Source organism: Lissotriton helveticus, chromosome 7 (assembly GCF_964261635.1).
Source record: "Lissotriton helveticus chromosome 7, aLisHel1.1, whole genome shotgun sequence".
Classification (NCBI taxonomy): Eukaryota; Metazoa; Chordata; class Amphibia; order Caudata; family Salamandridae; genus Lissotriton; species Lissotriton helveticus.
Window position 1 is genome coordinate 1,921,590,030 of NC_136068.1, and position 72,089 is coordinate 1,921,662,118.

A 72,089-nucleotide genomic window follows, 5' to 3' on the forward strand; every position below is an offset into this window, starting at 1 on the left:
CATTGTAATGACATGCTCTGTAAAGGATGTTGCGATGTAATGACTTTTATGTAAAGGTAGTGCGATGTAATGACTGCGTTGTAAAGGTTGTTTCCCGTAATGAAATGTTTGGAAACATAATCAAAATCTTGCTGTTGCTTTCTCTCCAAGAATGATTGGCTATACTTGGGATGGAGTGATGCCCTTGACACAGTGCTCAATTTACTTTGAGCAAGGACTTAATGCGCCATCTGAATGTCGCATATCTAGAGGCAATCTCATACACAGCAGAGTGAATAAGAAGTGCAATATAAAAAATTATAAAAAATGCATTGATAAACCAGTGGGTATGCTTCTCTTTTTGTCTTACATTTTTGTCCAGAATTTTGACCCTTAGTCTGAATTTTTGTCCTGAATTTTTGACAGATCCGCCCTGAATTTGCCTCCATGCGAAAGGAAAATGGGAGTGGTGGGGGTTGGTGAGGCCAGCTAAGGATCCCCTCTGTTTATTCATTCCCCATAATTCTGTTCTCCTTTCAGTTACTGCAGTCAATGGGGAAAGGTTGTGGCCTTAGCGACTTTGGGCCCGATTCACAGAATTAACTTAAGACAAAATCCTAAACTTACTACCATTTTTGTATTCACAGAAGGCACTTAGTCATTTTGGTATTCACAGAAGGCACTTACTCGTTTTGGTATTCACAGAAGGCACTTACTCATTTTGGTATTCACAGAAGGCACTAACTCATAAGTTAATTCATTGATGAGTAAGTGCCTTCTGTGAATACCAAAATCAGTAAATAGTAGTAAGTTTAGGATTTTGTCTTAAGTTAGTTCTGTTATTCGGGCCCCTTGAAACTAATGAACCAGGCCCAGGTCCCAGCTTAACATCCTGTGACTCTGGGCAAATCACTTCTTCTACCTGAGCCTAAAAAAATGAATCTGACCTTTTATAAAGTTATCAGGTGCTCATGTAAAACACTCCAATGCCCCTGGGTCAAGTTTGTGCTATATAAAACTGCATGTACGTAAGGAAAGTGACAACGTTTTTTTATTTTTGAATTAACACATTAGCATCATTAGCTTTGAATGAACTTACACATGATGCCATCAGGAAGGAAAGCAGAAAAGCAGATGCATGTTCCACCAGTCTCTGAGCATTAGAGAGCTGTTCTCAAGTATTGTAAACAAATGTGGTGGATATCTTAAAAGCCCAGGGTGGGTGTAAAAGGCAGCCTAGGTCTGTGGGATGCTGGAGGCCGTGTCAAAACTGTCAAGAGCTGCACTTAGGTCTGTGGGAAACATCCTTTACAACGCAACTTTTATCACGCAGTGCCTTTACGACGCAACTTTTACAACGCAAACCATTACAACGGATTGCGCTGGGGGGCGCTCTAGGATAGGGAATAGATTTAATTTACTATCCAACACCTTCCCTACTATCCACGGGGACTGGAGTAGGAATAGTAAATTAAACTATTCACTATCCAGCGCCCCAAAGCACTATGCGTTATAATGGTATGCGTTGTAAAACTTGCGATGTAAAAGCATGCGTGGTAAAAGCATGCGTTGTAATGTCATACATCCTAGGTCTGTGATATGTCCTGTTTCCCACTGGAATTTAATCAAAACAGCCGCAGCAATCCACACCCATGGGATAATAAAGCAATTAAAAGTGAGCTCCTAGTATGTTTGATAATTTTAAGCTTCCAACATATATTCTTTTTCAGTGGAATGTTTATTTCCAATGAAGTCCATCTCATACGTTTCTTTAACAAATTTTTGAGTATATAAATGAATAACATTTTTGTAAAAATTGAAACATTTTCGCTGAATAAAAGTATATATTTAGTTCATTTTTTGGGGAAATGATCCAAAGTGAGATGTAAGGTATAAAGATTTACAGAAAGGAAGATACCTCTGAAAAGGTCCTTAGTGTTGACAGACATGGACTCACATCAGCAATGTACACGTGTGCCTCCCCTTCATACCAGATGTTTATAGCCCACATTTCACCAAATGTACTTTCAAATATATGTATTGGCGCCCAAGATGGGGAAGTGCCGGAGCACGTATGGGGACTGAGTACTCTGGCCAGACTCCTCTTCTCCAGGGCCCGAAGCCGCTTTAGGTTTAAGAGTGAACGGGGAATGATCTCCCTGAGGTCTGCTACATGATTCCACCTTGTGAGGTTTTATCTCCCCCACCCACTGGAATAAGAGCAGTACAACCTCTGTGACCCGGGCAACATCAAGAATGCAGCACAGGCACTCCTGGGCCCTCGCAGCGGGAATGCTGCCCAGAGTGGGTCCAGCAGAGGGCCTCCATTGCAACCCTGCAGATGTAAAAGTGACCCACACCAAGAATTATGAGAGATAGGCAGTATACCAGAATCGCAGATCAGCACCTCCCAGTGTCTGAAGAGCGCTGTGGGAAACGACAGAAGGAGTGTGAGAGGGCTTAAGGGGGTGTTCTGGGGGAGAGTGAATGAGTGTCACTGCATGACAGTAGGCCTGGGTGGTGAACTTTGCTCTGTTCACTGAGTTTGTGGAGTTTTCTGCACTGGAGTGCAGAAAATCTTGCTTTGCGATGTGCAGCTGAGTTTTTCTCCGTTTGCGATCGTGAACTGTAAGTTTGCGATTGCGAGTGGTAAGTTCGCAAGTGTGAGCTGCCGCCAGGGAAGAATTTATACCTGGGGGCAGAAATACCAGCACAAACTGCAGTTCGCACTGCAGTCCGCCACTCGCGGAACTTCGCTGAGTTTTTTGTAGCAAAACTCTACGAACTACGCCCAGGCCTAGACAGCTGATGCTGGAGGCCTTGTCAAAACTGTCAAGAGCTGCACTTAGAGCAACCTGTAGCATTGCACTTACCATGCCTCAAAAAGAAACAGAAATAAAAGCAAGAAAGATCCATTTGACTTTTGATCTTCCACACTGCCCTCCGAGTAGGGCGGCAGTGATAGGGAGATGATGGACACAGCTATTGAGGATGATGGTTGGAAGTCCCTAAGGGAATCCAATCCTGTCGGTCCAAAGAGACCTGAGGTAACCACATCAGATATCAAGAAGGCAACCGCTTTCGAAGCAAAAATGGCCTCATTCACCAGCAGCAACACTCCACAGAGGGGACAGTGCAGGATACAAGCTCAGGATTGGCTAGCTGGGGGTCTCAGTGAGAGTGCTGCAGGATGATAACCAGAAGCTCAGGGAATTCAAGGACGGTGCCACTCCAGTTCTGGTTCATATGGAGTCACAAAGTGAACGCTGGAAGACGATCTGTGCAGCCACCATACACCTTCTGGGGGCCCTGATAAGACGATCTGTGCAACCACCATCCACCTTCTGGGGGTCCTGATAAGACGATCTGTGCAGCCACCATCCACCTTCTGGGGGTCCTGAGAAATCTGGTCAGGAAACTCTCAAAGACTAGAATCGAGGATTTTGAAATCCAAGGACGTTCCTTTGGAGGACGGCTCTAGAGTTATAGTAAGGAAGGCATATCCAGACTCCACAAAAAAACCAAGGAGGAACTAAGGACTTCAGTGAAACCGTCATAGCAGAACTTTGAGCCCTACAAGAAAGACAACCACCATGGATGGCGACCCAGTTTTGATTTTTCGGGATTACAGCTGACAGAGCATGTGACAGAGAACAGAAGACAGAGATTGCAGGTCCTGAATTTTAAATCACTACACGAGAGCACAAGCACACCCTCTCTTCTCATTCCTGACCACTACTGACAAACCAGGAGGTCTTCGTCCAGGTGGAGGTCAGCATATTTACACGTAGGCGGAGAATCAATATATACCGCCACCGGCCTGTGTACTTGTGTGAGGGTTTTTATGATGGTTGCCACATCAACAAAGACCCTGGTTACACAAGACAAGTGGTCCATTCTCCCCCATCTTTGAGTGTTGTACTAACCATTGGAAGCCGAATGGATCACAGCTTCTCTTTCCCTCCACACTGATTATTATGAAAAGATTGCAGGTCATCATGAAGGAGATGCTTATGTCAGGCCTGCAGGCATCTCTTTTGCAACTTGACAAGATCACGTGATCCTTGAGGGTAAATCTCATGATTTCAAACAGATTCGAGCACCAGAGACCTTCTCACAAGCAAAGTAAAAGGAGTAGGGATAACTTTGGTAGGATATGAACTAGGCGCTGTTACACTGGACTAGACCTGAGCTGAAGCTTGGATTGGCATGACTTTATCATGCCCATGGGGCAGAGATTGAGGGAATCCTTTCAGTTTGAGACTGAGTGTGACCCTGGTTGTGATGGGGTCTTGCTTTCTTTGTCCTGCCCCATCTCTCCCTTGCACTTGCACCCCTCCTATCTCAGTCGCTGTGGCCGGGGGTCACACTGAGAATACAGTGGGAGAACTCGGAGATAACACATATTATATTCCTTTACTTGAGCCACGTTCTTTTTTGGAGCCCTTGATTTAGGTATACAAGGTCATATAATAATACAAATGATTTAATCTTAAAGTCAATGTATTCTGTAATTGTCCTCAGCAAAACTACAGCCCTTCTTCGTTGCAGGTGGAGGCCGTGAAATGCTGCATCATATTGATCACCCTATGCAGTCACTTCAATCTTGGCAGGTTTTAACACGATTACTTGTGGTCATCCTAAGTACTAACCCTGATAATGAGGCACCCAGGGAGAGTTAGCAGGATTGTGTTACAATCAAAAATATTAAAGAATTACAATCATGTCCTCTTTAGAGTTTTTTTCAAACATAAGTAGTTTTCATAGATGATTTTCAGAAAAAGCTCTTTACAAATTACAGTATTGGCACTAATTCTCCTCCGTTTATATTGACGTGGGGGCATATTATCAACAAAAGGCGATACATTATCGCCGCGTTTACCGGCAGAAAACTGCCGATAAAACGGCAATAAAGGGCTTGATAATATGCTCTTGTGAATTCCCATAGAAACCCAGGTTCTGGTTCACTTTCCCAATAACATGCAATGCTCTTGTGCACGAACAGCTCTGTCTGTCTAGCTCATCCGGGAGGAGAACATATCCTGCATTACATATATTTCCTACTTTTGATTTTTTCTATATTTTTAAATTGTAGTGCAATGGACGGGTCACCTGATGAAGGCTAACAAGCCGAAACGCGCGTAGTGTGTCCATCTACCGCATTGCCTACTTCATCTAATCTCTCCTTTGCAAGCTGTGTGTTTGTTTTGTGTACTTTTTATGAATTCATTGTTTACACTGCTATATAAATTCTCAATTGCATCGAAATGAAATAGATTCAATCATGTACAAAATTGTTATATATATATAAATAAAAAACAAAAAATATATATTTTTGTGAAAAATAAAATTTAAGAATACATTCATAATTTTGGTGATAAGTCCTTTAATGTTGAGTAACAGTTATATATTATCATTTTGTCTTTCTCATTAAGTAGATTAACTCAGCTATAGACCTTTTCCAACCATATCCTGCATACACACAGCTATGTATCTGCACATCCAGGGCCGGTTCTGGGATTTGCGGGGCCCTGGCCAAAAGGGAATGTGCGAGGCCCCTCTCATTGACATATGTGACCCAGCTTAGAAAGCTGCTTTGTGCAGATGCCTCCTGGGCCTCAGTTTCTCCCCCCAGCCTCCCACAAGCAGCTCCTTTACAGCTCGTGGGGGGCTGAAGGTGTGAGAATTGCTTGAGGGCTGAAAGTTGAAACTGTGGGGCCGCTAAATGTTGGGCAATGGGCGTCCCGCAGTGTTTTTTTTTTGCCAACTACCCTAAGTTGTGGCCCCAATTAGCTTGGCTACTGTAACCCACCATCTCCTCTTCCTCTAGGGTTGGTTACATTCTAGGAGCTGCAATTTCAACATATGGGCAAAGGGCGGCTGCTACGATTCAGTGGTCTGTATGATTTAGTATGTTCTACAGAGAATATCATGCACTTGTTGTTTTACCATCTAAAGTATGGACAGATACTCAAAAAGAATTTATAAATGTTGAAATGTAATGGAAGCGAAATTTGATTCATTAAAATAAAGCTGTAAACTATACACGTTTGATCTCCTTTGCCTGCATAGTTTCTGCACTATGCTATGTCGAGAATTGTAGGCGCAGTGGCTGGGAGGGCGGGCTGGAGAAGCAGCAGGTAATGCAGTGGTAACTTGTAAGCAAATGAAATGGCTGTGGTTGATTTTTATACATTTCATTGTATTTTGGTCATTAAAGGAAATTAAATCTCAACAAAAAAAGCGGAGTAGTGAGGTGTATCTTGCCCGTGCCCTGTGAGGTGTATCATGCCCGCGCACTGTGAGGTGTATCATGCCCGCGCACTGTGAGGTGTATCAAGCCCGTGCCCTGTGAGGTGTATCATGCCCGCGCACTGTGAGGTGTATCAAGCCCGTGCCCTGTGAGGTGTATCATGCCCGTGCCCTGTGAGGTGTATCATGCCCGCGCCCTGTGAGGTGTATCATGCCCGGGCCCTGTGAGGTGTATCAAGCCTGTGCCCTGTGAGGTGTGTCTTGCCCGCGCCCTGTGAGGTGTATCAAGCCTGTGCCCTGTGAGGTGTATCATGCCCGTGCCCTGTGAGGTGTATCATGCCCGCGCCCTGTGAGGTGTATCAAGCCCGCGCCCTGTGAGGTGTATCATGCCCGTGCCCTGTGAGGTGTATCATGCCCGCGCCCTGTGAGGTGTATCAAGCCCGGGCCCTGTGAGGTGTATCATGCCCGCGCCCTGTGAGGTGTATCAAGCCCGTGCCCTGTGAGGTGTATCATGCCCGGGCCCTGTGAGGTGTATCAAGCCTGTGCCCTGTGAGGTGTATCATGCCTGTGCCCTGTGAGGTGTATCATGCCCGCGCCCTGTGAGGTGTATCAAGCCCGTGCCCTGTGAGGTGTATCATGCCCGCGCCCTGTGAGGTGTATCATGCCCGCGCCCTGTGAGGTGTATCAAGCCCGTGCCCTGTGAGGTGTATCATGCCGGCGCCGCGCCCTGTGAGGTGTATCATGCCCACGCCCTGTGAGGTGTATCAAGCCCGTGCCCTGTGAGGTGTATCTTGCCCGCGCCCTGTGAGGTGTATCATGCCCACGCCCTGTGAGGTGTATCATGCCCACGCCCTGTGAGGTGTATCATGCCCACGCCCTGTGAGGTGTATCATGCCCACGCCCTGTGAGGTGTATCTTGCCCGCGCCCTGTGAGGTGTATCATGCCCGCGCCCTGTGACGTGTATCATGCCCGCGCCCTGTGAGGTGTATCATGCCCGCGCCCTGTGAGGTGTATCATGCCCGCGCCCTGTGAGGTGTATCATGCCTGCGCCCTGTGAGGTGTATCTTGCCCGCGCCCTGTGAGGTTATCATGCCCGCGCCCTGTGAGGTGTATCTTGCCCGCGCCCTGTGAGGTGTATCTTGCCCGCGCCCTGTGAGGTGTATCTTGCCCGCGCCCTGTGAGGTGTATCATGCCTGCGCCCTGTGAGGTGTATCTTGCCCGCGCCCTGTGAGGTGTATCATGCCCACGCCCTGTGAGGTGTATCATGCCCGTGCCCTGTGAGGTGTATCATGCCCGCGTCCTGTGAGGTGTATCATTCCCGTGCCCTGTGAGGTGTATCTTGCCCGCGCCCTGTGAGGTGTATCTTGCCCGCGCCCTGTGAGGTTCCTCATGCCCGCGCCCTGTGAGGTGTATCATGCCCACAGAACCTCACATGCCCGCGCCCTGTGAGGTGTATCATGCCCACGCCCTGTGAGGTGTATCTTGCCCGCGCCCTGTGAGGTGTATCTTGCCCGCGCCCTGTGAGGTTCCTCATGCCCGCGCCCTGTGAGGTGTATCATGCCCACGCCCTGTGAGGTGTATCTTGCCCGCGCCCTGTGAGGTGTATCTTGCCCGCGCCCTGTGAGGTGTATCTTGCCCGCGCCCTGTGAGGTGTATCTTGCCCGCGCCCTGTGAGGTGTATCATGCCTGCGCCCTGTGAGGTGTATCTTGCCCGCGCCCTGTGAGGTGTATCTTGCCCGCGCCCTGTGAGGTGTATCATGCCCGCGCCCTTTGAGGTGTATCTTGCCCGCGCCCTGTGAGGTGTATCTTGCCCGCGCCCTGTGAGGTGTATCTTGCCCGCGCCCTGTGAGGTGTATCTTGCCCCCGCCCTGTGAGGTGTATCATGCCCGCGCCCTGTGAGGTGTATCTTGCCCGCGCCCTGTGAGGTGTATCTTGCCCCCGCCCTGTGAGGTGTATCATGCCCGCGCCCTGTGAGGTGTATCTTGCCCCCGCCCTGTGAGGTGTATCATACCCGTGCCCTGTGAGGTGTATCATGCCCGCGCCCTGTGAGGTGTATCTTGCCCCCGCCCTGTGAGGTCTATCATGCCCGCGCCCTGTGAGGTGTATCTTGCCCGCGCCCTGTGAGGTGTATCTTGCCCCCGCCCTGTGAGGTGTATCATGCCCGCGCCCTGTGAGGTGTATCTTGCCCCCGCCCTGTGAGGTGTATCTTGCCCCCGCCCTGTGAGGTGTATCATACCTTGGTCTGTCATTTATTGGGTTGGATGCATTCTTGAGCATTCTAACGTAGGAATTTCCCATTCAGATGGGAAATACCCTAATTCCAGGTATGTACTTAATGCACTAACAAAAACCCTTTGCTCTGTTGTAAAGCGCACTCACACCGCTGTGTAAAGTACGCTCTACTTAAACGTATAAATAAATACATCCACAACGGAGCAGTCTGCTGCTTCTTGGCTGCAGTGCAGGGCGAGGCTCGCCCCCTGCTGGCACCGCCTCTGGGCTTACTGATACGAGTCGCTGATGGAAGAGTCGGAGAGTAGACCCCAGACTTCTGTTTAAACACTGTCTGCAGCTCAAACGAAGACATACAAGATGGTGGCGCCTGCCTGACTAGATAGTCCAGTCCAAAAAGCTTTATTATCGGTTAAAAAACATAAAAGCACATATATACATACATAAAATACACACTGTCCATATGAAACAAGTAATACCTACAAGTTGATGGGCCAAGGTCCTAAAATAGTTTTAAAAAATGATAAAACATGGGAAGATCATAAAAAGGTTAAAATCAGAGTAAGGTGAATTCGTCCCAAGGCTCATAGTGGATAGGGACCTTCTAGATGACACAGAATACGGTGGGACAATAGGCGGTATTTGACTTTTTTTAATTTTTGCGCCTCTTGCCCACCACATAGCCCATAAGAATCTGGAGGTTGCAAAGACAATCAGGGGGGTTGTATCGTATTTTAGTATTCTGAATACTTCCCTATAATCCCTGAGGCCCCTGGACTTGCATAGTTGAACGATCCATTTGGCTCTAGCCCTGGAGTACAGCGGGCAGAAGAGCAGAATGTTCAGATCTGTCTCTTCGCTGCTTTCGCACCCCGGGCAACCACTTGGACCGTGGGGGGGCGTTTGCCCACTTGTTTGTCACAGCCCTCACCGGGAGAACTCCATGTCTAAATTGGAGATACAATTTTTTTGCCAGTGGGGGCTGGATATTATCCAGGAATTTTTCGAAATGGTAATTGTCCTTGACAACCAAGAAGCTATTGGTCAGTCTACGCAAGGAGGGGTTTGATATTAAAAGGTGCATACGATATTGTTTAAGTTCAGCCCCCAGTGTCCTCTTATTGATCGTGGCACAGATTTCCTCGGGAGCAAGCCACATATCACCCCTGCCCAATGCGAGACAAAGCTGCTTAATGGACTTCAGCCCGGGAATTTTTCCCACACCCCTTATGGACAGAAGAGCCCCTAGGTCTTCCCTATAACTCGAAAGCTCAGAGGTAGACCAGAGACACCTCCAGTACAGCAAAGGGCGATTTGAGATGACCTCCTGTATCGGGGTCAAACCAAGGTCTAACCGTAGAGGGGTCAAGGGTAAACTCAAGGGGAGTCTCACTAGGCGCCTGATAAAGCTATTCTCAGAAGTGGTCAGAGAGGCAGCGTTAACATGGCTAAAAAATTCGGCTCCATAGAGAGCCACCCCTCTCGCCTGGGCCTTGTATATTTCTACTGGCGGCCCCAAGGTTCCAGATGAGCACTCATTGTAAACCTTTAGGATGCCGCCAGAAGATTGGACCAACTTCAGGTTAGCCTTAGTCAGATGCTCACCCCAGTCCATCCTGTCATTTAGAGTTACCCCTAGGTAATTGAAGATGGACACTCTTTCTAACGCCTTGCCATCCATATGCGGGTGCGGACAATTAGATGATTTTACATTAAAAGCCATAAACTTGGTTTTTGCGAGATTAATTTCCAGATTTCTAGATCTGCAAAAGAAGCAAAACGCCTACAGTGTTCGCTGTAAACCCATAGGGGATTTCGATAATAACAAAAGGGTGTCATCAGCGAACATCAGGGCTGGTATCTTGCGGGCAGCTAGGGTAGGTGAGTCCAGATCCCTCGCACCCTCCAGGTGTTTGATCAAACCGTTGAGGAACAGGGAAAATAATGTGGGGGCCAGCACGCACCCCTGCCTCACACACCTTTCCACCGGGAAGGGAGCCGAGAGTTCCCCATTCCCCCCAAACCTCACCCTTGCAAAATTGCCTTGGTGCATATGTTTGAATAATTGGGAAAGATATCTATCTCCAATAGAACCACCCAAAGCTTATCCCTCTGGACCAAGTCAAAAGCGGATGGAAGATCCACAAAGATCAAGTACAAACTACCAGCCCCCATGGTAGTGAAAAGTTTTACTTCACCCTGTGCTGCCCAACCCATACTTGCCTCCACAGAGAAATGGTGCGAAGAACTCTCCGTTTTCTTTGTGGACAAAATCACCAAAATCCAGGATGATTTACTTACTGTATGTAACAGCTTTCCACCCATATTGGCCATCCCGTCTCCTGTGTTACCTACCCCCAAGGAATGGTTTCACCAGTTCTCCCCAGTAGAAAATACGGACATTGTCAGCATCCTCACTTCTCTACACTCAGGATCCCCTTCTGACCCGTGCCCTGCCAGTGTGCTTGCGCGCCTCGCGGACACAGTGGGCAATGAGGTAACGCATATTATCAATTGCTCTTTCCTCACTGCCACCGTCCCGACATGCTGGAAGCAAGCTAAACTGCTCCCACTTATAAAGAAAAATGGATTAGACCCTGCTATCCCTGCTAATTTCCGGCCTATATCTTTGCTGCCGGCCCTAGCAAAAGTGTTGGACTTGGCCCGCAGGGCTGGTTCACCCCTGAACTTTTTGCCTTAGGTGTGACCCTGTGTCAGTGATTTTGGGTCTCTGCGCACTTTTCCCTGGGTCCCAGAGTGAAAGTGCGTGCGTGTAGCATGGCTGGCCTGCCCTCCCATAGGAATGCATGGGGAATGTGTGTGTCCCTGGTAGTTCCTGATGCGTGGGGAGTGCAGGCTCGAGTTTAGTATGTGTAAACTCGTGAGAGTGAATGCTGCGAGATGGTGTCTGCGACATGTATGTGTCTAGTTGGGAAGTGCTACTTCTGGACATTGAGATATGTGTGCGTGTGCTGTGAGGGTGCTGGAGCGTGATTGGCTGGAGCTGGCTGGCATGCCAGGCTCCAGGAAGTCTGGATGGGTCTGCCCGGTGGTGAGTGGGAGATTAGCATGAGTGATGTGTGGGAGGAGTGTACCTGTGTCCTGGATGGGCTGGGTTTTCCCCACACAATGCTGGCTCCGCCCCCCTGTGGTGTGTCTAACGACCCTGGCCTCCCCAGTGAATGAAATGGGTGGTTGGGCCATTAAGAGTGCTCCAGAGCCAGCTGAAACTGGTTTTCCCCCCTCCCTGCACCTTGAAACAAAGGATTTGTTACTATAAGAAGGGGCTGTGTCCCCTTAGAAAATGTTCTGCTTTTGGATCCTGCCAGAGGGGGCTGTTGCTGCTGCTGGGGCCAGGAGGACCGCCACTTGGACTGTCTCCCTGCCTGGAGACCCAGTGTGCTGGCGCTGGCCCAGCCTTGCTCCCCTGCCTGCCTCCAGCCCCTGCTGGAGCCCTGTCCTGTCCTCCAGTGCTGGGGAGCACTGAGGACTTCATTGCCTGCAGCCTGAGAGCGCTGCTCTCTGCCCTTCAGCGCTAGGAGCTCTGAGATCGCCTGCCTAGCGCTTGGAACCGCTGGATTTTACCCCCAGCGCCTGGGAGCGCTTTTTGCTGCTGTTTAGCGCTTACGAGCGCTTATTTTTGCCTGCAGCGCTTGGGAGCGCTGTGGTCTGCAGAGGCCGGTGCCCACCCGGCCTCCGATCGCCCCGTGTGGTGGTTGGACGGCGCGGGTGCCACCCCGCTCATTGCCGTATTATTTTGCCCAAGTGCCGATTTGTTGGATTCACGAGGGAGCCCACTCCTCGGATCCTGGGAAGCCGCCTGCCTGCCGAAAACGGGCCGCCGCGCTGCCCGCGACGACCCGGAAGCACTGGGCCGGCTGGCCAATCAGAGTGCGGCCCCAGAAAGGCCGACCGGAAGTCCCGCCTCCCCCGCCGAGCCGCGAGAGAGCCTGCCGAGGCTCCCCGAGAGGAGAGGAGAGCCCCGGGACCAGCGGGAGAGACCCGCCGCCGCTGGAAAGCCCAGCGCCAGACCGGTAGGTGCCTGCAGAGGAGGGGGGGAGCGTCGGGACACCTTGCCGGTGTCCGCCCCGCCCCCTCTCTGTAGCGCGACCTCGCGCCTATGTGTTGTTGGAGCCTGAGGGCTCCGGGGGCATTTCTTTACTTCACGAGCCCTGAGAGGCTCTGAGCGCCCCACAATCACGTCGAGTCCCCAGAGGGGGGACTCCCAAAGAGAGGCGCCCGTGTGTTTCGAGCCTGAGGGCTCAGGGGGCATCTCCACGTTTTGGAGCCACGAGGTGCCCCGGGGGCACCAGTTGGTTTAGAGCCCAGCGTGGCTCTTGGCGAACATCACTGCTTTGGGTCCCCAGAGCGAGGGACCCCACAGCCCAGCGAGGCTGCACCTTTTGTTGCTGGAGCCCTGAGAGGCTCAGCAGCCCCCTTACTTGTGTAAGAGAGCCTGAGAGAGGTTCACCAGTGCCACAGTGGTGGTTCTTTGAGCCCAGAGAGGCTCCAACTTTGCGCTAACTTTCCCTGCTCCAGTTGCCCAGCACTTTGTGGGCAACTGCCACGTTTAGGCCCTGACATTGGGACACCGGGACAGTCACAGGTGGTGACTGGTGAGTTTGGGGAAATTGGTATTTGCTCTGCACCTCTGAATGTATTGATTATGCGTCATGTGCCTTTACACCTCTGAATGTTACGGCATCATGTGTTTTGCTTACACCTCTGAATGGGTAGATTATTCATCATGTGTTCTCTTTGTCCTTTTACACCTCTGAATGTTACGACATCATGTGTGTTGCTTTTGCACCCCTACAGGTAGTGTGACGTGTAGGTGGTTGTTTTCTCCCTAGTACAGGTGGTGCTAGTGAGGCCCTGTTACCAGTAATTACTGGTTGTATGCTATTACTGAAAGTATTGCTTTATTACTGAAGGTATTGCTAAAGTGCTATTACTGAAAGTATTGCTGCTAAAAGTGTTGATACCCTTGACAGTGGTTCAAGTGGCCCTGTCCTGTACAAATATCCCTTGTAAATTCCGCCCGTGCCTGTTGGCACAGTGTAACAAGATGTGTGTTTTATCTGATGTTTATTTATTATAATACAAAGGCTATTTTTACATAACCTTGTGTGGAGTTTCCTTTGTGGTGGGCCTTTGGTTGTTGTTGCTGGGGTGCGTGCGCAAATACTTAGCCTACATCGCCTCCAAGTTTAGCCTTGCTGCTCGCGCCACGTTACCTAGAGGGTGAGTAGGGGTTATCTTGGCGTGTAACTCCCTTGCCCTGACTTGGGTGTGGTGGTCTCTGACTGACTTTGGCGAAAGCCCTGGCCAGCCAGGGATCCCATTTCCAACATTGGCGGCAAGCGGTGGGATAAGGATTTGTGTTTGCCTTGTACCTTAGTAGCGGCTGGCTGCACCACAAAACTCTGCATTTTAGATAACCACATTTTGGGGATTATTGTTTTTGGTAAAATTCCATTTTTTTTTCCTTCTCCTGAAGAGTGTCATTTGATAATTGTGTTCAGTACATTTGTCCCCCGCCCTGCTTCCAGAGTTTGGTACCTGTGTCGCTTTTGGTCAGGTTGAGAAGTCAGGGGTGGTAGAAACTGCCTTACCGATCCGAGGGGAGGGTGTGTGTGGATGAATGGTGTGTTTTCCTGGACGCATGAGTATGACTTCTCTTTGATAAGGAGATTGTTGAAGTTTTGGAATTGTGTACTCTTACTTCAGATTGTTAAGTCCCCTGTGTTGCACGTGTCTGTGAACATCCTGTCAAGATGGAATCTCCTTTTAACCTTTGTGGCCTGTTTAAGTACAGTGTGCATGAGTTGGTACGGTTATGTAAGGAGAGAGACATCCCAGTGAGTGAGTCAGACACCCAGTCCAAGCTTAGGGATAACATGATCCTGTGGCAGAAGAGTGACTGGGAGCGTGAGCACAGTGAGAGGGAGAGGGCCCGGGCCGCACACCATGAGGGTGGTGGGTCTGAGGGGAGCCCTGAAGAGTCTGATGTGGAGAGTGAGTGTGACAGTGGATGGGCGCCAGCAGAGAGTGAGTACCCCCTAGATAGGGAGTCCCTTGCTGGGTCCAGTGTCAGGTGTAGCACCCCATCCCTTTCCCTGTCCCCAGAGGAGTGGGTGGATAAGAGAGAAGAGAGGGAGCACCAGCTGGCCATGGAGAAGCTCCGGTTAGAGTATGCCAGAGAGATGGCGCAGCTGGGTGTGAATGAGCGGACTGCAGAGGCTGAGAGGGCCTTGGCCAGGGAGAAGATAGCCCTAGAGTGTAGGTTATCCCCTGAGCGCAGTCTTAATTTTCTGGATCCCCCAGGGAGGGTTGAGTCCAGTGGTGGCAGCTATTTAAATCTAAGTCTAGAAAGTCCCAGTTCCCAGAGTATGGTTCCTGTTTCCCCAGAGGAGGAGAACAGGTTGAAGTTCAGGAACCATAGGAAACCGCCTCACCAGAAGTGGGGGTATTTTGTGGATGACTGTTCTGATGCAATGGAGGATTGGCTGGCGGCTAACCCGGACGATGAGAGGGACGGAGTAGTGAGTATGTTCCTCAAAGAGCAGTTGCTCAGTGTTGTGTGTCCTGAGTTGCGCCAGCACCTGCTGAAGTTGAAATGTTTTTGTCCTTGGGACCTTGCAGAGGAAGCAGACCGCTGGGAAAGGGCCAGAGGCTCTGTAGAGTCATTGGTGAGTGACTCCGAAAGTAGTGGGTCAGGGATCTTCCAGCCCAGCGTGGTGGAAGAGGCTCAGTGTAGCCCAGCTAGGTCCCAGTATAGTGAGAAGGGTGTAGGGGCTGACTGCCTGGCTCAGTGGAGCAGGAGTCAGTGGGTGGCTGAGAGCCCCCAGAGGCCCGAAGCCCTGTCTCAGAGCCTGGGTGGTTTCTTGAGGGAACACCAGGTTGGGGACCTAGGCTGTCCTGTTAGCCCATTTGAGGAGGATCTCCTAGTGAGTAGAGGACCTGGAGCGTCTGTAACCAGAGCTCCTGTGGTTCCAGAGGCTGGCAGTACCGCTCCGGTAGGGAGGGTACAGGAGTCCAGCGTGAGGAGTGATTGGGGGATGAGTTTCCCAGTGGATGCACCAGTGGACCAGAGACTAGCCAGGTGGGCTAGATCTTCTTGGAGGGACCCGGGTGGCACCACTTCTGGTCTGGGGGATCGTCACGCACTGTCAGGTGGACAGAGGGCGGGAGATCTGCGCCAGACAGACAGTCACACAACAGATGTGTCATTTGTTAGCCTCAGAGGGATTGTGTGTGAGTCCCAAGAAGTCCTGGAGTGCCAGGCAATTGTTCCACCAAAGGTTTTAGACCGGAGGTTGGATGGCCAGGTTCAGGATCAGCCTGACCTGAAGGGTAGGACGACTGTAACCAGTGTCCTGACCGGTTCTTCTTCCAGAGGAACTTCTCCAGGTGGGAGAGGGCAGACCTCTGGAAGGGGGTGCAGAGGGTGGGAGAGCCCAACTCTGACCCCGGTGCAACCTGAGGGGTTAAACCCTGGGTTGGCATGGCGTTCTAGGTGTCCCCCTCGCACGGGGAGGAGGAACCCTAAAAGAAGAGGTAAGGGGAGGAGAGCCTTCCCTGAGACTCCTGGTCCACCTGAGGTTGTAGACCCTAGGCTGGAGAACCAGTGGCAGTCTAGCCCTGTCTTGCAGACAGGAGGAGTGGAGAATGGCTACTATGTGCCCGGGGTTACTACCCCCCACTTCGTGAGTAGGCAGGAACCAGTGGCACCTGGGTGGCCTAGGGCCTGGTCCTGGCCGCGGACAGCTGAGGAGTACCAGTGGGGTAGCCCAGCTGGTCCTTACAGTAGCTTTAGAAGGAACCCTAGGGGTTCACCGTGGCATAGAACAGGAGGGTGTCCCGGCAGTGGCGGGCCTGCGTCCGTGTTCTATCGCCCCAAGCAGGGAAGTCCATCACGGTGGTGATTGTTCTCCCCTGCGTTTTGGCTGGAAGGGGGTTATGTTGGACTTGGCCCGCAGGGCTGGTTCACCCCTGAACTTTTTGCCTTAGGTGTGACCCTGTGTCAGTGATTTTGGGTCTCTGCGCACTTTTCCCTGGGTCCCAGAGTGAAAGTGCGTGCGTGTAGCATGGCTGGCCTGCCCTCCCATAGGAATGCATGGGGAATGTGTGTGTCCCTGGTAGTTCCTGATGCGTGGGGAGTGCAGGCTCGAGTTTAGTATGTGTAAACTCGTGAGAGTGAATGCTGCGAGATGGTGTCTGCGACATGTATGTGTCTAGTTGGGAAGTGCTACTTCTGGACATTGAGATATGTGTGCGTGTGCTGTGAGGGTGCTGGAGCGTGATTGGCTGGAGCTGGCTGGCATGCCAGGCTCCAGGAAGTCTGGATGGGTCTGCCCGGTGGTGAGTGGGAGATTAGCATGAGTGATGTGTGGGAGGAGTGTACCTGTGTCCTGGATGGGCTGGGTTTTCCCCACACAATGCTGGCTCCGCCCCCCTGTGGTGTGTCTAACGACCCTGGCCTCCCCAGTGAATGAAATGGGTGGTTGGGCCATTAAGAGTGCTCCAGAGCCAGCTGAAACTGGTTTTCCCCCCTCCCTGCACCTTGAAACAAAGGATTTGTTACTATAAGAAGGGGCTGTGTCCCCTTAGAAAATGTTCTGCTTTTGGATCCTGCCAGAGGGGGCTGTTGCTGCTGCTGGGGCCAGGAGGACCGCCACTTGGACTGTCTCCCTGCCTGGAGACCCAGTGTGCTGGCGCTGGCCCAGCCTTGCTCCCCTGCCTGCCTCCAGCCCCTGCTGGAGCCCTGTCCTGTCCTCCAGTGCTGGGGAGCACTGAGGACTTCATTGCCTGCAGCCTGAGAGCGCTGCTCTCTGCCCTTCAGCGCTAGGAGCTCTGAGATCGCCTGCCTAGCGCTTGGAACCGCTGGATTTTACCCCCAGCGCCTGGGAGCGCTTTTTGCTGCTGTTTAGCGCTTACGAGCGCTTATTTTTGCCTGCAGCGCTTGGGAGCGCTGTGGTCTGCAGAGGCCGGTGCCCACCCGGCCTCCGATCGCCCCGTGTGGTGGTTGGACGGCGCGGGTGCCACCCCGCTCATTGCCGTATTATTTTGCCCAAGTGCCGATTTGTTGGATTCACGAGGGAGCCCACTCCTCGGATCCTGGGAAGCCGCCTGCCTGCCGAAAACGGGCCGCCGCGCTGCCCGCGACGACCCGGAAGCACTGGGCCGGCTGGCCAATCAGAGTGCGGCCCCAGAAAGGCCGACCGGAAGTCCCGCCTCCCCCGCCGAGCCGCGAGAGAGCCTGCCGAGGCTCCCCGAGAGGAGAGGAGAGCCCCGGGACCAGCGGGAGAGACCCGCCGCCGCTGGAAAGCCCAGCGCCAGACCGGTAGGTGCCTGCAGAGGAGGGGGGGAGCGTCGGGACACCTTGCCGGTGTCCGCCCCGCCCCCTCTCTGTAGCGCGACCTCGCGCCTATGTGTTGTTGGAGCCTGAGGGCTCCGGGGGCATTTCTTTACTTCACGAGCCCTGAGAGGCTCTGAGCGCCCCACAATCACGTCGAGTCCCCAGAGGGGGGACTCCCAAAGAGAGGCGCCCGTGTGTTTCGAGCCTGAGGGCTCAGGGGGCATCTCCACGTTTTGGAGCCACGAGGTGCCCCGGGGGCACCAGTTGGTTTAGAGCCCAGCGTGGCTCTTGGCGAACATCACTGCTTTGGGTCCCCAGAGCGAGGGACCCCACAGCCCAGCGAGGCTGCACCTTTTGTTGCTGGAGCCCTGAGAGGCTCAGCAGCCCCCTTACTTGTGTAAGAGAGCCTGAGAGAGGTTCACCAGTGCCACAGTGGTGGTTCTTTGAGCCCAGAGAGGCTCCAACTTTGCGCTAACTTTCCCTGCTCCAGTTGCCCAGCACTTTGTGGGCAACTGCCACGTTTAGGCCCTGACATTGGGACACCGGGACAGTCACAGGTGGTGACTGGTGAGTTTGGGGAAATTGGTATTTGCTCTGCACCTCTGAATGTATTGATTATGCGTCATGTGCCTTTACACCTCTGAATGTTACGGCATCATGTGTTTTGCTTACACCTCTGAATGGGTAGATTATTCATCATGTGTTCTCTTTGTCCTTTTACACCTCTGAATGTTACGACATCATGTGTGTTGCTTTTGCACCCCTACAGGTAGTGTGACGTGTAGGTGGTTGTTTTCTCCCTAGTACAGGTGGTGCTAGTGAGGCCCTGTTACCAGTAATTACTGGTTGTATGCTATTACTGAAAGTATTGCTTTATTACTGAAGGTATTGCTAAAGTGCTATTACTGAAAGTATTGCTGCTAAAAGTGTTGATACCCTTGACAGTGGTTCAAGTGGCCCTGTCCTGTACAAATATCCCTTGTAAATTCCGCCCGTGCCTGTTGGCACAGTGTAACAAGATGTGTGTTTTATCTGATGTTTATTTATTATAATACAAAGGCTATTTTTACATAACCTTGTGTGGAGTTTCCTTTGTGGTGGGCCTTTGGTTGTTGTTGCTGGGGTGCGTGCGCAAATACTTAGCCTACATCGCCTCCAAGTTTAGCCTTGCTGCTCGCGCCACGTTACCTAGAGGGTGAGTAGGGGTTATCTTGGCGTGTAACTCCCTTGCCCTGACTTGGGTGTGGTGGTCTCTGACTGACTTTGGCGAAAGCCCTGGCCAGCCAGGGATCCCATTTCCAACAAAAAGTATGTGAAAAGGTCGCCTTCACTCAGCTAGACAAATTTGTCGAAAATTCCCAGGCTTTACATCCAGCACAGTCAGGCTTTAGAGCAGCCTATAGCACAGAGACGGCGTTGGTGGAAATCTCCGAGGCCATTCGGGAGTGCTTGGACGATGGTGGCAGAGCGGCTCTGATTTTATTAGACCTCTCTGCCGCCTTCGATACTGTCCCTCACTCCCTTCTGCTTTCCAGATTAGCGGCCATAGGCATCACAGGCTCTGCTCTTGACTGGCTAACGTCCTTTCTGGACAATAGATTCCAACAAGTCTGGATGCCGCCCTTCGCCTCTTCCCCCAAGAAACTTGTAACGGGTGTACCGCAGGGCTCCACTCTTAGCCCCCTGCTTTTTAATATTTATTTAACCCCGCTTATTTTCCTTGCTGAACAATTGGGAGCAAAAATAATGGCTTACGCTGACGACACTCAACTCCTGTTTACTTGGCCCAAAAACAACCTGGATACATCTGGAGCCCAAACCTGTTTGTCATCTGTCTTTCGTTGGCTTGCCCTCGCCCAATTAAAATGCAACGAAAGCAAATCTGAAATTCTGCTTTATGGCTCCTTCCCAGACAACTTTGGCAACTCCCTCTGGCCAGCCGACCTACCTTGTCCAAAATCCATCGGTGGCCCTGCTAAAAATCTCGGAGTCTGGTTTAACAATGACCTTAAATATGAGGATCACATAAAAAGACTCACCGGGACCTGCTTTTCTACACTTAAAACTTTACGCAGGTTCTTTCCACTTCTCCCGAGAGCGGCCAAAGAGACGGTCATCCGTGCCCTTATATTATCTAGATTAGATTACGCAAATGGCCTCTTCTGCGGCCTTCCTGCTTATCTGATCCACCGCCTCCAGGTTATACAAAATGCCGCTGTACGGCTTTTGTTTAACATTCCAAAAAGTTCAAGTGTCCGTCAACCTCTCCGCGCCCTACACTGGCTCCCGGTCGCTCACAGGATTTTATTTAAAATCCTGGTCCTTGCTTTCCGAGCTGTTCATCAAGCCGGTCCTGTCTACTTAAGGAAAAGATTTTCCCTATATGTTCCCAACCGCCCCCTCAGATCAGCTAACTTACACCAAATGAATGTTCCAAAATTCAAATACAGCAGGCTTGGCGGCCAGTCCATCTCAGTCAGAGCGGCGAGAGCATGGAACACCCTCCCACAACAGCTAAGAACAGCTCCTTCCATTACTCTGTTCAAGAAAGGACTGAAGACCTATCTTTTTAACATCACTGCATAGGATCTCCCTCTACCTTTTCTCTCCCCCTTTTTCGCGCCAGGATACTATTTTCTTAGTAACAGAGCGCGTTATAAAAGCCTATAATAATAATAATAATGGTCACTGTCTTCCAGTAGACCAGCTAGAGTCCAAACAGTTGGTCGATGGTAGAGACCTTAGCACGAAAGCCCGCTTGGAGGGGAGTTAGGATGTGGTGTTCATCCATCCAATTCTGCAACCTTGATAGTAATAGGCGGGCAATAGTTTCTGTAAGACATCAATGCCTGACTAGATACCCTGCACCATAGGGGGCAAAGGAAAAAGCTGGCACCAGGATGTTGTTCCAGCGTCCCATAGTGTCTCTGAATGGTTCCCTTGCAATTATCACAAGAGGAAGTGTCCCTCTCCCCTAGGCCTCTGGGCACCATCCCTAAGAGGCCAGGAGGGGGGCCCTCCGATGGACCCTAATTGCAAGGAGACGCCTTTCTTTCAGTTCAATCTGCAGGGAAACAAAAGGACAAATGTTCGGTGCAGGCTCTGAGGTTCCGTGGTTTTCGGGACCGGACTCCATTTTATTTTGCGTTGCTCGAGACGCCATTTTATGTTGCCCTCACGTAGGCCGTGGAAGTAAACGAACGAACAAAGTTGCATGGGCTTCGTTGTTCATGTACATATTAACATGGCCTTCTCGACTTGCGAGTAAACTGCAAGATGCTGACCCCGTCACCTGAAACTGACCCTTCCACGAAGCCAATTTCTCTAGTAGATCGTTGTCTGAGTTTTTCAATCATTGTTCAGGATATCGTAAACTTTAGTTTCTTGTACATATCTTATCCTACTCAACATCTGAATTGCTCCTTTTCTTATGTCTTTTCATTACATGGGTAGTGCTTTCAATTATGGGTTTGTCCGGCTCGTGGTAATCGAATTTGGGACAGTCCTAATAATTAACTTGTGGGTTGGTACGATGTAAAGAAGTGAGCTTCTTGGAATGTAATAATGTATGTGAAATGTACTTGATTGGTCAGAATTTGCCGCAATGGGTGTGCATTTGTAATGGGTTGAAAATGCCAATATAAGGTGATGTCTTGCTCTACGAAATTGAGCAGTTTCCTGAGTTGTACACCGTGTTGTATTGCTTGGTTTACTGTTACTAGCTGCAGCTAATAAATTTGATTTTTGACGCCACCTAGAAGTATTCCGTGTCTCTGTAGTTCAAGACAGGTGAATCCGAAGACTTCGGGTGTGTCCCTGGCACCGCTGGGTTCTAAGAAAACCCGGTTTTCAGACAGTCACTCCCTCCCAATCATAGATCTATGTTGAATCCATCATCATTCTTTAGCTCACTGCACCACCCCAGTACAGACCCAGCCATATCCAAATCAGTCTTCCCCATAAGTTGGCAGGGTATGCACAGAAACTGGTCCCAGGATGCTTGTTTCTGGTTCAGGAAAGACCTGGCTTGGCAGTTCGGGCTGAACTGTCCCCTTGAGGAACAGGGTCAAGACTGATTTGCATATAGCTGAGTCTGAACTGAGGTGGCGAAGTGAGCTAAAGAACGATGATGGATTCAACCCAGATCTGTGACTGGGGTGAGTGTCTGAAAGGTTTCAGCACTCCATCCATCATCTCCTTGTTTTTGCTTTGTTCACCCTAAGTTGACAGGGTACACCCAGACGTGAGCCCCTTGCTCACTTTGCCACTGGATTCAAGCTAGCCTGGCTGATGAGGGGTGTTACCCCAAAACCATTCCCAGGATGCTTTTTTCTGGTCCAGGGAGGACCTGACTTGGTAATTACGGCTCGACTGTTCCCATGAGGAACAGGGTCAAGACTGATTTGCATATAGCTGGGTCTGAACTGTGCTGGCGAAGTGCGCTAAACAATGATGATGGATTCAACCCAGAACTGTGACTGAGGGTGAGTGTCTGAAAAGTTTCAGCGCTCCGTCCATCATCTTGCTTTTGCTGTGTATATGTACATTAACATTGACCTGCACATCCCCTGTGTTCATCGGGCTCTGCACTTGCTATACATGTGCAACATGCACACACAGCTCTGCAGATGGCCCTCGACTCTGATCTCCAAATACAATGTGTACACAAAGCCCTATTGCTGCACCTCAAATGTGACCTGTGCGTACACAGCTCTACCAGCAACCCTCAGTCATGACCTGAAATTACTCTATGAGTGCTCAACGCTGTCAGTGTAGCTTCATTCCTAACCTGTACAACTCGCACTATCAGTGCACCTCACTCTTAAATTGCATGTACACAATTCACGCACAACCTTACCAGTGGACCTCAGTCATCAAGTGAACCTCAGTCATCGAGTGAACCTCAGTCATCGAGTGAACCTCGGTCATCAAGTGAACCTCAGTCATTGAGTGAACCTCAGTCATCAAGTGAGCCTCAGTCATCGAGTGAACCTCAGTCATCAAGTGAACCTCGGTCATCGAGTGAACCTCAGTCATCAAGTGAACCTCAGTCATCGAGTGAACCTCGGTCATCAAGTGAACCTCAGTCATCGAGTGAACCTCGGTCATCAGGTGAACCTCGGTCATCAAGAGAACCTCAGTCATGGAGTAAACCTCAGGCATCGAGTGAACCTCGGTCATCGAGTGAACCTCGGTCATCGAGTGAACCTTGGTCATCAGGTGAACCTTGGTCATCAGGTAAACCTTGGTCATCAAGTGAACCTCAGTCATCGAGTAAACCTCAATCATCGAGTGAACCTGAGTCATTGAGTGAACCTGAGTCATTGAGTGAACCTCAGTCATCAAGTGAACCTCGGTCATCAAGTGAACCTCAGTCATCGAGTAAACCTCAGGCATCGAGTGAACCTCCGTCATTGAGTGAACCTCGGTCATCGAGTGAACCTCGGTCATCAAGTGAATCTCAGTCATTGAGTGAACCTCAGTCATCAAGTGAACCTTGGTCATCAAGTGAACCTCGGTCATCGAGTGAACCTTGGTCATCAAGTGAACCTCGGTCATCGAGTGAACCTCGGTCATCGAGTGAACCTCGGTCATCAAGTGAACCTCAGTCATCAAGTGAATCTCAGTCGTCATCAAGTGAACCTAGTCATCAAGTGAACCTCAGTCATCATCAAGTGAACCTCAGTCATCGAGTGAACCGTAGTCATCAAGTGAACCTCAGTCGTCATCAAGTGAACCTCAGTCATCAAGTGAACCTCAGTCATCGAGTGAACCACAGTCATCGAGTACATTTAAGCGGCACAGGCAGCTCTTTAACGTGGCTCTTCAGGCTTGTAAACACAGCTCTGCCCTTGCGTTACTATGAGCCTTGGCGAGCTACGAATGAGCAGGAAACACAGGAAACTGAGGGTCTGCAGGATCCTCAAGTAACTGGATTTGAGCATCAGCCGTATAGACTTAAATTGAGCACAGCCCTTACTGTGGCCCTTGAGAGTGTGTAGGAGCCTGTGGGACCTGGGGTTGAGCAGGACGTCTGAAGTTCTGGTGGTGAGGGGCAGCCTCGTGCATTGGAGCAACCAGAGCACCAATAGAGTAGAGGGTAAATAGAAGACTCATGGACCATGCGACCTCAATGGTCCAGCCCAGAGTGAGTATTAGCTACGGGGCCTATGTATGTATGTATGTATGTATGCAGAGAATTTATAAAGTGAAGGAATCACCCCTGAAGGGGTATCTGCGCTCTAGCATAGAAAACAAGTCAGACAGGCACGGACTCCCATAACTCACGCCTTGAATAATTCCGTCTTCAGGAGATTCCTGAAGCGAGCTAGACTAGGACATTTACGTAAATCGTCTGACAAAGAATTCCAGTATTTCAGAGCCAGGCAGGCAACAGTTTTGCCTCCAGATCGTATTTTTCTTAAAGCGAGGGACCACCGGCAACCTTTTGCCTTCCGATCTGAGACACCGGTTGGGGTGGTATACTTTGAACTTATCCGCCATGTAGCTCGGGCTTGTACCATAAAGAGCTCTATGGGTGAAAAAACAGAGCTTGAACTTAATTCTCTGGTGGATTGGAAGCCAATGGAGAAATGTCAGTAATGGCCCAGGGGAGGTGGGGGTGGTTTATTAGGAGCTATTCGTGCGGCCACGTTCTGGACGATCTGCAATCTGCTGAGAAGTGACTCGTTCTCATTGGCCTATGGATGAAGAAGGCTGTCAGGGGACCTTAGGGCTAGAACTACTTCCAAGAGCACACGAGAGAGCAGGAACCGCTGTGGACCTCTCTGCGGGAGGAGCTTCGCAGATCTGAGAGTATCGGGGTTCTTTGGGAACCGACTGATGATGCGCTAGAGCCTTGATGTGTTAGTGAGCAACAGCATTTGTATTTCACCCCCTACCCCAGAGCGCCTCTTGGTGCTGATTTAGGATAAGAAGGGGCCAATACTAAATCCTGTACGTTAAGGGGGCAGAGAAGTCTCAAGACCTAAGAGTGAGGGTGAACCTCTGCTGGTCACTGGGAAGTAAAGATCCCTAAGGATGAAGAGAAACATGAAGACTGGTAACAGGCAGGACATTCAGGGACCTGAGATTGGAGGAGAGGAGTTGGCCTAACTGCTGGGGTGGTCGACCTTGAATCTGGGGAACTAGGTTCGGGTCTCCGCAATAACGCTGAACATCCTGTTATTCTGGGCAAATCACTGAGGGGCATATTTACAACGACGGCGTTAAAATTATCACTGCTTTAGCGGCAGGAAACTGCCTCTAAAGCAGCAATAATGGGCTTGATAATAGGCTCTTGAGAATTCCAGAGATTTCCAATAGCAGCCCAGGTTTACACCAGAACATGGGCTTCTATGGGAATTCACAAGGGCATATTATCAAGTCCATTATCGCCGCAGTTTCCTGCCGCTAAAGCGGCGATAATTTTAACGCCATCCTTGTAAATATGCCCCTTTATCTGCCCGTGCGTAACAAAAATGAATGTGGGTCTTCATGTAGCGCAACAGGTGCTATGTAAAGCAATCTAATACCCGATTCGGGTCAAGTTTGCGCTATATAAAACTCCGTAAAAAAAAAAAGATTGAGCACCGGCTGTTGGACCGAAGAGTGAGTGTGAACCTCCGCTGGTCACTGAGAGATGAACAGAAACGTGAAGACTGGTAACAGGCCGGACATTCAGGGTAAGATTGAGCAACGGCTGTGGGGCCGAAGGTAGAGATGGAAATTCATTGACCTCGGGGTGAGAACGAGATTCAACCCCAGCGCCGCGGGGCTAATTCCCCTGCGCGGGGGGAGGGGGGCCGTGCGCGGAGTGCGGTGCTGATGACGAGCTGAGCTCGTCATGGCCACGCCCGCTCAATGGAACGCCCAGCACAGCGGGGGATTTGATCCCCGCGTGGACGTTCCGCGGAGGTCAAGACGAGCTGAGCTCGTCATCAGCACGAAAGAGGTTAAAACCTGAAGACGAGTGGAATCATTTTGTTACCAGTCTCGACAAAGGTTACAGGCCCTAAACGTTTTTAAAAAACTTTTATTACTGCAAAAGTTTGCAAACATTGGGGCAGATTTACAAGGCCCTTGCGCCACTTTTTCCATGTTAAAAATGACGCAAAAGCGGCGCAAGGGGCTTGTAAGTAAGCCCCAGTATCTCCATGATCCTAACCAGGCAGTGTTTTGCGATCTACGAATGTGGGTCACATTTTCCTGGCTGCCTGGACCTCCCTGGGGCCCCAATCCAACCCTGACGTCAGCACGCCCCTCTGCCTGCGCAATGGTTTCTTGTTCTGCCTCGGAGCAGAGGCGCCTCTGGGTATCCAAACCAAGGAGTGCGCCACGCATCCGTAACCAGGCTCCTGTACCTGACCCCTGGCCTAGCATCACGTGGGCAGGGGGCCAAGGATGACGCCAGAGCCCCCACACACACACCTGCACAGCAGCCTCTTGTTCTGCTTTGAACAGAGAGAAGTGTCTGTCACCTGCCCGGGGCGCCACCATTGTGGATCCAAGGGCTTCTTACGCGCCGTGCGTGAGAAGCGCCCACCCACCCTGGCACGGCTGTCACAGGAGCCTCACGCCCGGGGGTCAGAGCGGCTGCCCCTCCCTGGCACGGGCCTCTCTGCTGCCAGCCTGGAGGGGCCTGTAATTTATAAGCACAGGCGGCGCCCTCCGCGCCCATCACTGTGAGCCTTCCCGTCCTCACGCACACCCCGCCGCGGAGCACACGCCCTCGCCATGCTAAGGATCGTCGGTCTGTCCGTCCTGCTGGGCCTGGTGCTGGCTGACAGTGGAGGCCAAGGTGAGTGACCTTTAGACACAGGTTTATGAAAGCGCCTGTAAACCCTCGGGGCATCGGGGCGCATCACAGAGGCTCTTGAGCGCAGGGGCGGGGGTACTGCAGGGGCACCACTGTGGCACGTGCCCCTGGGCACCAGTTCTTGCTTCCCCGGGCACCTTGGCACTGCTAAAAGAGGAGCAGAGCCTGGCACGACCCCCAAGACAAGGGCCAGTGCGACCTCCAGAGGGTTCCCTCATCCACATGGGGTGTGGCCCCAAGAAACCCAGGGGCCCCGCTTGTGATGGGGCCTGTGCAGTATCACTGAGGCGGGCACGGGCTCTCAGAGGCTGTGGTGAGAGCACTGGCTGCTGGCACACTGAGGCGGGGACGAGGCAAGGCACCTAGGAGGTGTGTGTGTGGGTGGGCGGGGGTCCACGGACCCAGCCAGGCGTCACTCTGCAGGCGGGGGGGGGGGGGGGCAATCCTAACTGCGCGCACCTCTGGGGGTCCTGCCCCCTCTTTAAACTGAGGCCTGGTCTCCTGGTGCAAGGGCGCGCGGCGCAGGGGCTCCCCTCTGCCTTTCACTGGTGTGCTCCTGGGCAGCTGCGTCTTTACGCACCGCTCTGAGCAGCGCCGTGGCTGCAGTGGGGTGCACTGTCCCAGTCCGTGCCAAGACTGCAGGGCAGTGCGGAGCGGGACAGCGGGCCCCGTGTGTAACGTGGACCCAGGAGTCCTACCGCAGGCCTCATGGACGCCTGTGTGAAGCGGCCTCACCCCTGCTCTGTGAAAGAGAGAGACTTTATCATCACTGGCGGCGCCAGTGCGCGCTGCAGAGCTGCGCAGCGCCTCGGTAGCTTTAAGAAGGTATCCCTGGTAGAAGCCCCGCCAGACCAGTTGGAAGTGGTTCCTTTAGGATCCAGTTGCCAGCAAATGGGTCTGAACAGAGGACATCGGAAGAGCTTGCGTGCGTTCTCCCTGACGTATTTGTCCTTTTTGTTAGTCTCTACCTTACATGTAACCATGTTTGCCAAGCTTGAATAATTGTGTAACGTTTGCAAGGATGTGACCTGCAACTGTGGTCTGACACTCATGTAAAGCGCTCCGATACCTCCGGGCCTAGCCAGCGCTTTATAAAACCTTTAAAATTAAAATAACATAAATAAGGCGTTCAAGCATTGTCTGGCGCCTTCTGGTCTCAGGGCACTTTTATAAAATGAAAGATATGTGGTCTCAGGGTATTTTTATACAATGATAGTTTTGTGGTCTCAGGGTACTTTTACGCAATGATTGATTTCTGGTTTCGGGGTATTATTATACAAAGATAAAGTTGTGGTCTCAGGGTACCTTTATGCAAAGCTAGGTTTGTGGTCTCTGATTACTTTTACACATATATAGATCTGTGTTCTCAGGGTACTTTTATACAATTATAGATCTGTGGTCCCAGGACACTTTTATACATTTATAGATCTGTGGTCTCAGGGTACTTTTATACATTTATAGATCTGTGGTCTCAGGGTACTTTTATACATTTATAGATCTGTGGTCCCAGGACACTTTTATACATTTATAGATCTGTGGTCCCAGGACACTTTTATACATTTATAGATCTGTGGTCTCAGGGTACTTTTATACATTTATAGATCTGTGGTCCCAGGACACTTTTATACATTTATAGATCTGTGTTCTCAGGGTACTTTTATACATTTATAGATCTGTGGTCTCAGGGTACTTTTATACATTTATAGATCTGTGGTCTCAGGGCACTTTTATACATTTATAGATCTGTGGTCTCAGGGTACTTTTATACATTTATAGATCTGTGGTCTCAGGGTACTTTTAAACATTTATAGATCTGTGGTCCCAGGACACTTTTATACATTTATAGATCTGTGGTCTCAGGGTACTTTTATACATTTATAGATCTGTGGTCTCAGGGTACTTTTATACATTTATAGATCTGTGGTCCCAGGACACTTTTATACATTTATAGATCTGTGTTCTCAGGGTACTTTTATACATTTATAGATCTGTGGTCTCAGGGTACTTTTATACATTTATAGATCTGTGGTCTCAGGGCACTTTTATACATTTATAGATCTGTGTTCTCAGGGTACTTTTATACATTTATAGATCTGTGGTCTCAGGGTACTTTTACACATTTATAGATCTGTGGTCTCAGGGCACTTTTATACATTTATAGATCTGTGTTCTCAGGGTACTTTTATACATTTGTAGATCTGTGGTCTCAGGGTACTTTTATACATTTATAGATCTGTGGTCTCAGGGTACTTTTACACATTTATAGATCTGTGTTCTCAGGGTACTTTTATACATTTAGAGATCTGTGGTCCCAGGACACTTTTATACATTTATAGATCTGTGGTCTTAGGGTACTTTTATACATTTATAGATCTGTGGTCTCAGGGCACTTTTATACATTTATAGATCTGTGTTCTCAGGGTACTTTTATACATTTATAGATCTGTGGTCTCAGGGTACTTTTATACATTTATAGATCTGTGGTCTCAGGGCACTTTTACACATTTATAGATCTGTGTTCTCAGGGTACTTTTATACATTTATAGATCTGTGGTCCCAGGACACTTTTATACATTTATAGATCTGTGGTCTCAAGGTACTTTTATACATTTATAGATCTGTGGTCTCAGGGCACTTTTATACATTTATAGATCTGTGTTCTCAGGGTACTTTTATACATTTATAGATCTGTGGTCCCAGGACACTTTTAAACATTTATAGATCTGTGGTCTCAGGGTACTTTTATACATTTATAGATCTGTGGTCTCAGGGCACTTTTATACATTTATAGATCTGTGTTCTCATGGTACTTTTATACATTTATAGATCTGTGGTCTCAGGGCACTTTTATACATTTATAGATCTGTGGTCTCAGGACACTTTTATACATGTATAGATCTGTGGTCTCAGGGTACTTTTATACATTTATAGATCTGTGGTTTTAGGGCACTTTTATACATTTATAGATCTGTGGTCTCAGGGCACTTTTATACATTTATAGATCTGTGGTCTCAGGGTACTTTTATACATTTATAGATCATTGGTCTCAGGGCACTTTTATACATTTATAGATCTGTGGTCTCAGGGCACTTTTATACATGTATAGATCTGTGGTCTCAGGGCACTTTTATACATGTATAGATCTGTGGTTTTAGGGCACTTTTATACATTTATAGATCTGTGGTCTCAGGGCACTTTTATACATTTATAGATCTGTGGTCTCAGGGCACTTTTATACATTCATAGATCTGTGGTCTCTGAGTACTTTCATAGAATGATAGATTTGTCATCTCTTGTACTTTTAAACAATTATAGGTTTGTGGTCTCAGGGTATTTGTAGAGACCGACAGGATTGTGGTCTCAGGGTACTTTTATTCAATGATAGAGTTGTGGTCTCAGGCTATCTTTATACAATGACAGACCAGTGGTCTAAAGGTACCTTTGTACAATGATAGATTTTTGGTGTCAGGGAACTTTTACACAATGATAGTTTTGTGGTTTATGGTACCTTTATGCAATGATAGTTTTGTGATCTCAGGGCACTCTTACACACTAATAGATTTGTGATCTCAAGGCACTTTTATAGAATGATATATCAGTGGTCTCAGAGTACTTTTACATAATTATAGATTTGTGGTCTTGGGGCACTTTTACAAAATGATACATTTGCGGTCTCAGGGTATCTTTATAGAGTGATAGAATTGTGGTCTTGGGGTACACTCATACACTGATAGAATTGTGGTCTCGGGGTACTTTTACACAATGATAGATTGGTGGTCTCAGGGTACTTTCTTACAATTGAATATATTTTAATATTTTTATTCAGAATTTTGATAAACACAATTATGACACACATTTCAGCCTCAATATAAGTGTCAGAAAAGACAAGATGAAGGGGGATTCAACACACAGCACTTCCCAAAATTGCACTACATGATTAGACAGGTCAAATCCTGATCCCCTTTGCACCTGTGCCCTCATTTTATTTACTCTGGTTTGGCAACCACGGTGTGCCCTTACCTAACACAGATAGCCCATCAATAATTACCCTTAACATCCAGGGGGTAGTGTTATCCACGCCAGTAGCAAACTTAGGATGCTCTCTTTCGGTGGTGCATAAAAGAATAAAATGTAATACGCATAACCTGGAAGGCTTCGCGAATGAAGCGAAAAAGTTGTGGGAAAGAAGCACTGCAAACCAGACAGACAATCTAAGATGCTGGGAGCAATTCACGAGCAGCCTGGGGTTAGCACATACAAGGAAAACTAAGACCCATACAACAATGGAAGCTCCAAACTCACAAAGACTTACAAAGGGGCCTCACTCAAAGGATGGCTATGTCAAGGCTATAAAACAAAAAACCAATCTAAAGCACCTCAAAAGAAATATCAACAAATTATTACGGCATGCACTGAGAAGGTCCGGAAATCACTGTTCAAAAAGAACTGCAAAAAGTAAAAATCAGCAAAAAGAAATTAATTTGGCATGCAAAAAGGGAAGCAGAGGAAGAGCTATGGGCTAAGCTTCTTTATGACGCAAAAGGAAACAATACTAGCGGAAGATTCTGGAAAGTGGTTAACACCCTCCAGAAGCCAAGAAGTCCCAGCATTGATTCTCATCTTACTGAGGAAGCTTGGTTCAAATACCTCCTGTTCCATTTTAACACAGCTCCAAAGACTGCTATAACGAGGCGACTAGAATGCGACAGCAAAATCCAAGCCCGCGCCCCACATTTGGACACTACTTCATTGGCCTTCACTAAAAAAAAACAAATCATACATAGGATAGCAAAAGGGAAGCCAGAGGGGGCTCCAGGCCCCGACGGGATCCCTCCCATCTTGTACAAACGAAACCCGGAATGCTGGGCAGAGGCGCTACTCCCACTTTTTAAACAGATCATAGACACCGAGACAATTCCAGCATCATGGAAAGGCTCTATAATAGCTCCGATTCATAAGAAAGGCAACACAAATTACCCAAAAAATTACAGACTCGTTGCCTTAATTGAGGCCAAATATTATGCTGGTCTCCTACTAGAGGAGCTCACGGAATGGACGAACGTAAACGCTGTGATCCCCTTCACCCAGACAGGCTTTCGCAAACAAATGGGAACAACATCAAATATTCTGGCTTTATCACTTCTTATTGACGCCGTTAAACTAGCCAATCTGCCCCTTTACGTATGTTTCATGGATTTCACTTCAGCGTTCGACAACATCAATAGAAAGCTACTATGGGAGAAGCTGGCGAACAGGAAAATGCCATCAATCCTACTAACACAGCTGATGCTACTACACACGGATACGTGGGTACAAGTAAAGCTGGGAACAGGAGACCGCCTGTCAAGGAAAATACGGACGACCAAGGGTCTCAAACAAGGGTGCGTGTTAGCTCCGACATTATTCAACATCTTTATGTCTGACCTTTCACAGAAGCTCGACGAAAGCAACTCTCATGCCCCGAGCTTAGGAGGTCTTACCCTCTCTAATCTGATGAACGCTGATGACATTGTGTTGATCAGCGGAACGCCGATAGGGCTACAACATCTAATCAGCACAACATACAATTACTCAACAGCTAATAGCCTAAGCATCAATCGCTCAAAAACAAAAATAATGAGGATAAACGCTAAGATATCATCATCAAGGTTCCGCTGGCAAATGGGAGGAATCACACTGGAAACAGTGGAGGAATACAAGTATTTGGGCGTAATCGTGGACAGTAAAGGTTCATTTCAACAACAGAAGGAAGGAATAAAACGGAGAGGAATCAGCACAGTGATAGCACTAAGGAGCCTCAAAACGAAAGCAGTCAGCCGTAGCTTCACTTCACTGCTGCAAGTGATTCAGGCAAAATTAACACCGGCCATTACTTACGGGAGCGAATGCCTTCGAGGGAGGGACGCACAGCTATTGGATAACACAATAGCGAAGGCTACGAGAATGATTTTCAACCTGCCTAATTACACTTTGCAGGCCCAAATAAGGCTCGAATTCGGCCTGAGGAACCAAAAAGTAGAACGAATGGGCGCCTATGCCAAAAGATGGCATAAAATCCAGGGAGGAAAAGACTCAAGTCTGAATTACCACCTATGGAAAGAGATAGAAAGTAAAAATAATTGCATAGCCGCAAAATATCTAAAGCACTCAATAGACTCCTTGGAATTACAAGAATCCTGGAAGAGCATTGGGTCCCATAACACCTTCAAACAGCTAGTAAACAAATCAGTAAGAATAATCTCGCTAATAGAGGACAAAGCAAGCCTAGTCAACAGGGCTCACGGCTGGACAGTCATCCAAAACTACACCAGCAGCTCCTGCCAAAGCTACTTAGGAGTCGGGTTCACTCGGTTTATACGCCTACGGCTGGGCATACTTCCATCACAAAACCATCTTCCCCCATGGAAAAGGCCCGAAACGACAATGAACTGCCGAATTTGTGGGAATTCAAAAGAGGACATCCTCCATTTAATATGCACCTGCAAAGGTCTGGACAAAGAGCGCAGATATCATCTAAAACCGTCTCTAAAGAAGCTAGGAATAAGAACATGCCGGCAGGGGGTCAAGGCATGCTTTGATGGCAAAAACATTCAACTAGCAAGCCATTTAGTCAAATTTCTGGAGAAAGCGGAAATAAAACAAGAATGACAGAAGGGAGGGACTGCATGAAGCAAACTCAAAACGGCAAATAAAATCTAATTACTCTCTCAGCACGGACAAGGAATAACCACCCGAATGAAAGTTTGCACACAACAAAACAGCAGAAGCAGTCTGCAACGAGCCACAAGACTCCATCGAAAACCAATCTTTCAAGCGTCAATCCAACCCGACAGTGCTGCTTAAACCTACCCCAAGACCATGCAGGTGCAAGACTTTTAACATTGTCACTTCAGCCCCTACAAAGGACTTTTTCTATCTTTAATCTACGCACAGCGCGAAACAAGCTTAATCTCTTCAGAAAGCACTTTTTAGCCACATGAAACTTGTTTCAATGTTCTTTTACATAATCTTTTAATAATTGTATGTTTAAAAATGGCGGCAACAGATCATTTAGTATTTAAAGTATTATATGCTACTGATTGCAATGGATTTAATTAACTGAGCAATGAAGATTTACGAATTACGGCAACTTATGCAACTAACAGCCATCAATAATGTGATGAAGGAGTGCATCCGGACTTGTGGAAAGAAGCAGTGGTATTGGCCCTGATTAAAAAAATCTTGCATGGATGTTTCCATTCTCTCTAACTATCGGCCAATTTCTCAGCTTCCTTACATGTCCAACATTTTGGAGGAATTGGTCAGTGAGCAACTGACCACATATATGTAAATTAATGGTCTTCAAGACTCTTCTCTAACAGGCTTCAGAGCTATGAACAGTACTGGGCAATGGCGGCTCGCATAGGGCGTGTAGCGGGGTGGGGCTTGTTGGGGAGTCGTAAACTCGGATATACAACGGAACGGAGCAAAGTAATTATTACGTTCCTCCATTCCGTTGTATGTCTGAGTTTACTACCGCCCCCACCCTCCCCCTCCCCCACCCCACCGCCCCACTGCACGCCCTGGTGAGCCTCCACTGGTACTGGGGCCACTCTCTCAGCTGTGCTTGACAATATTCGACTGCTGGTGGATCAGGTCAACGCCGAGGCCCTGATTCTACGGGATCTTTCAGCGGCATTTGATTCTACGGCACGCAGTCTACGGATGAAAAAACGATATGAAATGGACTCTACTCTAAAACCTTGAAATGGTTCAGTTCATTTTTAAGAAATAGAACTCAAACAGTACAGCTGGGCCTTTTCAGATCAGGCGCAAAAACAGCCAGATGTGGAGTCCACAGGGTTCATCGCTGAGTCCGACGCTTTTCAATGCGTACATTTCCCCCCGGAAAAGATTGTGAAGAAATGGAGATTCAACATCTGTTATTATGCAGATGATACACAGTTGAAGATATCTATAGGAGAAAGACGACAGGTGCACCAGAGACAACCTGGTTAACTGCTTCTCAACACGGCAAACTGAAGGACAGGGCGCTGCCTCAAACTGAACGATGCGCAGCCAGAGATCCTACTTTTTGGGGGGACAAATCTGATCTGGGATACCTCATGGTGGGCTGCCCCACTGGGAGCTGCACCAGAGCCCAAGAATGTAGCGAAAATTCTAGGATTTCTTGTAGATAATTCACTATCAATGCAAGAAATGCAGACACTTTCAACTACGGTGTAGAACAACAATTATTTCATTTTAGTTCCATCATTATCAAAATCCTTGATGAGGCAGCCACCTTGAAGCCACAAATCCACTCTCCTAAATCCACTCCTTCCGACTGTTATTACCCTGCCTTACGCACCGAAAAGAGTCGGTGCAAAAAATTAGAGCGGACATGGCGGCTCTCCCACAGAGAACAAGATAAATCGAGTTATAAAACCGCTTTAGCATCCTATCATTAAAACATTAAAAATAGGTGCAAAATCCACATTGCACATCAACTGGAGCAAGCTGGAACCAATTCCAGGACCCTTTTACAAATAGTTAAGTCCTACACCAACCCCAGAGCCTCAAGGATGGTGGCCTACTGGGGTCAGCAGATCACCATTCCTGTGATCACAGTTAAAAAACATAAACTTTATTTTTTAAATGCAGCCTTTCTTCCTTGAAGTAAGCAAAAACACGTCACTTTTATTAAAAAGCTGGGACTTGATGTAGAAAACACTGGCCGCAAAATACTGGTCGAAAATTGCAACCAGTATTATACGACTAGTGTGCAATTCTTCAAACAGATCTATGTAGTAATAGTTCAATTTGCTTAATCCCCATTTGAAGTGGGTCATTATCTGACCTAACCCATGAATATTAATGAGGTAGGTCCAAATTGCAGCTTACTCCGATTGGATGTCATCCCAGAGATGGTGGCCTGTTGAGGTCAGCAGACCACCAGGACTGTGATTGCAAATGAATGAACTCAACTTTATTTAAACTGAACTGAAGGAAACAGAGCTGCCGTTACAAAGAAAGGTTTACTTTTGCTACCAAGTTTGTTGGACAGTTTTCAGTGGGTTCTCTGGACCACTGCCTACTCACCAACAGACCTTGGGCCATATTATCAAGAAAGGGCGATACATTATCGCTGCTTTTATCGGCAAGAAACTGCTGATAAAGCGGCGATAATGGGCTTAATAATATACCCATGTGAATTCACACAGAAGCCAGGTGTGAACCTAGGCTTCTATGGGAATTCACAAGGGCATATTATCAAGCCCATTATCGCCACTTTAGAGGCAGTGTGCTGCCGATAAAAGCGGCGATAATGTATCGCCCTTTCTTGATAATATGGCCCCTTATTTTAAAACTTGCAAAGGGGATCACATAGTGGGTTACCATACAAACTCGGAAGTCAGTAATTTTTCAATGTTTTGCGACTGGGTTTGGGTTGCAAAACTTTGATATACCACCTAAAGAATTGATATTTAGACGAAATGCTGACAATGCAAACATTCTCCCCCTGTCAAAAGATATGGGTTAAATCCATCATTCTTTTGCCCTCTACACCACCCCAGTTTAGACCCAGCCATATGCAAATCAGTCTTGACCCTGTGCCTAATGGGAACAGTCCAGACCGAACTGCCAAGTCAGGTCCTCCCTGGACCGGAAACAAGCATCCTGGGACCGGTTTCAGGGTATGTCACCCTTCTTCAGCCAGGCTAGCTTGAATCCAGTGGCAGTCACCTATAACACACCTCTTCCAAGGATTGGTCCCTTATGGAACGACGAACAGATTCCTAAATTAGGATTAGTACATTTTAAAAAACTTTTTTAAAGTCGCACACAGTCCCAATCGCATTTTGCGACAGAAAAAAATATTTTAATTACATTTATTATTATATGATCTTCTATTTCTTTCACTTGGAGACAGCAAGGCGATGGAGTTTCCATTCCAAAAAGACCTGTCCATGTTCTTTGGAATTTAAGGGCTGGACATGTTCACCTGTGGGATTATTTTTTTGGAAGGCAAAATACCTACTTTGTCTGGCTATCTAGGAGCTGTAATAGTAGCTTGAATACACATGCATTCATTCTTTATTTTATTTTATATGTAGTGGGCTTGGCTTAAAGTAGTTATATTTCACCCCAAATAGGAGATTCACAGTCTTTATAATTATCTTAAATTGCATGTGGTTCAGTTACTGGTTTGAGGCACATAGATTAAGAGGCTAATTGTTGGTGGACAGGGTACTCAGCTGCAATGGTGAGAGAGTACCCTTTCTCTTAACATGAAGGCCCGCCTCATTTAGAGTCAGGCGGACCCTCAGATTACTCTATCGCCAACGCCTGTACATACCTCTGACGGAGTAAAGGCTGTCCAATGTTTGGCCATGCGCCTGCAACCATATTTAGATTGGGCGGACACATGGCCAGTTTTCACTGCCCACCACAGCCATGAAAAACTGGTGGTAGTGGGCAGTGAAAACTTTTAAATGAACCCCATGCCATGAAGACTAAGTTGCAAGTTTGATGCACGGGTCCAATATGTTGACAGAGCAATCCGTAAAACTTACAATGTATTTCCAATAATCGCCGTGACAGCGGCTGCTGAAAATGCTCTAGATGTCTGCAGGAGCAGCGAAGGTAACTCCGCCCACCAATAAGTAAACCAGCCCAAGAGTACCTAAGGAGGTAGTGCAGTTTTTCTGAAGGGAGTTGGATATGTCCTGGATTCCTTAAACCGGACTTCCATAAAGTTACTGAAAACAATAGACGATGGGCCTCATTTATATCTCGACCGACAGGTTACACCATCACAACGGTGACAGCAATGCCGTCCGCCGATATATAAATCCCATAGGCTATAATGGGATTTAAATTTCGGCAGACAGGATATCCATCACCGTTGTGGTGCAGTAACCCGTCTGCCGAGATCTAAATCAGGCCCAATATCTCTAAAAGACCTTTCATGACCCATTACCCCTGTTGGCTTTGGAGATTTTTTGCTAAGTAATCATTTTATAAATCTCATACATGTATACATATATACATACATACAAGACAAGAGAATTTCCTGCCCCATGTCACTGGCAGTTTCCCCAAGCCCTTCACATCAACACTCAACCCGATCATTGTCAAGAGCCTGGTTCCGAACTGTGGCAAGAAGGGGATCCGGGGAAAGTTGGATTCGACGATTTGATGGCATTGATGGTTCTAACTATTTCTCTCTTTCAGGTACCAGCGTTGCGGAACCACGTAAAGGGAAGTGCCCGGGTGTGAACGAAGTCACCGTCTGCCAACCAATTCCAGATAGTGACAAAGAAAAATGCAAGCCCTGTGAGGATGACCAGGAGTGTGATGGCAGCTTCAAGTGCTGCCCCTTCTCTGAGCAAAACAAATGCCTGCTTCCAATATTCAGTGAGTCATTTTCCAGCACCTCCCAGACTTGGTTAGCAATATGATTTGATAAAGAGAAGGCCATTGTAGGACACCCACATCCATACAATGCCGAAACGTCTGTGTATATCATAGCACACGCACAGACCTGAGCTCCAGAGTCTGCTGAGGTCCAAAAGATCTCCGCAGTAGTCACCTGCTGCAGGCGGTGCCCTGGGAACACCACACAAGATTCACAATGTAGTTTCCTCTCTGATGAAAACTGACAAGTGACTTGTTTGTTCAAGTGTCACAAGAGAGAGAACTTGTAAATATGTTAATCATCTGTTAACTCAATGATCAAGAAGGGGTTTCCACATTTGTTTGGATTTGTAAAAGATCCCTCACCCGCTGGTTGCACTAGTGGCATGCTCCATCATAGGGTTCCCACCCAGTATGCCTGGTGTATATGGCTGCGCTTCAACGCTTACGTTATAGCTGAGCGAGTTGTTATTAAGGGATCTGGGGCCAGATGTAGGAGCCCTAATACCGGCCGTTTCCGACCGGTATTAGGGTTTACAGATGTAGAGGGCTTAAAATGACAGAATCGGTATATTTACCGATTCGGTAAAATTACCGATTCGGTAAATTACCGAATCGGTAAATATACAGATTCTGTAATTACAAATGTAGGTGGCACACTTTACAGTGCCACAGGCCCTTAAGAGTCGGTATTTTACCACACAATCCTATTGTGTGGTAAAATACCGAATTCAGGTGTGCATGCACATCTGTGCATGCACACCTGTGCAATGTGACACACAGACATGCCCTTAGGGCATGTATGTGTGCCACATGGGACACAAGCCTGTACTTGGGGTGCTAGAGGGTGTCAAAGTGACACCCCCTGCACCCTTGCAGGATTCGGTATTTACCGATTCTGTAAATACAGAATCGGTATTTCCCATTGATTCCTATGGGCTTCAAAGCCCATAGGAATCAATGGGAAATACCGATTCTGTATTTACAGAATCGGTAAATACCGAATTTTACAGATTCGGTAATTCAGATTTTAAAATTACCTACATCTGCCCCCTTCCCATTTACAGACTCTTAAATACCAAATCGGTAAAATTCGGTATTTAAGAGTCTGTAAATGGGAATTACCCACATCTAGCCCTTAATGTTTTAATATTACCTGCAGGTATCCCTTCTTTATGTGAACATATTATCTTTGGGAACCTTCGGTAAGGTTGAAAATAACAAACCTTGATGTGGTTGTAAATATCATGAGCTCCCACAACAGCACCTCCATCAATCATTGGTGCCACTGAAGGTCAAGTGGCCTTCTTCAGGGCCAGTGATTTACCAGGATCCCGATCTGTAGTTATGTCTGGTGTAGAACACAAACTTGTGTACCTGTGATTAATTTGCATTCATCATGCTATTTTTCCTATTTCTTACGGTTTCGATTCCCTCATCACAAGATAATTTACTGTTAAGACTATAAAAAAGCAGAAACATAATTATTTTTAATTATAGTATTTCTGGGAATCTATGCGAAAGGCACTCCTGCTCACTTTGTACACCACTCTGTAAGTTCTAGGTGTGCACAAAGAGGGAGTTACTCGAGGTTATTTGGGCCTGATTCACAGAACTAACTTAAGACAAAATCCTAAACGTACTACCATTTTGGTATTCACAGAAGGCACTTACTCATTTTGATATTCACAGAAGGCACTTACTCATCAATGAGTAAGTGACTTCTGTGAATACCAAAATGAGTAAGTTACTCAAAATGAGTAAGTTACTCAAGTTCAAGTTCAAAATACCTTTATTCGAATTTCATAAAATTCATAAAAGTACCACATTAAAACAATTCAGTTACATAACAGATAAAAATTACAGTGTTCATAATTGTTAAAAATCTAATGCAACTCTCAAAAGACTATTTTCAGGGATTTTCCATCATTTTACGTACACGTGTTATAAGTCTCAAAAAAGTGCTAGTGCGAAAGATTAATTAATCTGTGTCCAGGGAAAGCAACATTATATAAGACTCCCCCAGTGAAAGGGGTCCTTGTTTTCTAAAATAGGGAGTTAAAAACTATTTAATGTATTTTAGATAAAATTTACAGAAGAATAGAAAGTGCAGATCATTCTGTTTGCTAATGCCATCACACGGACATGGATTATATTGTGTTGTATGTTGGTAACCCAAGGGAAAGCCCAGTAAAAATACTGAGCCCGCCCTTAGGCGAAACAACAATGATCTCTCCCAATTGGTCATGGGTAAAGTAAGGTAGGGCGGAAGTGGTCTCCTACATAATTCATTCCCCATGTAGCTCACAACAGTTGATTTGAGAATTTCCCTTTCCTTTCGTTCAGAGTTATAAAGTGTGTACAGTGCTTGTTTGACCTCGATTTTGTCTTTAGGCTCAATCCTGCTTGGGTCGGAGAAAAGATCTCCTTTGTCCACGGCACTCAATGTTTTTAAAACACCCGCAAGCCAGGGGATCGCCAAGCCATGGTCACATTTGAGACAGTCTTTTATAATATTTTGCGTTAAAGTGGCTGAATTATTTCTCCAAATCCTGATCCAGAATATAGCTGGCCTAGTTCTAATAAAGTCACATACATAAGGGAGGTTTAATTCCCCATGACAGATAAATTCGGAAGATGAGATTGGGGCGCCCAGTATTTTCCTGCAAAATCGTCTTTCTTCTCGCTGGATACTTGGACTTTTTCCCAATCTCCAGACCTCAGCCCCGTATGTAGCCACAGGTAAGCACTGTAATTAAAAAAAATTTTAAATAGCTCTGGTGGCACCTATTCTTTTTGGGCGAGGCAGGCTCAAAATGGAGTTGTTGGCTTTCGAGAACTTGCCCATGGCGTGGGCCAAATGCCCACTCCATGAACCGTTCGCAGCGAAAGCCAACCCTAAATATAGGAATGTGGTTACAGATTCTAATTTATCTGTCCCTACATGGTGTTGAGCTTTCGTTTCCCGGGCCCACATGGCATAATAAAAGATTTTTTAAAATGTACACGCAGATCTAAGCCGTTTGGTGTACGGCCCATAAGGACCGCATCGTCCGCGTATAATAAAACTGGTACAGGTTGCCCCTGGATTATTGGTACATCACTCGTCACTTGTTTTAAGGTTTTGGCTAAACCATTATTATAAATAATGAACAGCAGGGGTGCTAAAACGCACCCCTGTCTTACCCCCCTACCAATGTTGATAGGTCCAGATACTTCTCCACCCATCCCAATCCTAACTTGTGCCTTGAGATCAGTATGGAGGTAGGCCAGGAAGTTAACAAGGGCCTCATCCAGACCATAATTCAAGAGGATTGCCCAAAGTTTAGATCTATTCACTAGATCAAACGCAGATGAAAGATCCATAAACGCAAGGTAAATAGGAGATGATCGGGCAACAGTATACTTATCAATTATCAATTTTAAATTCAAGCATTACTCAACCGTCCCCACCTTGCTCCTGAATCCCATCTGACACTGGTCCAATATGCCCGTATCTTCAGTCCACTCAACCACTCTATTATAGATGACTCGCCCCAAAATTTTTAAGGTATTATCCAAAAGGGAGATCGGACGATAGTTCACTGGGTCCGATCTCTCGCTCTTTTTAAAAATTGGGACTATGGTACTGGTTGCCCAAGTAGTGGGCATGGGCACTGTTGGCAGACTGTTGAAGACATTAAGGAGGATTGGTGCCCATAGGTATGGGGTATGTTTGATAACATCAATGGGCAGTCCATCAGGACCGGGGGCCTTATTCCCAAGGCTCTCTTTAATAGCTATTACCACCTCATGGAGATCGATCCCTAAGCCGCGAAGCTGTCCTGGGCAAAACTAGTTAATTCCTCGAGAGGTGCAGCATAGATTTTGGAGAAATGGGCCTCCCAAGAATCGCTGGTTATATTGCAACTAATTGGGGTTAGTTGTTTACCCATTTCTCGCGTTTTTCTGACGGCTGACCAGAAGGGGCCACTGCTTTTCAGGTTTGCCCTTCCAACCAGCGACTCCCACTGTTCTGTCAATAGAGCAGCCTTTCTTTCAGCTATTTTAAGTTTATAACATTACCTGGCTGCCTGTACCTCCATTATGCACCTTGGTTTGGTGGTTAGTGCCCTGCGTAATTCCCTGTTTGCTGATGAGCAGGCGGAGTCAAACCACCTTGGCTCTTTCCCTTCCTTTGGTAACGGAACTGACAAAGAAGTTTTTATAACTAGACACAATTTACCGAAGTCGGCGATTATCCTGTGACAGTTCCCATCCATAGATAAACAGGAGTTGATTAACTGGGGATGTTCCCTTTTTACACTTTCCAATAATACCCCACTGTCAACTCCCCTCCATTTTAGTCGCAGGCCATCACCTGAGGGTGTAATGTCTCTTGCGCCATTTAAATTAGCGTATACCTGGCTAGGGCCTAGGTGCAGAGTCACTGTTAGGGGATTATGATCCCCAAACGATGTTTCCGTCACTGTGGATTTTGTTACGCGATCTATCAAATGGGGGGACATAAAGATAAAATCAATGGTGGAAAAGCAATCCCTGCCTCTGAATGTGGGAGCATGACGTGCTAGGAGTGTAACATTTATCTATAGCATTACTGAGAGTATGCTCAGTTAATATATTAGCTAATTCAATACCCCTTCGTTCGGCTTGATCTAAATGATTTCTATCCTCAGTCCTCCTGTGTTTCTAAGCTGGTTTCAAGGTTTCGTAAGGTCTTAGAGACTGCTTCAAAATTCTTACTAGGTACCGAATGAAAATCATTATTATAAAAATTAATTAAATAAATCCGGGTCTTTCGCTTGAATTCCAAGATCTGTATGTTCGAATTCCCTCTCGATAAATCTCTAATTGTGCCACCTGCCAATATCTTGATCCCAATAAACAAGCCTCCCACTGCGCGACTAAAATCAGGCTTGGGTGCTGTCACGCTAAAACAATGGTAGCCCTCTATATATAAATTCCCAACAGCCCATGTCTCCTGAAACATAATAATGTCTTTTCCATCCAATAGCTGGACCCATTGTGGGTCTGACAGTCTTGGTTCTAACCCCGCCACGTTCCAGCTAAGAATTGGCAAGTCACAGTGGTTGGAGTGGCTAGTTGGGTTGCTCCTAACACTTGTAACTATACTCCGCTTAGAGTTAGTTACTGTAGGAGTTACATCCTCTTGTGTGGCTATGGATGTGACAGTGTGGTGGTGCGCTACTATTTCCTGGGTTGTGTTAGCTTGTGTTGGTAATAGATATTCCTCCTTATCATTGCTCGATTCTTGACATCCAGTATTACCTCCACTATTGCTCAGTCAGTCCTGATCTTCTAAATTTGAGAAGGCGTGTTCAAAACAGTTATAGGTTGGGATGTTATATATGGACCTCAGCTCGTTTTGAGGCGAGTTTCGGTTTAGATTGGTCCTTAAATATGGCCTCTCTCCAGGGTTATACTGGCGCATAATGGGAAGGTTTGGGTGTGGAATCGGGTAAGCTGGAAATGTGGTCTGGTGGCAGTGAGCAGGGCCGTTCATAAAACTAAGATCTTGGTTCAATTGATACATTGGGAATTTATTCCTGATACCAAGATTCAGATCCTGATAGTACTCAGCCGGGTTATTCCCGGGATTGGAGTTTGGGGCTATTAGGTGTCTATAAAAATAGCCCAGGGGGAGCAAAGTCGTATTGAATTCCCAAGGTGAGGGCAGTGGGGCGTTAGCAAGTGTTTTTTGAGCCCATTGAGGGGACCTGAAATTTATAATTATACAGTCCCCCTCAAACTTTTTTCTCAAAGGGCCCACCCACCTCACTCTTTGTGCTTGAATAATCTCCCTCGCTCCTTCCATTGGGAAATTACAGTTTACCGATAACCAATGGAGAATCCTATTTTTGAGGGTAATAGGGCACATTGACTAGGACCAACACATACGCCCCGCACTCAGGCGGTAAGCTGATGCGGGTAGGTATCTTCCTCGTGTTGGTTGCCATGTTTTGTTCAGGTTGGATTGTTGGGCGATTTTGTCTAGTTGGAATCCTTTTGCTTTTATCAATATTTTGTTCCGTGCCTTCCAAACGAACTATCTTAGTCATATTAGGGTTAGGGGCATGTTTGGCTAGAGGTGGATTTTTGCTTGTACTTGGTATTGGCAACGGGGGAGTGGGTTTATTGTGACCCTCTGTGTTCATATTAACCACATTGTTTTTGGGCTTAGTCCCACTTAATGTCCCCTCATTGAATGTATTTGTTACAGTCTGCCCTATTCCTAGTTTTGTTACATGGTCATCTAACACTCTCAGACTCTTATCCATATTTCGGATTTGTTGGTTGATCTGCCCTAGAAGGGTAGTCAATAGGGTCTCCATCCTCCCCCAGAATGCTTCGTTCCCCGTCCCTATACTGGCTTCTGTGGTGTGGGTATCTGTTTCGTTAACTATTTAGTTAAATTGGTCTGCCCCCTTATCCCTTCCCCGCTCTACAGAGGCCGGAATCCTCCGACGTTGCTTACGCCCACCCTTGCTTCTCTGTTTTTTTGGCAATAGCTCAGTGTCTAAATGTTTCAATTTTTGCTTGGCTTTTTACCGCCTAGTTCGCACAGGAATCCTGTCACTTTTGTCCCTCTCAGTGTTTGACATATCAAGGTCCGAGCATGGACCAGTGCCATCTAGATTTGCCAGGTCAATAGCCAGTGGTGCACAAGAGTCTTGGCTTATGTTCGTATCAGACCTGAGCATGGTGGGAGTTGATGATAGCCTTCTACCAGTGATAAAATGTTCAGGTGAGGCCGTGCCCGCAATTATGCAGTTTTCATTAGAGCCTGTGCCTGGAAGACCTGCATAGGATGCGGCAAGTATAGAATCCAGTGAATTTTCTTGGATCACAAGAGGGGGCAAACTTGATGGGAGCGAGAAGCGCCTTTCAGTGGTCTGGATAGCTGTTGCAACAACGTCAATGGTCTTCTGGAGCATTTTATCAATGGCAGTTAGACTTGGTCGCGGAGTAGTGGAAGTTGTTGCTGCCAATTTATGTGCATCTTTGGGCTTAGGCACTGCCGGTATTCTTTTCCCCATGATCTAATGTAATCAGGGTTTGCTGTCGGACAAATACTTAAACAGTTTGGTGTTCTCTTGTCACTGACCTGATAACAGTGGGGGTAATCCAGGTAGTAATGACCTACCAAGGGGGGTGGCCCAGCCCGGCCTCCTCCGGCTTCTGAGGGCTGCAGAGGGCCCGCCCTTTGCCCGGGCTTAGCCCGGCGTCCCGCGAGACTGGGGTGACGCCTGCTTTATGCGCCGCCCGGCGCAATGGTGTGGTGTCTGTCCGCCGCTGAGGGAGCCGGGAGATGGAGTTTTTGATGCCCCCCTCCGCACTGCGGCCGCGGGAGATGACTACTGCGGCCGCGGGAGATGACTACTGCGGCGGCGGGAGAGAGACGATTGGGCCGGGAGTCAAGATTACTGTGCCCAGGGTCCAAAGTCCAGGAGCGAGGTAGGCTACACAGTAAGTGCCTTCTGTGAATACCAAAATAAGTAAGTTACTCAAAATGAGTAAGTTACTCATTTTGGTATTCACAGAAGGCACTTGCTCATCAATGAGTAAGTGCCTTCTGTGAATACCAAAATGAGTAAGTTACTCAAAATTAGTAAGTTACTCATTTTGGTATTCACAGAAGGCACTTACTCATTTTGGTATTCACAGAAGGCACTTACTCATTTTGATATTCACAGAAGGCACTTGCTCATCAATGAGTAAGTGCCTTCTGTGAATACCAAAATGTTAGTACGTTTGAGGATTTTGTCTTAAGTCAGTTCTGTGAATCTGACCCTTCGTGATTAGGTGTGAACAAGACAAAAGTTTGTGATACACAAGCAAGATATGCAAAGCGTGAAGTTCTTTGTTTTTCAACCCGTACATGTTTCTTGATAGTATATCTCCCCATACGGGCCTTAGAGTCGTTCAGACCCTATTGTTACACTCTGTGGAAGGAGAGCAAGGTTATGAGCATTGTAGGTTTTTTCACCCCAGTTATAAGTGTAGCACAGTTTCATAGTCTCCCCTCACTATCTTCGTCAAGGTACCTCGCCCGTAGAGGACCAACCGTCACCTCTTAGCTCTGCATGTTGCTGTGCTTCTGTGGATGGTGCTGGATAACCGTTTTCCTGAACTTGTGACGTAGAGTATGACGTGATGACATCATCGCCTAAAGCTCATAAATAACGGAGGGGGCGATATGAGGTGTCCTCATTGTTATGTTTAAGGAAAGGATGTTCCTGTTCTTTTCAATAATCCTAAAAGATTTTCCGTGTATCAAAAAGTGCTTAAAAACACTCGTGTCGATGAGGTTCTTATATACCCAGATAGTGTTTTTGTATTTTATTCCGGAGCGGTACCCATGTAACTTCGATGGAGGTGTGCGGTGATTTATTTCATTAGTTATTAAAAATACTATTCCAGGGTATATTGTCATTCAAGCTCTCTTAATAGGTGGACAATCGGTAGATCCACCATTGTTCCTTTTCGAAGTGCAGAGTTTTTGTAGCAGTTGTTAGATGACAGATACTGCAAGTACCACATGAGCAATGACCTACTTCATTAGGAAGGCACAATCAATTGAGGACAGTATCTCTAATACTCTTGGATCTTCTAGGTCTGATGACAACCAGTGCATCCTCCAAGCTTCTAGCCTGTTTGAAGGGGAACATTGGTTTATCCCATTTTACGAGGTCATGTATTTAAAATGCGCCAATTCCAATAAATAATCTTTTTAATATGGTTGGACGCAATTCTGAAAGGTTTGACACAGGTTAAGCGAATGTCGTCAGTGTATTTTTTATTGTTGTCCAATAGCTCCTGCCTATGTTGTTCTAAGAGGGTTTGTGCTTGTGATTTAAAGTCAGCAACCGTACTGCAATTTCTCCTTAGACGTAAAAACTGTCCATAGAGGAGTTTCTCTTGTAATGGTCTGGGATGAAAGCTGTCAGATTTCAACAGAGTATTCTTATCAGTTGGTTTTCGATAGGTGTTTGTGAGTAGAACCTTGCCTTCTACAAATATCGCGACATCCAAAAACGTCAAGGTTTTCTTAGTTATAGTGAGTGTGAATCTAAGATTAAGAACACAACTGTTCAGCCGTGGGGAAAATGAGAGTAAAATTAATATCCCCATCCCATATTACACAGGCATCACCAACATATCGTCTCCATGTTAATTGATTGACTTTGAAGGCATGAGATGGATTTAGAATTCATTTTCCTTCAAAATCATGGACATACAGGTTCGAGGCATGTGGGCTGCTAAATTCATATCTTAGCATTAGATCGCCGCCTAGTGTTGGGTCCGGATGATCTCACATTGTTGTCCTGGAAGAGTCTTCGAAGTATCCTGAGATAGGTGGCTCCTCCCCTGGACTACAGTGCGCATGGGCATCGGCTCCATCCCCAGATTGTTTTTTTCCGCCATTGGGTTCGGATGCGGTCTCGACTTCTCTCTGTCGGAACCGAGTAAAACTTACTTTTTAAGGCCAAAAGGTCTTGTATTTTATAGCGTCGGTATTGTTTGCGCACGGTCTCGAGTTCTTCCAACTCTTGGAGTCCGATTCAGCGGAGTTTTTCACTCTTCGGACGTCGAGGCCTTCTCATCGCGACACGACCGCAACTTTCCAGCATGGAGCGGAGTCCGTTTAAGTACTGTCCGCTCTGTGGGTCCAAGTACCCACATATAGACCTGCACCCGGTCTGTAACAAGTGCCTTTCACCAGACCATGACGACGGCAAGTGCAAGGCTTGCGCTCAGTTCCGGTCTAAAAAGACTCTTAAGCTCCGGCGCGCGGTGCGCCTGGAGGCCAGACAAGCGGCCCCGGATCCAGAAAACATCTTCGGCGACCAAGAAGAAGATGAACAGGGTCATCATCTCCAGATATCCCCACCCGAAACGGAGGTCGAGGCGGATCCGGTGGACGACGACGGAGTCGCGGATCAAGGCCTTGAATACGTCGACGAGGTAGGGGACGTCGAAGAGATTTATGGGGCCGCGGCAGATAGCTCAGGGGACGAGCTATGCCCCGAAGGTTTCGAGGATCACGATCGGGTCACGGGATCGCCAGTCGGCCTTACCCAAGACCCCGTGCCGCAAGCCACGGCCCCGCCACGGACGTACTTGCTGAGCAGGCCACATCGAAACCGAAACCGAAACCTACGGTGTCGACTACACCTAAAATGGCCGACCCGAAAACGAAACCGAAACTTATGGACTCGAGCGTCCCTAAGATGGCGGCCGGCCCACAGAAAACTACTGCACCCGCCGCATCGGCTCCGTCGACCTCCGGTCCGCAGAAGTCGAAGAAATCGGTCGATTCCAAAGGGTCAAAAGCGGCGCAAGAGGAGGGATCCTCTACAAAGGGTGGTCGGCACGGATCAACCGCAGCGACACCGTCTAAGCACGCCAAGGCCAGCGGCACGGCTCCGGCTACGCCTGGGACTCCGTTAGTCGGTCGCGTAGTGGACACGGAACCGACGCAGGCGCACGGATCGACACCTGGCACATCTGCGCATCGATCCAAGGACTCTGGGTCATCGACAACAGCATCGGCGTCCAAACCTAAGAAAGGACACCATGACGTCGGATCCGAGGGGAAGGTCAAGACATCCTCGTCGGCGCCAAAAGCCACTGTGAGTGAAGCGTCCCCCATCGCCGCTTCGCTACAGAGAATCAGGGACAGGGCCGCTGCTACGTCGGCTCCGTTGCCGTCGCCTCAGACGCCGAAGGACGCTCCGGCAAAGCCTAAGAGTAAGCTTCTCTTCCTTCTGCCCCCGAAAGAGGCTCCGAAGGCCTTTTCCACGAAATCGACGCCAAAGAAGTCGGATTCGTCTACGGCAGGTGCACCTTCAGGTCGAGAACTCGAATCAGAGGACGATTCTGAGCACTTCATCGACGCCAACACAGGCAAATTAACTCTATACAAAAGGAGGATCACTTCAGAGCCTCTGGACTCCTATGTCATCCCACTAAAGAAAAAAAGGGTTCCTCAGGACGCTTCTAACCTCATGGAGCCTATCCAGCCTCCTCCTAGAAGAAGCCCTACTCCCTCACCAGAACAATCTGAGGGTGAGGGATATGATGAAGAGGACCAGTACACCTTCCCCATCAATGAACCAGATGCACATCCAGATGCATATGATGACATTGGTAACCAAGGCACCCAGAGTGTGGGGCAAGACCCACAACCTTTCAGTGCACGTGCATCCCCAACAGAGGATTCTGCAGGATTTCATGCACTAATTGAGAGGGCAGCTGCTAATCATGATGTGGACATGCATGCTGACCCGGTTGAAGAAGACTTTCTCTTTGACACCTTTTCAGTCTCTGAAAGGACTGTAAAGACACTGCCTATGCTCAAGGGAGTCCTCAAACATGCTGCGGACATCTTCAAAGAACCTACCAGGGCGAGAGTGGTCAATCCACGTATTGAGAAAAAGTACAGACCAGCACCTGCAGACCCTGCATACATTCGGGGACAGTTGCCGCTAGACTCCCTGGTGGTCGCCAATGCCCGCAAAAGGGCCAACTCCCAAACAACGGGTGAAGCTCCTCCCCCGGATAAGGAGTCCAAAGTGCTAGAGGCAGGGGGCAAAAGAGTAGCTGCACAGGCTGCTAACTTTTGGCGTATTTCTAATACACAAGCACTCTTAGCACGTTACGATAGGGCGCATTATGACACCCTAGAGCAGATTGTACAACACCTGCCTCCACAGTTTCAAGAGGGCACAAAACTGCTTATAGAGGAAGGCAAATTAATCTCCAACGCAGCCATCAAGTGTGCACTTGACGCCGCAGACACAGCAGCTAGGGCGATCAACACTAGCGTCATGCTGAGACGACAAGCTTGGCTCCGCATATCTGGGTTTAAACCTGATATTCAAACAACCATCCTTAATCAGCCAGTCAATCCTGATCGACTGTTTGGTCCAGATGTTGACACCACCCTCGAAAAGATAAAAAAGGACACAGAAACTGCTAAGTCCATGGGGGCCCTACAGTCACAACAGTTTCGTGGCAATAATTTTCGTCGCTCAGGTGCACGTGGAGTCACCAGAGGACAAATGGGTCAACAATCGCAATTCTCAAGAGGTGGAGCACAATCCTCGTTCACAAAACAGAACAAGGGAGGTTACAGAAATAACAGCAACAGAGGTCGCGGCAGAGGAAACAACAACTCCCGCTCCTCTACCCCAAACAAACAGTGACTCTCTGTCACTGCCCCCCGACCACTTAACACCTGTCGGGGGGAGACTGCAGCAGTTCCTGCCCGTCTGGAGAAACATCACCACAGACAGGTGGGTGCGACAACTTGTACAGTACGGTTATTGTCTAGAGTTAAAATCCACTCCACCCAACATTCCACCAAGGCAACGGCCTATGTCCGCAGAGCACTTGCACTTATTGCAGCAGGAGGTAGTGGTGATGCTGCAAAAAGGCGCAATCGAGCTCGTGCCGGTGGAGGAGGAAGGCACAGGGGTGTACTCCCTGTACTTCCTTATTCCAAAGAAGGACGGATCTCTCAGACCCATTCTAGATCTACGTCCCCTCAACCTGTATATACTGTCAGAACATTTCCATATGCTCACACTGCAACAGATTCTTCCCTTGTTAAACCAAGGGGACTTCTTAGCAACCTTAGATCTCAAGGATGCTTATTTCCACATTCCACTACACCCGTCCCACAGGAAATACCTCAGGTTCACTATTCAAGGCAGGCATTACCAGTTCAAGGTCCTACCCTTCGGAGTCACCACAGCCCCAAAGGTGTTTACCAAGTGTCTGGCGACAGTAGCAGCGCACCTCAGGAGGCAGAACATCCATGTCTACCCCTACCTAGACGACTGGCTCGTTCAAGCCAAGTCGGAACAACAGTGCGCCGCGGACATGTCGACTACCATTCACCTCCTTCACAATCTAGGCTTCTCGCTGAACTACCCAAAGTCGCATCTACAGCCGGCACATGTCCGGCAGTTTCTAGGTGCGACAATCAATACCCTGACGGCCATGGCTCAACCAAACCAAGTCAGGATAGACAGCATGCAGTCTCTAATCCAGAAGTTCAGACCACAACACTCGCTTCCAGCGAGAGTGTTCATGCAGTTGATAGGCATGATGGCCTCCTGCATCTTCATAGTCCCTCACGCACGGTTACATATGCGCCCGCTCCAGGAGTGCTTAGCGAATCAGTGGACACAGGCTCAGGGAAGTTTAACAGACCTAGTGTTGGTTACCAGTCGGGCATACGACTCTCTGCATTGGTGGACTCCACACAACCTTTGCAAGGGCCGACTGTTCCAGGAGCCAGTGCCACAGATTATCCTGACAACGGACGCATCTCTCCAGGGATGGGGAGCTCATCTGCTCACTTACACAGTGCAGGGACTATGGACGACGCAGCAACAGAAGATGCACATCAACTATCTGGAACTGATGGCAATCTTCATGGCGATCAAGTCCTTCATTGTACATCTGTGCAACAAGGTAGTGTTAGTCCGGACGGACAACATGACCGCGATGTACTACATTCAAAAGCAGGGAGGCACCCACTCGCCACAGCTGTCTCATCTGGCTCAGAGCATGTGGAAGTGGGCCATTCAGAGGAACATTTTCCTCATGGCAGAACACCTCCCGGGAAAGGACAATCAGATGGCGGATCTGCTCAGCAGGTACAGCCATCAAATGCACGAGTGGGAGATACACCCATCTGTCCTCCACCCGTACTTCCAGCAGTGGGGTCATCCGGAGATAGACCTGTTTGCCACAAAAGAAAACGCAAAATGCCAACACTTTGCCGCCAGGTTCCCTCACCCACAGTCGCAGGGGAATGCGATATGGATGAACTGGTCAGGCAAATTTGCGTACGCTTTTCCGCCAGCCCCTCTGATACCGCTGGTCGCAAGAAAGCTAAGGCAGCACGCAATGACTCTCATCCTAGTTGCTCCAACGTGGGCGCGCAAGCATGGTACACCACGTTCCTCGAACTCTCAGTGGTGCCGCATCAAAGACTGCGCCTCACGCCCAGTCTTTTGACGCAGAACCATGGAGAAATTCAGCATCCAGATCCGCAACAGCTCAACCTGGCGATCTGGCTCCTGAAGTCCTAGAGTTTGGATACCTTAACCTACCTCCAGAATGCATGGACATCATCAAGGAGGCAAGGAAGCCAACTACCAGAGCATGCCATGCTGCGAAATGGAAGCGTTTTGTCATTTACTGTACTGCCAATGACATCAACCCGCTAGATGCATCTATCCCTGACATCATTTGCTATCTGTTGCATCTTTACAAGTGCAATCTAGCGTACACTTCCATTCGGATACATCTATCCGCCATAGCGGCTTATCTTCAGAACAGGCAGCACCTCTCTGTCTTCAGAGTGCCTGCCATTAAAGCCTTTCTTGAAGGCCTGAAACAAGTCATTCCCCCAAGAACACCACCAGCTCCGGTGTGGAACCTCAATGTGGTCCTCACCAGACTGATGGGACCACCTTTTGAGCCACTGCACTCATGTGATCTCCAGTTCCTAACGTGGAAAGTGGCTTTCCTAATAGCTATTACGTCACTGAGGCGTGTTAGTGAGCTACAAGCGCTCACAATCCAAGAGCCATTCATTCAGATTCATCCAAATAGGGTAGTGCTACGCACTAACCCCAAATTCCTTCCGAAGGTGGTGTCACAGTTTCATCTCAACCAAACTATTGACTTGCCGGCATTCTTTCAAAACCCACAAACGGTGGCGGAAAGAATGCTCCATACCTTAGATGTACGGAGGGCGTTGATGTACTACATAGACAGGACACAACCCTTTAGAAAGACAAAACAACTTTTTGTTGCCTTCGCACCACAACACAAAGGCAACCCTATTTCCAAAGCAGGAATAGCCAGGTGGATTGTTAAGTGCATCCAGATATGTTATCAAAAGGCCAAGCGCACTTTAACGATACCCCCAAGGGCGCACTCCACACGCAAATTGGGGGCATCCATGGCTTTCCTAGGGAACATTCCTTTAGAGGATATTTGCAGAGCAGCCACGTGGGTTACACCACATACCTTTACAAAACACTACTGTGTTGATGTACATTCCAAGCAGCAAGCTGCTGTAGGACAGGCTGTTCTCAAAACACTTTTTCAGGTTTCTGCAGCTGGCACAGGCAACCGCCGCTGATGGAGGGACTGCTATGTATTCTATGCTAAGATATGAATTTAGCAGCCCACATGCCTCGAACTGAATATGCTACTTACCAGTATGCATCTGTTCTTGGCATGTAGGGCTGCTAACATTCATATCGCCCACCCTCCTCCCCGGTGCCTGTCGCAGCTGCAGATATACTATTGTATTCAATCACTAGCATGGACATCCTTTACACTTTTCACTCCATCTTCTGCCACAATGGCGAAAAACAATCTGGGGATGGAGCCGATGCCCATGCGCACTGTAGTCCAGGGGAGGAGCCACCTATCTCAGGATACTTCGAAGACTCTTCCAGGACAACAATGTGAGATCATCCGGACCCAACACTAGGCGGCGATCTAATGCTAAGATATGAATGTTAGCAGCCCTACATGCCAAGAACAGATGCATACTGGTAAGTAGCATATTCATTCCACTACACTTGGGGTGAAGGCACTCCCCATGGAAGTTCCCTGTATTTTCAAGTAAAAAGTGCTTTCAAATTAAAAAAAAGTTCTCTGCAAGCACCAGTCTTGCACACTCAAAGACCAATCTATGTATGTCATATATTCCCAATCCTCTCTCTCAAGGGTTGCGTGTATCACGTGGAGCGTATCATCCCATGGTAAACTAGTGTAAAGGCTTTCAATGCCCAGACAAGTAACACATTCCCATCAGAATTAAATTCTATCTCTTTAAGTTGCTTTAAGAGATATTTGGTGTCCTTGAGATGTATGGGAGTATTTTGTACCAATAGTTTTAGAAACAAATCACAAAACCATGGCAAAGGTTCCAATAAGGAACTAAAGCCTGATGCAATGGGACATCTCAGAGGTGGGGATCTGTTCTTGTGTATTTTTAGAATCATGCAGAAATAGGGTGTTACTGGATTGGTGGTTTTGAGTAATTCTGCTTCTTTTTTCGATGTTTCTTGTGTCTTTTCCAAAAATGCTTTTAGTTTTAACTTCCTGCAAAAATTGGCCAGTTCACAGTGGAGATGCACCTTTGAAGACCTGTAGGCCAGACTTCACAATCCATACTATAGTCATGCGGTCAGTGGAGAGTAACCAGGAGGGCGAGAATCTGTTCTAGGCACTAAAAATTTGGATGAGATCCAACCACCTTGGCAGCTAGAAGATCTGTAAAGACTATACACGAGCGATTCCACAAGATTCCCTCCAAAAAGTACAGGAACATATTGAGGTACCTGACCGAGCCACCCTTCGAGCACTGTTTCAGTTTTGATGCCATTGTGTCTGATCAGCTGGAACAGACAGAGGCCTGGTGTCAACAAAGGCAGGATGGTGAGGGAGAAGGACACAGGCAAAGTAGGGCTATGAGGGGGACGTAAGGGGACAATGATTGAGAAAGAAAAAAAACACAGGGGCCGATTCACAGATCTAATCTGAGGAAAAATCCTAAACTGACTACTTTTGGCATTCACAGAAGGCATTTAGTAGTCTTAAATTGGGATTTTGTCTTAAATTAGGATTTTGTCTTAAATTAGGATTTTGTCTTAAATTAGGATTTTGTCTTAAATTAGGATTTTGTCTTAAATTAAATTTAAGTTAAACTAAAGTTTGTCTTAAGACAAAATCCTAATTTAAGACTACTAAATGCCTTCTGTGAATACCAAAAGTAGTACGTTTACGATTTTGTCTCAGATTAGTTCTGTGAATCGCTCCACAGTGAACAAAAACAGGAAGGGACAGATGGTGGTACTGGAAACAGCACAGAGCTTGAGGCCCATACAGTGAAAAAGTTAATGACAGGAGGCAAGGATATCTTGCTCTTGTAGCTGCCAGTTTGGAAAAGTCCTGCAGGAAATTAAGAGCAGAGTGGTGAAAAAGAGGATTCTGATCCCCCTGTAGCATAGCCAGTAACACAGAGATAATCCAAAGTATGGGCTTCCCTAAGTAACAGCTACATTTCATCAGGGTTAAGACAATTGATAGAGGATACTCCCCTGGGCGTCACCTCACTGACTGCAAACCAGAGACTAGACGCTGCATTGAGGAGGCAGAGCCCGGGCGCCCGTACACAGGAGCCGCCATTATGACAGCCACGCGTCATGCGAGAAGGGGGCTTGTAAGGGGGATATTCCCCTCTGGCCTCAGGGCCCTGTTGATCAGATTCCCCACCATCTCATCTTATGATTTGTTTTTTATATTCTAAGAGAACCCTTGTGAAGAGGACAATGACTGCCCGGAAGTGCTGAAATGCTGTGCGGGGACCTGCACGGACACGTGCGAGACGTACTAACGCAATGTCTCACCAGGGTACGTATGACAGCGGCACTTTTGAGATGCTACAGAAAAGTAACACCATTGTTGATCTGAGAATTTCTATCTGCTTTCTGTGTGTGTTGGGGGTGGTGTGTGCGGGAATTGGGCGGCTCTGCGACTGGGTTCAACTGTGTTAGACAGCGCTGTCCTTGTTCATACTGAATAAGATACATATCACCTCCCAATAGGAAGACTCTGGCCCATATGCATGAAACTTTGGTTTTGTGATTGTCAAATAGCGATTTTTAGAGAATCACAAAATGCTATGTATGTAGGATTTGCAAATAATTTTGCGAATCCTACATATTCCTAAATTGCTAATCGCAAATTGCAATTTGCAATTAAGGAATACCTCCCCATTCATTCCTATGAGCCTAGAGGCCCATAGAAATGAATGGGAAGACATTCTCAATTTGTGATTCTCAATTAGAGAATCGCAAATTGAGAATACAATTTCAAGGGTGCCAGGGTGTCAAAAGGACACCCTGTTGCACCCCTGAAATGCACATGTGTGCACTTGTGGCACACATACATGCCCTAAGGGCATGTATGTGTGCCACATGGCACTTTGAAAAATGCAAAAAAGTGCATTTGTAAAAGAAATCGCAAATTACCACCAACTTGAAGTTGGTGGTAATTTGAGATTCCATAGGGCCAAATTGCACTTTTTCTGGGCCTCTTACATTGCATTTAAGGAATCGCAATTTGCTGCTAGCCCTGGCTTGCCCTTTGGTAGCTCCGATTCTGCCCCTGATAGACCTGGTTTGCTATTGGGTAGCCCCAATTCTGCCCCTGCTAGCCCTGGCTTGCCCTTTGGTAGCCGCCACTCTGCCCCTGCTAGCCCTGGCTTGCCCTTTGGTAGCTCCGACTCTTCCCCTGGTAGACCTGGCTTGCTCTTTGGTAGCCCCGACTCTGCCCCTGCTAGCCCTGGCTTGCTCTTTGGTAGCCCCGACTCTGCCTCTGCTAGCCCTGGCTTGCTCTTTGGTAGCCCCGACTCTGCCTCTGCTAGCTCTGGCTTGCTCTTTGGTAGCACCAACTGCCCCTGCTAGCACTGGCTTGCCCTTTGGTAGCCCCGACTCTGCCCCTGCTAGCCCTGGCTTGCCTTTGGTAGCACTGACTCTGCCCCTGATAGCCCTGGCTTGCCCTTTGGTAGCTCCGACTCTGCCCCTGCTAGCCCTGGCTTGCTCTTTGGTAGCCCTGACTCTGCCCCTGCTAGCCCTGGCTTGCTCTTTGGTAGCCCCGACTCTGCCCCTGCTAGCCCGGGCTTGCCCTTTGGTAGCCTTGACTCTGCCCCTGCTAGCCCTGGCATGCTCTTTGGTAGCCCCAACTCTGCCCCTGCTAGCCCGGGCTTGCTCTTTGGTAGCGCCGACTCTGCCCCTGCTAGCCGTGGCTTGCCCTTTTGGTAGCTCCAACTCTGCCCCTGCTAGCCCTGGCTTGCTCTTTGGTAGCCTCGACTCTGCCCCTGCTAGCCCTGGCTTTCCCTTTGGTAGCCCCGACTCTGCCCCTGCTAGCCCTGGCTTGCCCTTTGGAAGCGCCGACTCTGCCCCTGCTAGCCCTGGCTTGCTCTTTGGTAGCCCCGCCTCTGCCCCTGCTAGCCCTGGCTTTCCCTTTGGTAGCCCCAACTCTGCCCCTGCTAGCCCTGGCTTGCCCTTTGGTAGCGCCAACTCTGCCCCTGCTAGCCCTGGCTTGCTCTTTGGTAGCCTCGACTCTACCCCTGCTAGCCCTGGCTTACCCTTTGGTAGCCCCGACTCTGCCCCTGCTAGCCCTGGCTTGCCCTTTGGTAGCGCCGACTCTGCCCCTGCTAGCCCTGGCTTGCCCTTTGGTAGCTCTGACTCTGCACCTGCTAGCCCTAGCGTTCCCTTTGGTAGCCCCAACTTTGCCCCTGCTAGCCCTGGCTTTCCCTTTGGTAGCGCCGACTCTGCCCCTGCTAGCCCTGGCTTGCCCTTTGGTAGCTCCGACTCTGCCCCTGCTAGCCCTGGCTTGCCCTTTTGGTAGCTCCGACTCTTCCCCTGGTAGACCTGGCTTGCTCTTTGGTAGCCTCGACTCTGCCCCTGCTAGCCCTGGCTTTCCCTTTGGTAGCCCCGACTCTGCCCCTGATAGCCCTGGCTTGCCCTTTGGAAGCGCCGACTCTGCCCCTGCTAGCCCTGGCTTGCTCTTTGGTAGCCCCGCCTCTGCCCCTGCTAGCCCTGGCTTTCCCTTTGGTAGCCCCAACTCTGCCCCTGCTAGCCCTGGCTTGCCCTTTGGTAGCGCCAACTCTGCCCCCTAGCCCTGGCTTGCTCTTTGGTAGCCTCGACTCTACCCCTGCTAGCCCTGGCTTTCCCTTTGGTAGCCCCGACTCTGCCCCTGCTAGCCCTGGCTTGCCCTTTGGTAGCGCCGACCCTGCCCCTGCTAGCCCTGGCTTGCCCTTTGGTAGCTCTGACTCTGCACCTGCTAGCCCTAGCGTTCCCTTTGGTAGCCCCGACTCTGCCCCTGCTAGCCCTGGCTTTCCCTTTGGTAGCGCCGACTCTGCCCCTGCTAGCCCTGGCTTGCCCTTTGGTAGCTCCGACTCTGCCCCTGCTAGCCCTGGCTTGCTCTTTGGTAGCTCCGACTCTTCCCCTGGTAGACCTGGCTTGCTCTTTGGTAGCCCCGACTCTGCCCCTGCTAGCCCTAGCGTTCCCTTTGGTAGCCCCGACTCTGCCCCTGCTAGCCCTGGCTTGCTCTTTGGTAGCCCCGACTCTGCCCCTGCTAGCCCTGGCTTGCTCTTTGGTAGCCCCGACTCTGCCCCTGCTAGCCCGGGCTTGCTCTTTGGTAGCCCCGACTCTGCCCCTGCTAGCACGGGCTTGCTCTTTGGTAGCCCCAACTCTGTCCCTGCTAGCCCGGGCTTGCTCTTTGGTAGCCCAGACTCTGCCCCTGCTAGCCCTGGTCGCAGGGATCCTCAGACAGTGCTAGGAACAGAATGACACCAGACTTGTAGGAATGCTGTTTACTTTATGCAGTTTCCATTTCTTGCCATCAAGCCATCTCTTGCAAATAGGAGGCGTTTGAAGGCAGAACAAGGTCCAAACCATGTGATGTCGTCAGAGGGCAAAGGGCGTCTGTTGCCCTTTCCGCTTCCTCTGGCATTCAGCCAATAGATAGCCATATATTCGTGGTCTAGTTACTTTCACTTTTTCTGCCCCATTTGTAATATGGGCAAACACAAGAGACAATTGGACTCAGAGGCTAATGGAAATTGCCATTTAACCCCTTAAGTGCTACGCACGTTCAGCGGCCGACGGCACCACTACCTCCGTAGTGCTGCCGTCGGCCGTTGAACGTTCGAACTGCACCTGTGCAATGGAACGTCCAGCACTGGAGCTGGACGTTCCATAGCAGCTATGAGGTTAATTCGACTGGCATGGCCACCTTGTCCATGTTGACATTTCTAAATTTGTGCCAGCGACTGCGGGTAAGTGGCCCGATTATTCATTCTTTAAGACTGGGACTCACTTTTCATCATCAGACTTTCACAGCAGGAGAGAGAGAGAGAGAGATAAAGAAAAGGGGGAGAGAGAGAGAATCAAAACAGGGACACATTGAGTAGCAGTGGTGAAAACGAGCCTGCAAGAGTGGCATAAACAGACAAGAAGGATAAGGTGATGGAAGAAGGAGGCATGAGGTGGATTCAATGCCACGCAGCCTCAGCATTCATGAGATAAAGAGGCAGGAAGTGCAGGGTGATGGAAGAAGGAGACGAGGTGGAATCAATGCTAGCAGCCTCGGCATTTATGAGATAAAGAGGCAGAACATTAGGGTGATGGAAGAAGGAGGCATGAGGTGGATTTAATGCCAGGCAGCTTCAGCATTCATGAGATAAAGAGGCAGGAAGTGCACGGTGATGGAAGATGGAGGCATGGGGTGGAATCAATGGTAGCAGCCTCAGCATTCATGAGATAAAGAGGCAGAAAGTGGAGGGTGATGGAAGATGGAGGCATGGGGTGGAATCAATGGTAGCAGCCACAGCATTCATGAGATAAAGAGGCAGGAAGTGGAGGGTGATGGAAGAAGGAGGCATGAGGTGGAATCAACGGTAGCAGCCTCAGCATTCATGAGATAAACAGGCAGGAAGTGTTGGGTGTTGGAAGAAGGAGGTGAGGTGGAATCAATGCTAGCAGCCTCAGCATTCATGAGATAAAGAGGCAGGAAGTTAGGGTGATGGAAGGAGAAGGCAAGGTGGAATCAATGCTAGAAGCTTCAGCATTAATGAGATAAAGATGCAGAACGTTAGGGTGATGGAAGAAGGAGGCATGAGGTGGATTTAATGCCGGGCAGCTTCAGCATTCATGAAATAAAGAGGCAGGAAATGGAAGGTGGTGGAAGGAGGAGGCATAACGTGGAATCAATGCTAGCAGCCTCAGTATTCATGAGATAAAGAGGCAGGACGTGTAGGGTGATGGAAGAAGGAGGCGAGGTGGAATCAATGCTAGCAGCTTCAGCATTCATGAGATAAAGAGGCAGGAAGTGTAGGGTGATGGAAGAAGGAGGCGAGGTGGAATCAATGCTAGCAGCCTCAGCATTCATGAGATAAAGAGGCAGGAAGTGGAGGATGATGGAAGAAGGAGGCATAAGGTGGAATCAATGCTAGCAGCCTCAGCATTCATGAGATAAAGAGGCAGGAAGTGTAGGGTGATGGAAGAAAGAGGCATGAGGTGGATTCAGTACTAGCAGCCTCAGCATTCATGAGATAAAGAGGCAGGAAGTGTAGGGTGGTGGAAGAAGGAGGCAAGGTGGAATCAATGCTCGCAGCCTCAGCATTCATGAGATAAGGAGGCAGGAAGTGTAGGGTGTTGGAAGATGTAGGTGAGGTGGATTCAATGCTAGCAGCCTCAGCATTCATGAGATAAAGAGGCAGGAAGTGTAGGGTGATGGAAGAAGGAGGCGAGGTGGAATCAATGCTAGCAGCCTCAGCATTCATGAGATAAAGAGGCAGGAAGTGCAGGGTGATGGAAGAAGAAGGCGAGGTGGAATCAATGCTAGCAGCCTCAGCATTCATGAGATAAAGAGGCAGGAAGCTAGGGTGATGGAAGGAGGAGGCATGAGGTGGATTCAGTACTAGCAGCCTCAGCATTCATGAGATAAAGAGGCAGGAAGTTAGGGTGATGGAAGAAGGAGGCATGAGGTGGATTTAATGCCAGGCAGCTTTAGCATTCATGAGATAAAGAGGCAGTAAATGGAGGGTGGTGAACGGAGGAGGAATGACGTGTAATCAATGCTAGCAGCCTCAGTATTCATGAGACAAAGAGGCAGGACGGGTAGGGTGATGGAAGAAAGAGGCATGAGGTGGAATCAATGCTAGCAGCCTCAGCATTCATGAGATAAAGAGGCAGGAAGTGCAGGGTGATGGAAGAAGGAGACGAGGTGGAATCAATGCTAGCAGCCTCAGCATTTATGAGATAAAGAGGCAGAACATTAGGGTGATGGAAGAAGGAGGCATGAGGTGGATTTAATGCCAGGCAGCTTCAGCATTCATGAGATAAAGAGGCAGGAAGTGCACGGTGATGGAAGATGGAGGCATGGGGTGGAATCAATGGTAGCAGCCTCAGCATTCATGAGATAAAGAGGCAGAAAGTGGAGGGTGATGGAAGATGGAGGCATGGGGTGGAATCAATGGTAGCAGCCACAGCATTCATGAGATAAAGAGGCAGGAAGTGGAGGGTGATGGAAGAAGGAGGCATGAGGTGGAATCAACGGTAGCAGCCTCAGCATTCATGAGATAAACAGGCAGGAAGTGTTGGGTGTTGGAAGAAGGAGGTGAGGTGGAATCAATGCTAGCAGCCTCAGCATTCATGAGATAAAGAGGCAGGAAGTTAGGGTGATGGAAGGAGAAGGCAAGGTGGAATCAATGCTAGAAGCTTCAGCATTAATGAGATAAAGATGCAGAACGTTAGGGTGATGGAAGAAGGAGGCATGAGGTGGATTTAATGCCGGGCAGCTTCAGCATTCATGAAATAAAGAGGCAGGAAATGGAAGGTGGTGGAAGGAGGAGGCATAACGTGGAATCAATGCTAGCAGCCTCAGTATTCATGAGATAAAGAGGCAGGACGTGTAGGGTGATGGAAGAAGGAGGCGAGGTGGAATCAATGCTAGCAGCTTCAGCATTCATGAGATAAAGAGGCAGGAAGTGTAGGGTGATGGAAGAAGGAGGCGAGGTGGAATCAATGCTAGCAGCCTCAGCATTCATGAGATAAAGAGGCAGGAAGTGGAGGATGATGGAAGAAGGAGGCATAAGGTGGAATCAATGCTAGCAGCCTCAGCATTCATGAGATAAAGAGGCAGGAAGTGTAGGGTGATGGAAGAAAGAGGCATGAGGTGGATTCAGTACTAGCAGCCTCAGCATTCATGAGATAAAGAGGCAGGAAGTGTAGGGTGGTGGAAGAAGGAGGCAAGGTGGAATCAATGCTCGCAGCCTCAGCATTCATGAGATAAGGAGGCAGGAAGTGTAGGGTGTTGGAAGATGTAGGTGAGGTGGATTCAATGCTAGCAGCCTCAGCATTCATGAGATAAAGAGGCAGGAAGTGTAGGGTGATGGAAGAAGGAGGCGAGGTGGAATCAATGCTAGCAGCCTCAGCATTCATGAGATAAAGAGGCAGGAAGTGCAGGGTGATGGAAGAAGAAGGCGAGGTGGAATCAATGCTAGCAGCCTCAGCATTCATGAGATAAAGAGGCAGGAAGCTAGGGTGATGGAAGGAGGAGGCATGAGGTGGATTCAGTACTAGCAGCCTCAGCATTCATGAGATAAAGAGGCAGGAAGTTAGGGTGATGGAAGAAGGAGGCGAGGTGGAATCAATGCTAGCAGCCTCAGCATTCATGAGATAAAGAGGCAGGAAGTGTAGGGTGATGGAAGAAGGAGGCATGAGGTGGATTTAATGCCAGGCAGCTTTAGCATTCATGAGATAAAGAGGCAGTAAATGGAGGGTGGTGAACGGAGGAGGAATGACGTGTAATCAATGCTAGCAGCCTCAGTATTCATGAGACAAAGAGGCAGCACGGGTAGGGTGATGGAAGAAAGAGGCATGAGGTGGAATCAATGCTAGCAGCCTCAGCATTCATGAGATAAAGAGGCAGGAAGTAGAGGATGATGGAAGGAAGAGGCATGAGGTGGAATCAATGCTGGCAGCCTCAGCATTCATGGAATAAAGAGGCAGGAAGTGTGGGGTGATTGAAGAAGGAGGCATGACATTGATTCAATGCTAGCAGCCTCAGCATTCATGAGATAAAGAGGCAGGAAATGTAGGGTGATGGAAGGGGGAGGCAGGAGGAGCAATCAATGCCAGGCAGCCTCAGCATTCATGAGATAAAGAGACAGGAAGTGTGGGGTGGTGGAGGTAGGAGGTGAGGTGGAATCAATGCAAGCAACCTCAGCATTCATGAGCTAAAGAGGCAGGAAATGCAGGGTGATGGAAGAAGGAAGAAAGGTGGAATCAATGCTAGCAGCCTCAGCATTCATGAGATAAAGAGGAAGGGAGTGCAGGGTGATGAAAGAAGGAGGCGAGGTGGAATCAAGGCTAGCAGCCTAAGCATTCATGAAATAAAGAGGCAGGAATTTAGGGTGATGGAAGGAGGAGGCATGAGGTGGCATCAATGCTAGCAGCCCCAGCATTCATGAGATAAAGAGGCAGGAAGTGGAGGATGATGGAAGGAGGAGGCATGAGGTGGAGTCAATGCTAGCAGCCTCAGCATTCATGGAATAAAGAGGCAGGAAGTGTAGGGTGATGGAAGAAAGAGGCATGAGGTGGATTCAGTACTAGCAGCCTCAGCATTCATGAGATAAAGAGGCAGGACGTGTAGGGTGATGGAAGAAGGAGGCGAGGTGGAATCAATGCTAGCAGCCTCAGCATAAGGTGGATTTAATGCCAGACAGCTTCAGCATTCATGAGATAAAGAGGCAGGAAGTGGAAGGTGGTGGAAGGAGGAGGCATGACGTGGAATCAATGCTGGCAGCCTCAGCATTCATGGAATAAAGAGGCAGGAAGTGGAGGGTGGTGGAAGAAGGAGGCAAGGTGGAAGCAATGCTCGCAGCCTCAGCATGTATGGAATAAAAAGGAAGGACGTCAGGGTGATGGAAGAAAGAGGCATGAGGTGGATTCAATGCTAGCAGCTTCAGCGTTCATGAGATAAAGAGGCAGCAAGTGTAGGGTGATGGAAGAAGGAGGCGAGGTGGAATCAATGCTAGCAGCCTCAGCATTAACGAGATAAAGAGGCAGGAAGTGTAGGGTGATGGAAGAAGGAGGCGAGGTGGAATCAATGCTAGCAGCCTCAGCATTCATGAGATAAAGAGGCAGGAAGTGTAGGGTGATGGAAGAAGTAGGCGAGGTGGAATCAATGCTAGCAGCCTCAGCATTAACGAGATAAAGAGGCAGGAAGTGTAGGGTAATGGAAGAAGGAGGCATAGCGTGGATTCAATGCTAGCAGCCTCAGCATTCATATAATAAAGAGGGAGGAAGTTAGGGTGATGGAAGAAGGAAGCAAGGTGGAATCAATGCTAGCAACCTCAACATTTATGAGATAAAGAGACAGGAAGTGTAAGGTGCAGGAAGGAGGGGAGGAGGTGGAATTATTGATTGCAGCCTCAGCATTCATGAGATAAAGAGGCAGGAAGTGGAGAGTGGTGGAAGAAAGAGTCATGAAATACAATTTTAATTAGGTAGTGTTATTCACTATCCCAGTTTTTAACAACTGTGGCAGAGATTCCGGAAGAAACACTTTGGCCCCTGAACTTATTTCTTTACAAATTCCTCAGTGTGTGCTGGCGGAGATGTTGAGGGTGTGGTGGTTGCCTCTTTGGGCGCACAGCCTTTGAAAGCAGGGGCCTGGTGATATGGGTGCAGTATGTGAGTAAGATAACCCTCAGTTCTCTAAACATTTATGTTCGAGGCATATGAGCTGCAGATTACATACTGTGCATAGATGGCCGCCTAGTGTTGGGCCCGGATGTTTGCAGTTTGTTTTGTTGTAGAAAAGTCTTTGGAAGTCACGGGATAGGTGACTCCTCCTTTGGATGATACTGCGCATGGGCATCGGCTCCATCCCCAGATTGGTTTTTTCTGCCAGCGGGCTCGGATGTGTTTCCAGCGCTCCGTGTTGTAACCGATTTCCTTCGGCGCGCAATCCTCACCAACTTGCAAAAACTTAGTTTCAAACGCTTTTCCAGTCGACGCTACTCTTCAACACTGAGGATCTCGATTCCGGTCGTCGTCCACGTCCTTCGGGCCTATCCAGGCCTCGACTCCAGCTCATGGAAAGGACGCCATTTAAAAAGTGTCCTCAATGTGGGTCGAAGTTTCCCCACACCGACCTTCATGAAGTGTGTAACCTCTGCCTCTCTCCGGTGCACGAGGCAAAAGACTGTTCAGCTACAATAAACACCCAACACAGCGCCTCTTTCCACTCCAAAAAGACTATCAGGGACTGAAGAGCAAGAAGAACAATAGGTCAAAGATCTGCAGCTCCGATTCTGGATGACATCTGTGAAGAAGGCGTCAACGTTCCAGAGCAGCACGATGTCGACAGCAGCTCCGAGGCAGAAGATTTCGATGTCGAGGACATCACTCCAGCACAGCGGGTCGCAAGTAAGACCGTCGACCCCGACCCTTCCACGACACACCCAAAGAAGGCCCCGGTCACAACCTTGCCTTTGGGCTTGGGCGCACAACGACAGTCTGCTTCTACTGCCCCACCTTCGGGCCTGGCTAAGAAGCCAATTAAGCCTTGAGGCGACTCGGGCTCGAGTCTGCCTTAACACGGTGCCGACGCACATCTACCGGCACCGAAAAAGACAACGGCACCGACTACGCCTACATCCAAACCATCGGCGCCGAAACATACCACTACTCCTTCGGCACCGAAACCCAGGTCGGAACCAAGCAAACCTGCTTCAGAGTCCAAAAAACCACCGGAACCGACAAAAAGCATCGGATCCCAAAAAACCATCGCATCGAAAAACCATACCGGAACCGAAAAAATCCTCGGAACCGAAAAAAGCTTCGGAGCCGAAAAAGACTCCTGCTTCCCCGGTAAAAGACATTGTCAAAAAACCAAAACAAGCCACTTTGGTGCACAAACCTTCCTCCGCACCAAAAGATCGACCTCCTGCAGAGGATTTACCTTATCCAGACCCTGCTCAAAAGACTCTAGCTAAGAATCCAATCACTGGACACTTAATGTTGGCTTAAAAAAAAAGTGACCACTGGACACACCAGCTCCAGCTCCACATTCAAAGAAGAAGGACACGGCTACCTCTCCCTTAAGACTGCCTTCCCCTTTTCTGTCACCTGTACCATCACCACATCCTCCCATACCTCAGCATTCCCCAGCATCCTCTATCATACCAGAGGATCACAACAGGGATGATAGCTCTGATGATATGGGGGGTAACATACCTGATCCAGCCACTCCTACAGGATCACCTGACCCGTGGGATGATTATACCACCCCAGATGTCCCAAATGTCCCTGAGGATGACATATACCCCTCAAGGCCTTCCCCACCAGAAGACACTATAGGGTTTAATTAATTAATCCACAGGGCTGCACAATATCATGGGGTAGACATACACACAGACCCTGTAGAGGAAGACTTTCTAATGGATACCTTTGATAATGCACAAAGGTCCTCATCCATTTTACCAATGGTTAAAGGAGTGATTAAGCACGCTCATGAAGTCTTCAAGGACTCAGTCAGAACTCGGGCCATTAACCCTCGGATAGAGAAAAAATATAAAGCTGCCCCCTCAGACCCAGCATAGATTAAAGGTCCGGTACCACTAGACTCACATGTAGTTTCCAATGCACGCAAGAGAGCAAACTCACAAACATCAGGTGAGGCTGCACCACCAGATAAGGAGTCTAAGCTACTTGACGCATCAGGGAAAAGAACAGCGTCTCAAGCAGCAAACATGTGGCATATCGCCAACACACAGGCATTATTAGCCAGATACAACAGGGAACATTACGACGAGTTAGAGTCATTAATTAGGCACCTCCCTGACAGGTACAAGGATAGAGCAAATAAGCTTATCCAAGAGGGGAAAAACATCACAAACACCTCTATTTGGTGTGCACTCGATGCAGCAGATACTGCCTCTAGGGAAGTTAACACCAGCGTTTTCCTACGCAGACACGCCTGGCTACGTATATCAGGATTCAAACCTGAGGTACAAAGTGCCATTCTTAATCAACCCTTTGATGAGCAACACCTATTTGGACCCAACGTAGATGTATCACTAGACAAAATGAAAAAGGATACAGACACCGCCAAATCTATGGGAGCCCTGCAGTCGCAGGCTCCCAGACGTTCATTTTGTCGCTCATCCTATAGAGGTGCCACCAGGGGATACTCTTCAGACAGCTTCTACCTCGTACAAAGCCCCTACACAGTCCACTTACAGCAAGGGCTACCAAAGGGCTGGTTACAGGGGTAACAATAACAAGGGCAGAGGTAAAAATGACAACTCACGCTCTGCCTCTACCCCTGCCCAATGACTCCCTTCCCCTTCCCCATCCCATTCCACTCCTGTCAGGGTAAGACTCCAACAATACCTGCCAGCCTGGGAAAACATCACATCAGACAGGTGGGTGCTCCAAATAATTCAATCAGGCTATTGTCTGGAACTAGCATCTATCCCCCCCAAACATACCACCCAAGCAGCGTCCAATGTCACAGGAACATTTAACATTGCTCAGACAGGATGTAATATCCCTCCTGCACAAAAATGCAAAAGAAATAGTTCCAGAGCATCAGAAAAACAAAGGAGTATACTCCCTATATTTCCTAATACCAAAGAAGGACGGATCTCTAAGACCCATCCGAGACCTCAGACCTCTAAACATTTAGATACAGTCGGATCATTTTCATATGGTCACACTCCAACAAGTCCTTCTACTGCTGGTACTAAACTACTTACTTGTCACTCTAGATCTCAATGACGCCTACTTCCATATTCCCATCCACCCAGCGCACAGAAAATATCTCAGATTTGTGCTAGACGGGCAGCACTACCAGTTCAAAGTGCTCCCATTCGGAGTCACAACAGCGCCAAGGGTGTTTACCAAATGCCTAGCAGTAGCAGCACACTTAAGAAGAGAACATATTCATGTCTTCCCATATCTAGTCGACTGGCTCATAAAAGCCAGCTCATACAGCCAGTGTGTGCAACACATTCACGCTACTATTCAACTGCTTGACAACTTGGGATTCACGGTAAATCACACCAAATCGCATCTACATCCCTCGCACATACAACAGTATCTCGGCGCTACAATAAACACCCAACTAACACTAGCTTATCCCTCTCCAGCCAGGATAACAAGTGTACAAACTCTCCTAACAAAATTCAAACCGCAACACTCGCTACCAGCTCGAGTGTTCATGCAGCTCATAGGAATGATGGCATCTTGCATATTTGTAGTACCTCACGCAAGACTGCAAATACATCCACTTCAAGAGTGCCTAGCACGCCAATGGAACCAGGGTCAAGGTCAATTGACAGACCTAGTGTTGCTAGACGGTCGGACTCATCGTTCTCTGCAATGGTGGAACACCAAAAACCTTTCCAAAAGGCGACTGTTTCTAGAGCCAGTTCCTCAAATAGTCATGACAGCGGACGCATCGCTCTCCGGCTGGGGAGCTCATCTACTGCATCACACCATGCAAGGCAGGTGGACACCGCAACAAAAGTTACTCCACATCAACCACTTAGAGTTGCTAGCTGTGTTTCTAGCCCTAACAGCATTTCAAACTCAAGTGTCAGGCAAAGCTGTCTTAGTCCGCACAGACAATATGACAGCTACATAAACAAACAAGGGGACACACACTCTCTGCAGCTGTCTCAGTTAGCACAGCAGATATGGAGATGGGCTATACCACTAAACATCTTCCTGTTAGCCCAACACGTCCCAGGAGCACAAAACACTATGGCAGATCTGCTAAGTCGACAAACACCGCAGATTCACGAGTGGGAACTTCATCCACAAGTTCTTCATCCGTTCTTTCAAATGTGGGAACAACCTCAAATAGACCTCTTTGCCACCCACGAAAACGCAAAATGCCCAAACTTTGCCGCCAGATACCCACACCCATTGTCCAAAGGCAATGCAATATGGATGAATTGGTCAGAACTATTCGCATACGCTTTTCCTCCTCTCCCACTACTTCCGTTAGTTGTACTCAAACTACAGCAACATTCCCTGACGCTCATCCTAGTCACTCCAACTTGGGCCAGGCAACCGTGGTACACCACGCTGTTGCAAATGTCTGTAGTACCACACCAAAAACGAAACCTATCTCCACGCCTATTAACACAGAACCAAGGAGAGATCAGACACCCCGACCCAGCTCAGCTCAACCTAGCGATCTGGCTCCTGAGGTCATAGAGTTTGGATACCTCAACCTTCCTCCAGAATGTATGAACGTTATCAAAGAAGCTAGACGCCCTACTACTAGAGCATGTTATGCTGCTAAGTGGAAACGGTCTGTCATATACTGCCAAAACAACCAAATTAATCCTTTAGACGAGTCTATTCAACACATCATAGGATATCTATTACACCTTCAAAAGTGTAACTTAGCCCTACACATCTATCAGGCTACACCTCGCTGCCATTGCAGCATACTTACAAAATAGACAACATCAATGTCTTTTTAGAGTACCAGCTATTAAAGCTTTCATGGAAAGACTCAAAAGAATAACTCCTCCCAGGACGCCACCTGCACCAGTGTGGAACTTAAACGTGGTTCTCACAAGATTAATGGGACCACCCTTTGAACCATTACATAAATGTGAATTGCAATTCCTAACCTGGAAAGTAGCTTTCCTAGTAGCCATTACTTCTCTCAGAAGGGTTAGGGAACTACAAACATTTACCATTCAAGAACCCATTCTGCAAATGCATCATAACAAAGTGGTTCTTCGTACTAACCCTAAGTTCCTTCCTAAAGTCATTTCACCATTCCATCTAAATCAATCTGTTGAGCTGCCAGTATTTTTCTCGCAGCCTCAAACAGTCGCAGTAAGAGCTCTACACACCTTAGATGTCAAGAGAGCATTACTGTATTATATCGAAAGGACACAAGCTTTTCGTAAAACGAAACAACTTTTCGTGTCTTTCTCACCGCCACATAAAGGCAATCCCATATTAAAATCAGGTATCACTAGGTGGATTGTTAAATGCATACAAATATGTTATCACAAAGCCAAACGTACATTAAATATTCCTCCAAAAGCCCATTCTACAAGGAAAATAGGGGCTTCAATGGCATTCTTAGGGAACATTCCCCTAGATGATATATGCAAAGCAGCTACATGGTCTACACCGTACACATTCACAAAGCATTACTGTGTAGATGTGCAAACTAAACAACAAGCCACTGTGGGCCAGGCTGTGCTAAAAACTCTGTTCCAAACAACTGCAACAGATACTGGTGGTCGCCGCTAGGTGTGGGTACTGCTTTACAATCTATGCACAGTGTATAATCTGCGGCTCATATGCCTCGAACGGAAAATGCTACTTACCAGTATGCATCTATTCTTGGCATGTAGAGCTGCAGAGTTACACATGCCCACCCACGTCCCCGCTTACCTTGATCTGTTCCAATATTATCTTATTTAGACACAAATCACATGGACATCGCTACCTCTCGTACAGCTCCATCACTTCCCTAATGGCGAAAAACAATCTGGGGATGGAGCCGATGCCAATGTGCAGTATCCTCCAAAAGAGGAGTCGCCTATCCCGTGACTTCCAAAGACTTTTCTACAACAAAACAAACTGCAAACATCCGGGCCCAACACTAGGTGGCCATCTATGCACAGTGTGTAACTCTGCAGCTCTACATGCCAAGAACAGATGCATACTAGTAAGTAGCATTTTCTTTATGGTAATTTGTTATAATCTCCTGTCCTGTCCAGCCTTGTGTCTTGAAGGGTTGTGAAAAAATCGTGACATTGCTTTAGCACTCTGAAATCTTCAAATGAATTAATTTTCACTTCTCTTTACTCCTCAGGGAAGTCTACCCCCTGCTGGATGGGGGTTTCCTGAGGATTGGGGCATCATCAGCTGACGGCAGGATCACCCCTGAAACATGAGCACTTTAAAGAAGAAACTAAGATAACTATTTTAGAAAGTAGACCTAGAAATAAAGTTTTAGGCGATAGCTTGTATTCCTTGTTTTACTTTGTGTGTCTTGCATCTGATGATGGTCTGGGTAAGGTTTACATCAAAAAGTTTTTGAACCCTAACAAGAAGTTGCAATGAAAGAAAAAAACATGGATCAAACCTGAGTACACCCCTTCTGACCTGAGGATCTACTGAGGACGAGGTAGACGGAGAGCTAAAATATACAACACTCTGGTCTTTAGAGCAGAATCCTGCCTTTGCAACCCGAGGTAGGGAGGACCAAGGACCTGAGTTGGAGTTTGAGGGACGGGTACCCCATCACAAACGGAATGGCTATCCTCTCTGCCTCATTACAAGAGAAGTATATCCTAATGTGAGGGTGGAACATCTATTACAACGCAGGCTTTACATCGTAGTGCCTTTACAACACAGTCAGTACCACGACTGCGATGTTACCATGAATTCCATTACAACGCAAGTCATTACAACGACTTGCTTTAGGAAATGCGATGTTGGACTTGTTTTGGATTTGAAGTCCAACACCTTCCATACTGATATACCAACTGGAGTTGAAATAGTTATTTAAACTATTCCAAAGTCCAATGCTTCCCTCCAGCAAGTTGTTGTAATGACTTGCGTTGCAATAAAACTCTTGGTAACGACACAGTCATGGTATTGACTGCATTATTAAGCCACGTGTAGTTTTTGCATGCGTGGTAACAAATGCTATTCCTTTTGTATTCTACCACTCTTACAGTACGGCTGCATGAACACTGGTTGGTATGAGTTACCATTCGCGTCACACCACCCCTTCCCGCCCTTAGGATCCTGCTTCAGGTCAGCAACAATGCGCTTTGCCTACTACCTGCCGCAGAGGGGGATATTATAAAAATGTAAGGCTGGCAAGGAGACCCCGAGTGGTAGCAGGAGGAAGAATTCAGTCCTAAGAGGGACAGGGGTGAGGGCACTGTGAAGGGGCGAGGGTGAGTGGGTCAGGCGTACCGTGCTTGTGAGAGGTTGGGGCAGTTAGGGAGGTGACACCGTAATGATTCGATGGATGGATGTCATGGGGGCATAGAAAGTTTGGATCAGGAGGAGGGGCAAACAGTGGGTGGGGGACGAGGAGGTACTCAAAAGGGAAGATAAAGTAACAGGAAGGCAGGGAACTACCAGTACATGGAAATCAACGCCCGTGTCGTAACCACATGTTGCACATGTGACAAATTCATGGCATCTGAGCAAGAGATGGTAGGATGGACAGGGCGAGGTTGATCAAGGAGAAAAGGGGGGTATGGTAACAATGGGGCGACCCTGTGTTCCTCAGAACCTGGGTATGTATATAAAAACTACAATGGTTCTGTCGGGAAGAACGCGATTGCTTTGAAAAAACACATAAAGAGCTTCTTGATACCACTATCACAGAGCACTTAATGT

At 48.2% G+C, this 72,089-nt stretch overlaps 1 protein-coding gene across 1 annotated transcript; it reads left to right on the forward strand.

Annotated features, from left to right (window-relative positions):
- Positions 1 to 26,492: 26,492 nt before the first annotated feature.
- Positions 26,493 to 55,524, forward strand: LOC144767873 (uncharacterized). Its single transcript, XM_078651229.1, has 3 exons — positions 26,493 to 26,625; positions 37,861 to 38,043; positions 55,416 to 55,524. The coding sequence occupies exons 1-3, from the start codon at positions 26,562 to 26,564 to the stop codon at positions 55,499 to 55,501; spliced, it is 333 nt and encodes a 110-aa protein (XP_078507355.1). The 5' UTR covers positions 26,493 to 26,561; the 3' UTR covers positions 55,502 to 55,524.
- Positions 55,525 to 72,089: the final 16,565 nt, after the last annotated feature.

Excerpts from the sequence above, each read along its gene's own strand:
- LOC144767873 (XM_078651229.1), top strand. The coding sequence starts at position 26,562 with ATGCTAAGGATCGTCGGTCTGTCCGTCCTGCTGGGCCTGGTGCTGGCT. Across the intron at positions 26,626-37,860 it reads GGCTGACAGTGGAGGCCAAG|GTACCAGCGTTGCGGAACCA; the intron begins GTGAGTGACCTT and ends TCTCTCTTTCAG. Across the intron at positions 38,044-55,415 it reads ATGCCTGCTTCCAATATTCA|AGAACCCTTGTGAAGAGGAC; the intron begins GTGAGTCATTTT and ends TTATATTCTAAG.